At 45.0% G+C, this 70,810-nt stretch overlaps 3 protein-coding genes across 5 annotated transcripts in view; 2 read left to right on the top strand and 1 right to left on the bottom strand.

Annotated features, from left to right (window-relative positions):
- Positions 1–12,154, top strand: part of CNPY3 (canopy FGF signaling regulator 3) — a 15,737-nt gene extending 3,583 nt beyond the window's left edge. Inside the window, exons 2-6 of the mRNA XM_066625026.1 lie at positions 1,240–1,363; positions 4,679–4,775; positions 6,910–7,032; positions 7,856–7,973; positions 11,097–12,154. Coding sequence (XP_066481123.1) covers positions 1,240–1,363; positions 4,679–4,775; positions 6,910–7,032; positions 7,856–7,973; positions 11,097–11,329 — 695 coding nt within the window. The 3' untranslated portion in view covers positions 11,330–12,154. The remainder of the gene's footprint in view (positions 1–1,239; positions 1,364–4,678; positions 4,776–6,909; positions 7,033–7,855; positions 7,974–11,096) is intronic.
- A 10,651-nt stretch (positions 12,155–22,805) lies between these two features.
- On the top strand, positions 22,806–38,413 carry GNMT (glycine N-methyltransferase). The gene is made up of 6 exons (XM_066625003.1): positions 22,806–23,103; positions 27,864–27,991; positions 32,575–32,688; positions 33,549–33,691; positions 35,693–35,814; positions 37,815–38,413. Exons 1-6 carry the CDS (start codon positions 22,898–22,900, stop codon positions 37,984–37,986), a joined length of 885 nt encoding a protein of 294 aa, XP_066481100.1. The 5' UTR covers positions 22,806–22,897; the 3' UTR covers positions 37,987–38,413.
- PEX6 (peroxisomal biogenesis factor 6) lies at positions 35,537–59,988 on the bottom strand. 3 transcript variants are annotated; one of them, XM_066624954.1, is made up of 17 exons: positions 59,003–59,988; positions 56,987–57,150; positions 55,323–55,406; positions 54,657–54,759; positions 53,441–53,577; positions 52,835–52,946; positions 52,022–52,230; positions 50,392–50,587; positions 49,651–49,727; positions 48,461–48,593; positions 47,639–47,844; positions 47,497–47,558; positions 46,110–46,218; positions 44,147–44,263; positions 43,506–43,583; positions 42,615–42,754; positions 35,537–40,993 (listed from the first exon to the last, which is right to left on the bottom strand). In XM_066624954.1, the coding sequence occupies exons 1-17, from the start codon at positions 59,912–59,914 to the stop codon at positions 40,860–40,862; spliced, it is 2,973 nt and encodes a 990-aa protein (XP_066481051.1). In that variant the 5' UTR covers positions 59,915–59,988; the 3' UTR covers positions 35,537–40,859. The 3 variants fall into 3 exon arrangements, with proteins under 3 accessions (XP_066481051.1, XP_066481058.1, XP_066481067.1); XM_066624961.1 differs by having other exon boundaries at positions 50,392–50,584; XM_066624970.1 differs by lacking the exons at positions 35,537–40,993; positions 42,615–42,754; positions 43,506–43,583; positions 46,110–46,218 and having other exon boundaries at positions 44,153–44,263.
- Between the last annotated feature and the right edge of the window lie 10,822 nt (positions 59,989–70,810).

Here is a 70,810-nt window from a genome sequence, read left to right as displayed (position 1 = left end):
ATCTTGAGTGCATGTTTGCTCCCCAAGCTGCTGTTTTCTACCTGCCTCTGGAAGCTGCCTTATTCTGCCTAGTCAGACTCTCAGTCCATTTAGCTCAGTATTGTCAACACAGACTGGCAGTGGCTCTCCAAGACTTTAAAGAGGCATTTTTCTCTGCCCCACCTGAAGATGCCAGGGATTGAACCTGGGACCTTCTGCATGTGAAGAAGGTGTTCTTTCACTGAGCTATAGTTCCTCCCTGGGTGATGGACCTTGAGGTTCTAGTAGAAAAACAGTATATTTTGCAAACTTGAGGTCTTTTCCATCAATGGTATGGTGAACAGAGTGGAAGACCTGTGTTTAAGTTCTCACTTAAACTACGAAGCACACTGTGTAACCTTATTGGAGCAGAAGGATGCATACCTCCTGTGTCACTTTGAGCTTCATGGAGGAGGGATGAGATGAAAAAATAAAATTCATGGCCAAAAGAGATTCTGGGTAACTAATTTTCTTTTTTCACTTATGTGCATGGAGTAATTGGGTGACTTGACAGAGCTTCTGGCTAAGCGCAGGTGTGAGTTTGGATTGTTCCAAGTCCAGTGCTAGGATTACATAGGGTGTTCATATATACCAGCTCTGTGACCTTCATTGAACATGTTGATGTGGCTACTCATTCAGTAATGTTACAAAACATTAAATGTGTCCTCATAGACGTATCCTTTCTGTTCCACCTGGCATTTTGTGCAATAAATGGAGAATTCTCCATTTTTCTCCCTGAATCCATATATATGGCAGTGGACTGCATGGCCATACTGGCAAAACTGATATGGTGTGGAAGACTTGGAAGGCAGAATTGTTCAGAATGGAGACCCTGGATCAAAACATTTGATCTTCATTTCATTGGAGTGCATGGATTGCTGATAGACTTGCTTCCTCTCCATTGAGAGCTGGTATAGAACAGTGGTTAAGAAACTGAACTACAGATCACGCAAGTGCCCAGACCAAATCTTGGCTCTGTTGTGAACACAGTAGGTAGCCTTACACAAACATCTCCCTCTCATCATTTGCCTTTTCCTTCTGCAAACTCAGAAAAATAATACTGCACTTATCTTACAGGATTGTTGAAAGGATTACAAAAATGTCCTTGTTTCATCTTTTAATGTCTTGGCTACTGCTGCACTGAACCTCCAATCTACCTTTTGATCTGCAACTAACATTTAGCAGCAGTTTCTAACTTCGGAGTCTCTTGTCTGTCTTTAGTGTGCAAGTACGTGGCTTTGGAATTGAAATCTGCCTTTGATGAAACTGGCAAGACCAAGGAATTGATTGACACAAAGTACGGCTTCTTGGATGGCAAGAAGGCTAAAATAAAGTACACCAAATCGTAAGTCAACGAGGCTGTTGATCAGCACTTGGAGTTTGTCATTCTTTATGTCAGACCTTACTGCAGTATTTTGGTCAGTTGGTCAATACAAAGAGGTAGTGTTACCTACCCTGACTTTCTTTGTAGTATTTTAAGTTACAGATATAGCCAGTGGAAGAAGTATTTCCTCTGTTTATTATATGAACAGTCCCATGAATTGCTTATCATCTATTCCTGTCATGAGAGAGAGGCTTCTTCTTCTGTTTTGCAGAATTATTTCAGCTCTGGTTGGGTGTTATGCAATCTTCAGATTCGATGTGCCTTTTGAGGTAACTTGTGTTGACGTGCAAGCAAAGCTACACTGAAATGTAGTGAAAGTTGGGCACCCTTAAGTTCCATTGAAATTGGTGGGAATTTTTTCGATCCCACATTTAGGCATACACAACTGTTGATGTGTTTTTTCCTTCTAGTTCTCGAGATTACAATGAGTTCTTTTTTATATAGCATTTTGAAATGTTTTAAGGGTGTTCTGTATAATTGCATTTTTCCCCTCTTAAACAGTGATTTCCAATCTGGGGTATATGTTTCCCCAGGGGTGCTTGCCAGGACCTTTAGGGGTACTCAGAAAAGAATAGAATAACGGTGGAATAAGGCAAGTCTGTATTAGAATGCCTTGTGAGGCTGACAAGGCAGGAAGGAAGGCAGCTAGCTGGCTGTGAAAGCCCCACCAACTGCTAGTTTTTACATAAGAACATAAGAACAGCCCCACTGGATCAGGCCATAGGCCCATCTAGTCCAGCTTCCTGTATCTCACAGCGGCCCACCAAATGCCCCAGGGAGCACACCAGATAACAAGAGACCTCATCCTGGTGCTCTCCCCTACATCTGGCATTCTGACTTAACCCATTCCTAAAATCAGGAGGTTGCGCATACACATCATGGCTTGTACCCCATAATGGATTTTTCCTCCAGAAACTCGTCCAATCCCCTTTTAAAGGCGTCTAGGCTAGACGCCAGCACCACATCCTGTGGCAAGGAGTTCCACAGACCGACCACGCGCTGAGTAAAGAAATATTTTCTTTTGTCTGTCCTAACCCGCCCAACACTCAATTTTAGTGGATGTCCCCTGGTTCTGGTATTATGTGAGAGTGTAAAGAGCATCTCCCTATCCACTCTGTCCATCCCCTGCATAATTTTGTATGTCTCAATCATGTCCCCCCTCAAGCGTCTCTTTTCTAGGCTGAAGAGGCCCAAACGCCGTAGCCTTTCCTCATAAGGAAGGTGCCCCAGCCCCGTAATCATCTTAGTCGCTCTCTTTTGCACCTTTTCCATTTCCACTATGTCTTTTTTGAGATGCGGCGACCAGAACTGGACACAGTACTCCAGGTGTGGCCTTACCATCGATTTGTACAACGGCATTATAATACTAACCGTTTTGTTCTCAATACCCTTCCTAATGATCCCAAGCATAGAATTGGCCTTCTTCACTGCCGCCGCACATTGGGTCGACACTTTCATCGACCTGTTCACCACCACCCCAAGATCTCTCTCCTGATCTGTCACAGACAGCTCAGAACCCATCAGCCTATATCTAAAGTTTTGATTTTTTGCCCCAATGTGCATGACTTTACACTTACTGACATTGAAGCGCATCTGCCATTTTGCTGCCCATTCTGCCAGTCTGGAGAGATCCTTCTGGAGCTCCTCACAATCACTTCTGGTCTTTACCACTCGGAAAAGTTTGGTGTCGTCTGCAAACTTAGCCACTTCACTGCTCAACCCTGTCTCCAGGTCATTTATGAAGAGGTTGAAAAGCACCGGTCCCAGGACAGATCCTTGGGGCACACCGCTTTTCACCTCTCTCCATTGTGAAAATTGCCCATTGACACCCACTCTCTGCTTCCTGGCCTCCAACCAGTTCTCAATCCACGAGAGGACCTGTCCTCTAATTCCCTGACTGTGGAGTTTTTTCAGTAGCCTTTGGTGAGGGACCGTGTCAAACGCCTTCTGAAAGTCCAGATATATAATGTCCACGGGTTCTCCCGCATCCACATGCCTGTTGACTTTTTCAAAGAATTCTATAAGGTTTGTGAGGCAAGACTTACCCTTACAGAAGCCATGCTGACTCTCCCTCAGCAAGGCCTGTTCGTCTATGTGTTTTGAGATCCTATCTTTGATGAGGCATTCCACCATCTTACCCGGTATGGATGTTAGGCTGACCGGCCTATAGTTTCCCGGGTCCCCCCCTTTCCCTTTTTAAAAATAGGCGTGACATTTGCTATCCTCCAATCTTCTGGCACTATGGCCGTTTTGAGGGACAAGTTGCATACCTTAGTCAAGAGATCTGCAACTTCATTCTTCAATTCCTTAATAACCCTTGGGTGTATGCCATCAGGGCCCGGTGACTTATTGATCTTTAATTTATCAATGAGGTCTGAAACATCTTCTCTTTTAACCTCTATCTGACTTAACTCCTCGGTTAGGAGGGGCCTCATCAAATTTTTGCTCATCAAATTTTTGCTCATCAAATTGTTTATTATCAGATATGGATCAGTAGTTGAAAATATATACATTTGAAATAACAGCATCTATGAGCCCAATCCTGAGCTCAGCGCTCTGACTTTCCGCTGGAGCACGCTGTTGCAAATGTGCCATAAGGCATGTCTGCGAGGTTTACCACTGGGCCAGTGCCTGTGCTAGCCCGGCGCCAGGCGGGTGCCCGTCCTCCATTGCTCGGCAGTCTCACAGACCGCCAAGCTACGGCACAGTAAGCGGGGGTGGGGAAGAGGCGTTCCAGGGAAGTGCCCTACACGAACGCCTTTACCTGCATTTTGGTCAGCGGTAAAGTGAGTAGCCCCGTTGTGAGGCTGCTTTCCTTACCTGGGAGGAGGGGACAAAAGTCTCCTTCTCCCGAGGAGCTGCCCGTGGCAGGCTGAGGTGTGCAGGATGCGGTGGCAGCCGTTCTCGGCGCCGCTGCAGCCACGCGCCCCGGGCAGCTCGGGATTGGGGCAGTTATCTTGCTAATATGAGGGGTGCAGTTTATGGAAATGGGCTGCCAAGGGGTACGCAAGTGAAAAAAACATTGGGAACAACTGCTCTAATAGATTTTTCCAAGGAAACACAACATTTCCATGACTGTAGTTTGTGATCAGTAATGTTTATAAAAATGAGTGCAACTGGTTAATAGAATGCAACTAGCTTCTTACATGGTTTTATGCACAGCTCTGATAGCTTTGAATTCACTCACTTGTTTTTCAGCCAACTTTTTCTAGTGGTTGAATATAATCCTATGGAAACCTTTCCGTTCCCCAACACTTTTTTTTTTCCTGCCTGCAGGGACCTTCGATTGATTGAAGTGACTGACAACATCTGTAAGAGGCTATTGGAATACAACCTGCACAAAGAGAGATCAGGAAGCAACCGATTTGCAAAGGTGTGTAACTTTTCAGAGTTTTTCTGTTTCTAGAAACAGATACAGTGTGCTTTCAGCACATATTTGGCCAGTGGCTTGGGAATAGATTGGCTGTCTGATGGAGTTAATTTGCCTTTGATAAGTTCTGCAGGTCTTAACTGAGCTAGTCCGTGATGCTGAACTAGATGGGCCCCAGGCCTGATCCAGCAGGGATCTTATGATAGATTGAATGAGCTGGATCTTGTCACAGCACGAAAGAAAAGTTCTTACTTATGGGCAGTATGTGAGCAAAATGTAAAAATACTTACCTTAGTTTAAGAATAATCTCATGTTTTGGGGGGCAGCACAAGCTAAATCCATCTAGTGGGCTGAACCACTAGAAGTTAAATTTGTAGGATTGGAAGGAAGTAGAAAGCATAAAGTTCTGTCTCCTGATTAAGGCAAGATAATCTACAAATCTTAACGTAAAAAGGAGCTATGTAATCAGAATCGCAATGTGTTACAAGGCCAGGAGCAAACAAACTTCTTTGCACCAGCATAACTGTAAAGCAGACAGCGAATTTAATCAAGTTAGATTGCATACTAGTAAGTGGGGCACACACATAGAAGGTCAGATTGGAAAGCAGCCCTAACCTGTTCCCAAAGATGACAGTTGGTTATATCCTGAGAATAGAGCAAAAACCATCTACCATTGTCTTCCATGGGGATTAATGCTTGTGTTGTTTCTAGTAGCAACGTGTACCCACCACACACAGTATTCAGGGAGGTTACCTACTTCATTTCTTTTTACTATTAGTAAAGTAAAGAGAACATTCTCCTGCAAGCCTTATGAACATGTGCAGAAATATTAATCGTTACTCACAACTCTACTAGTCTAAAATTTTGCATTGTATAATCCTGTGCTCCTTCTGTTATGAATCAACCACAGTTCTTCAGTAAGGAATTTACTATTAACAGTTTTTATATACCACTTTTCAGCAGAAAGTTTACAGAGACAAATCAAATAGCGAATATACTAAACAAATGTATGTGGTGTGTCAAACTTGCATAGTTCATTCTGGTTTCAAAAGATGGTACTATGAAACCTGGTTTTCCCCTGACAACCCCTGAAGATGCTTTCCACAGTTGAAAGTGAAATGTTGGGACGATATCCTTTAATGTGTTTTAATCTGTGGCTTAAAGACTCGAGCAACATTAAATTATATTTTAAGCCAGGTTTTCTTTTTGGATTGGGAACTAAAATAGAAAAGGGAATGGGGAAAATGCATCGTGAGTGTTTTCACAGCAGCCCCTATGAAGAGGCGAAAGCCTAGTTTTCATCAATTCAAGGAACTGTGTCAAGTGTATGGATTATCTTTCTTATCTAATAGCATCAACGAATGCTTTTCAAGTTCTTTTGCTTTTAACAAATAAAACTTATTCATTAAAAGAAATTGTTAAAAGGAGAAATAGCAACCGGACTCTTGATTCTCCCCCCTCCCCCCCCCAAAAATAATCCACACATTAACTAATGACTGCAGCCCAGTTCACATATAATGGCCTAACCACGGTTTGGCTGTCATGAATAAACTTTGTGCTGTTATGCTCCCTCATCCTCTTTGATTCCCTTCCAGGTTCCTTCAGATCATAACTTACCATTACATCTGAATTGGGCACAGTATACTTTACACAAACCATCGATTATCTCCAAGCTCAGAACTGGAAACCACAGTCCAAAATAGTCTTCTGTTTCTGGTTTGAAGCAAGCTGCACTTTGTGGAAGTGGAGGAGGGGGTTGCAGTACATGAGAGAAGGGATTGTGTGACTCTGGGATGACCACAGTAGCTAAACCATGTTTTGGTAATTGCAAATCAACCAGATTTTTCTCTTGGCAGTCCCAAAGGAGGGAAGGATTTGGTGGGATGGTGACCGTAATGAGAAATTGGGCTCTTTAAAAGTCTGAATTCAGGCTCATGTTGATTTTTCAAAAGGGGACTTCCTCTTCTCTGTAGAGAAGCAGTTTCAAAGAACCTGTCAGTACTTCTAGAAAAGAGGAGACTTAACCCTTCTTAAGAGAGATCAATCTAGATGGATCCAGGATGAGGACCTCTCCTTTGTTTCTCTTCTTCCATATGTTCTGTCTCAAAATACTTCTCGAGTTCTTTCATTGCTTTAGGGCATGTCAGAAACATTTGAAACTCTTCATAACCTGGTGCATAAAGGAGTGAAAGTGGTGATGGACATTCCTTATGAGCTGTGGAATGAAACCTCTGCAGAGGTGGCTGACCTTAAGAAGCAGGTAGGGTACTTTGCTTCAGACTTCAGCATTGAGAGCAAGGACCGATGGAAGAGTCACAATTCTAGACAGCTGAAGGCTCTCCAATACATCTTGCTGTGTGGTTGGACTGCCTGACACATCTGTTTTTTCACTTAATGAGGAGGATCTCATCTTTGAAATGGATTAGAGCAGTGGGGTGGGGGTTGTGTGTGTGTGTTAAATGCAGTGCTGCTACCCGAGTGCTTTTTTAAATTAATAGAATTAAACCCTTTCAGCTGAATAAAATTAGATTTTCAGAACACTAAAAGTACAGCTACTCCCATCTTTTTAAAATATGTATGTTGGTGGACAGGATTTGTTCTTTTCAAGGACATTATGATTCAGTGCCTGAAGGGGTTGGCAGCATTATCGGGCAAAGGGGCCAGACATTCAGCGATGCCATCATCATTGAACTTGTAGGTTGCTGAGCTCCCAGAACCAGCTGTGTGGAGCTTGGTGTGGAAGGCAAAGCTCGTGGCGTGCTGTGCTTATGGGACTCCAAGAGCCTGGGCAGGCAGCTCTGCCTTTCCCTGTGAATGAAAACCGGAAGTGACATTTAAAATACCATTTAAGGCATTAGGAGACCCAGGGAAGCCCTCAGGGGTGCCGTTGTGGGGGGGCCGCAGACCCAATCTGCAGATAAGTGAATCTGCAGATACGGGCCCCCCTGTATTTCTTATTTGGTAAAGTGGGAGAATTTGCACTGACCTTCTTATGTGATTTGACCTGGTGTGGGGGATGTTGGGAGATGTTTCCTTGAATATGTAGCTTTCTCTTTAAGGAGTATTGTCTGTCTCTTTGCTAGTGTGAGGTCCTGGTGGAGGAATATGAAGATGTGATTGAAGACTGGTACAGAAACCACCAAGAAGATGACATTTCCCAGTTTCTCTGTGCAAACCATGTATTGAAAGGAAAGGATACCAGTGAGTTTCTCTTCTTGTGGGTATTGGGCTTGTTGGTGGAAGTCCGTGAGAACCACGTAAACCAGCTGTATTTAAATTGTAGATCAGGATACACAAATTCCCTTTTTTTTTAATTCCCAGGAGCTCTGTGGTAGGCTGCCATCAGTGGTCTGGGAACAAGACTTCATATACGTAGCAAAGTGGTTCTTGATGGGGTAAAGTGTTGAATTTTTGAAACATAGCTTTGAATAAGTAGAATATTGGTGATTGATTCCCAGGGTATTGAGGAAGAATGAGACAAGACTTGTAAAGCCCTCTTGCACGTAGATATGCTTTTGAAATACACTAAAATTAGTGTTGTGATGTTTAGTAGATCGGATTAACATTTAATTTAAAAAGTATCCAGATAGCCACGTAGCAGATCTTAAAATTTTTATAAGTTCGCCTTCATCCCCGACCAAGCATGCAGTTATTCTGTTTGTGGTTTTCCACCTGTGGCTTTCAGCACACATGGAATTTGTGACCACATGATCATTGCAATCCAGGACTTTCTTCAAGACAAAAGCTGTGTTAGTCTCTCCTTTGGCAGACTTATGGTGTCTGCATGTATCCCAGCAGTGTTTGCCAGCCAAAGGCGGTGGGAGCTTCCCACTGAGGGTTTTGCCACTCTGAGGACAGTAAATGTCCATCTCTTGCCAGTGACAGCAAGAATTATGTGCAGTTTGTTTTCTGTGCACTGGACTGACCCACTTGCACAGGAGCAAGGTGCTGGCCATTCCTTGGACCTTCTGAGAAAACAAGCGAAGGATCATGCCGTAAAGCAGGTGTTCCACCCCACCCCCTCACATATTCACACCTACACTCAGTGCGTAATCCTAACCCCTTGTGTCAGTGCTTTCCAGCACTGGCATAGCGGTGCCAATGGGACGTGTGCTGCATCCTGCAGTTCGGTGTCACTCACGGAGGCTCCTCAAAGTAAGGGAATGTTTGTTCCCTTACCTCAGAGCTGCATTGCCCTTATGTTGGTGCTGGAAAGCACTGATGTAAGGGGTTAGGATTGCACCCTCAATCAGAGAAACATACTCCACTTTCATCCTCCTTCCTTTCCTCACTCTTGTTTGCTCCCCACCACTACACCACTTGGGCTATAATCATATACCCACTTGGGCTATAATCATATACCCACTATCCTGGGAGTAAGTCACACTGAACACACTAGACTGACTTCTGAGTAGTCATGCATAGGGCAATTTAGGAATAAATATATTCTCTCTCCAAAGGGAAGAGGATCAAAGCACTGTTGAGGGAGAGCTCCTTTGGCTGTCCTCTTTCTCTCGCATCCCCCCATTTCAACATGAGTGAAAGATCAAGTAACAACTGCTTTTACTGCTGTCTCTCCTATCTGCAAGGGGGAGACAAATGCCTTTTAAAGTTAAGAATGACGAGAGGGTGATCTATGGCAAAGGAGAGCTCTGCCAGGCAGGGGCAAATCCAAGGGGGGGACCATGGGTGCGTGGCCCCAAGCTATCTGCCAGCCTAGCAGGGAAGGGCACCTGCTGGGCTGGGGAGCAAAATTGGGCACCAGGAGAACACCAACTGGACAGGGCACTGGCAGGATTGACTGGAATGGGAGCCCAAGTCTACCCACTTGGTAGATCTGGGCTCCAAATCCAGACAGGAGCCCAGGTCTACTGGCTGGGTAGACCTGCCTGTACTTGGAGCCCAGGTCTACCCAGCTTGTAGACCTGGGTTCCCATCTGGATTTGGAGCCCAGATCTACCCGCTAGGCAGGCCTGGGCTCTTATTCCAGGCTCCATGTTCAAGCAGGAGCTCAGGTCTACCCAGCTGGTAGAGCTGGGCTCCATGTCCATACGGGAGCCCAGGTCTATCCATTCAGTGAACCTTTGCCATAGAGGTTGTAAGTTAAAGTGGGAGCCCAGGTCAACCCACCTGGTTGACCTGGACTTTGGAGTTCCTCATCATCATTCCCCCCCCCCCCCAAAAAAATATTGAATCCACTCCTGCTGCTAGGTGCTTCAGTCTAGGCAAGGTGCCACTTTGCCTCCTTCAAGTACTTGGAACTCATGGATAGCAAGAACCACACGGGTTTTGCAACCATATGTTCCAAAATTCACATGGACATCTCCACACTTGGCACTTGGATATTATGTGGCAAAAACCCACAGGAGCCTTATGAATAAGGAAATCCACATGAGTTCTGCATCCGAACATGCACTTATTCCACTGGAAATGTCTATTGCATGATTGGTTTGGGCTGTAGAGGCATTACCCCTTTTCTCATCCACGCAAATGAAAGGCTACGACGTTTGGGCCTCTTCAGCCTAGAAAAGAGACACCTGAGGGGAGACATACAAAATTATACATGGGAAGGATAAAGTGGATAGAGAGATGCTCTTTACACTCTCACATAACACCAGAACCAGGGGACATCCACTAAAATTGAGTGTTGGGAGAGTTAGGACAGACAGAAGAAAATATTTCTTTACTTAGCCTGTGTTTGGTCTGTGGAACTCCTTGCCGCAGGATGTGGTGACGGCATCTGGCCTGGTTGCCTTTAAAGGGGGATTGGACAAGTTTCTGGAGGAAAAATCCATTACAGGTTACAAGCCATGATGTGTATGTGCAACCTCCTGATTTTAGAAATGGGCTATGTCAGATGCAAGGGAGGGCACCAGGATGCAGGTCTCTTGCTCTCTGGTGTGCTCCCTGGGGCATTTGGTGGGCCGCTGTGAGATACAGGAAGCTGGACTAGATGGGCCTATGGCCTGATCCAGTGGGGCTGTTCTTATGTTCTTACAATGCCTTGATTATGGTGGTTCCTAGTCCAACATGCACATGGCACATTTGAAAATAAAGCACCCAGAACTCTGGTCCTATTAACGCATAACCTGAATGGAGCAGAAATTGCAGCTTACTTATCTTGGGGAAACATTAGTAGGAACTAAGATATAATAATAATAATAATAATAATAATAATAATAATAATTAATAAATAAAACTTTATTTCTATCCTGTCCTTCTCCCCAAAGGGACCCAGGGCGGCTAAAAGTGGAAATAGAGCATAGGGGAAGATTTGCTGTATTTCAGGGTCCCTCTTCTTTCTCTTCTACATCCTTCCCCCAGGCTGCCTAGCAGAGAAGTGGAATGGCAAGAAAGGGGACATTGCAAGGTCAGGGCAGAAGAAAACAAAGAAAAAGGATGGCAAATCCAGGAAGACTGCAAAAAGTAAAAAGAGCAGCAAGGAGGAGGCAGAGAAGGAAACAGAGAAGGCTGAAGAGACACCACATCAACCAAAAGACAGAGAGGAGGATGTCCAGAAGGCAGCTCCACTTTCGCACAGTGCTGATGAACTGTAGGCTCTTGGGAAGCATGCGCACCTCACGCTGCGTGGGACTGCTAGCTTGCGTTCAGGCCACAGAGAACTGCTTTGTCCCGTTGAAGTCATATGATGGAGATTCACCTTCACAGGAAGGGAAAGTCCAGCGGAATACAAGATTGTCCCAAGCGGGCAATGGTTATGGTCACTTGAAACATAGCTACCTAGTGTTGTTGTGTGCGCAGCTATAACTTCTCACAGGTTCAGGATGGACAGAACCCAGCAAACCCCTCATAAATGGGGGATAAGCAATGTGAGGTGTCGGCTGCCTAACTAATGTGGCTTGTCCTCAAAAGCGGAGCGTGCTGCCCACATTTAATTTCCACTCCCCATCTGCAGTTTTGACCTGTCAAACACAAGCGGGTGGTGGGAATAAGGTACAAGAGTGTAAGATTTGACCCTGCGGCATCTTTTCAGCCACACGGTAAAGAATTTGTTTACAGCTGAGTTAATTAAAAGTCTGTCTAGTTTAGCCTAGCAGACTGGAACTTGGTTTGCTCCCAAAGTCAGTTCATTGAAAGGTTGATTCGGTTATATCTGTCTTTTTTTATATCATGCTACTCACTGAGTTTGCATAGAAGGAAGCGAGTGTGATACACCCACCAAATGCTTTGTATTGACACCTTTTTATTTTGTTTGTCCTTTTCTCACCTTAAGGAATGAACTCCACTCAGGAGAATGCTTGCATATTTCTGTGATATTTCTCTTCTTCCCCTCACCTCAAAAAAGCCCCCTCGCCTTTTTTTGCTGCAGTGAGCACCCTTCCCATTCTGCACAGAGTGTAAATAAAGAGGCTTTTTTTGCATAGTGTGCTCCATTTAACCCCTCCTCTGGCTCTGGGCTGCTATGAGCACAGTACTACTTGTGGAGTAATGTGCTCTTGTTCACTTCTTATGCCTTGAAGTAACAAAATTATTAGTTGAATCTGAAGGAACCTCTAGGTAAGTCAGTGGAGAACTTCAGTTGCGCAGTGAACAGCAGAACCAGTGTTTATACTCATATGTTTTCTCCACTTGTGGACCATTTTTGAGACCTTGTGCCAGTTTCTTGATCATCAACCTTTCCTTCAAAGTGTGTTGGACCCTTGCTGAAGAGGGTCATAGCTTGATGCTCCATACAGCTCACCATCTTTAGACCTCAGCAGCAATAAAGTAGGACATGATATTTCTAAGGTTGACCTTGCCCTCACTAGCCTATTTAAGGATTACAGCTATAAGGCAGTCAGCAGATTTTTCATTCCAAAGACAGCAGCTGTTTTTTCCCCACCTTGGACTTGGGCTGAATTAATCTTTTTTCCTATGGCTTCTCCAGAAGACAGTCTCAGTCCTGTCACTATCAAGATAGTTTTCTAGCTCTCAATGCTGGAAGTAAACAAGCAGGATGGTACAAGGTACAAGTCAGTGGGAGAACTAGGTGCTCTGACAGATCTTGGTTTTAGTGTAAATGTTGGTACTGGTGTGATCCCAAACATTCTCCTTCCTTGCTTGATAAAGCTGTTCGTCGTGTCCATCAACTATCAATTGGCTTGTTGGTACACCCCTCTACTAGTTAACCATCAACTCACGTGTACAGTATGTAGATTTATAACTTCTGAAAGATACAGGTAAGGGTGATTAGTACAGATAGGTGCCTGAAGAAAGGGGTAACATACATTTCTGGAATAATGCTGACATTGGGTGATACTTTTCCTATGTAACCACCAAACATCATCTGCTCCTTATGAAACAGACTGAATTCACTCTGAATTTATCTGAGAATGTCTGCCTTCCTCTTCTGGCCTCCTTTTGAAGGCAGATTGGCTTCTTCATGCTTCCCCTGGCAGACCCTGCATTTGCACAAGTCATCCTTTGCTCTGTTTCACCAGCATTGCCAAGTAATATGTTGGCAGATTACATGCTTGTGTGTTGGCACCTCTCCAGTGTTTCTGCAGCAAAGTGGCACAGTGGATCCAACTGCCTTCTATGAGAGCTCATAGGAGCAAAACAGGAGGCACAGGGGCTACATCAAGAGAGGATGTAGCCCCTGTGCCTCCTGTTTTGCTGGTCCCTTTTCCCAAACTGTTCTCCTGCCTGCTCTGGGACAAAACTTAAGTTCCACTTGTGGCAGGTAACATAAGAAGGTGGATATAGTGAGCAGCAGATGGCCCACTTGATGCTTAAGAGCTCCTGCATTAGCAGTGCTATCTATTCTCCTGGAATCTCCATGGCAAGTTCTTGTCATCTGGGAAGCTCTTCCCCCTTGGGCAGGCAGATCAGGTTACGAAGTCTTCCTGAGGGGAGGGGCTCCCTCCATTCCGCAGACTAACTTCACCTCTAGGCACAGTAGGTTTCGTTTTTGCTTGGTCAGCTTATCTGACTTCAAAACTTTTTTTTTCTGGGTTTTGGCCACTTTTACTTTTAAACAAGCTTTGAGGGAAAGGATCGTGGCCGTTCTCCCTGAGGTCTCCTGACTGCAGTCGGAGAGACAAGGTCGGGGCAGAAAATGGGGTCGCTTCTCACCCCCCTGAACAGCCAGACAATAATAGGGCTCACGCTCCCCTCCAGTGTTGGGGAGAGCATAGGGGCCTGGCTGCAGGGCAATTCTTGGTGGTGACTGCAAGACTGTACCACAGTGGTAGGCTGCCACCCAGAAGCTGTGTGGAAAAGGCAGAACTACTCTCCTGATTCCTGCTTAGATGACAGTGCTGACAAGACAAGCCTATTTCCTGCCAAAACAGTTTCAGAAACTTAGTCCTTTCTCCATTCTGAAGTTCTAAATATAGTAGATTGTCTTTCCTGCCATTCAAAGCATACTTTTTCCTCCAAACTGTCTCTTTATTAGGGCAGAGATGTGACTTCTAACTTTGGGACAGTTGTCAGGTGGACCCCCAACAAGTACTTGTACTGATGATTCCTCCTGTAGTAGAACAATTTTGTTCACAATTTTCAGACCAAAGTGGGTTATAAATGCTGATTTTAAAAAACAGACCAATTAGTGTTGGCTTGTGTCATAGCTGACTGTCAGGGAACACTTCTGCAGCAGTATCGATAAAAGGGACTTTTGGCTCCAAACTATGCTCTGTGAAGACATTTCCACAGTTGTTCAAGAACAGGAGGGCTGAAAACAAGATAGCCTCATTGGTTGTCTAGCCCTTAGACCAGTTATCAGCAACCTCTTTGGGCAATCTGAGGGTGATGGCAATATTGCCAAATGTCAGCTGCTGTACAGAGCTGAGCTTGGGAGGCAAAGCACTTTGCAGCATGCTGGACATGGCATGGCAGAGCTGTCTGCCCAGGTTTGTGGAGTCCCTGTGCTGCGCAGAGCAGTTTTTGACTTTGGCTGGTGGGCTGAATCCAGTCTGCATAGGCTGTCATCCCCTGCTTTAGGCTGCCAGGCTGCCTAGACAAACGCTGCCAGTCAGTCTTGACAATGCCAAACTTAGATGGAGCAAAAGTCTGACCCAGTATAAGGCAGCTTCATATTTTCCAGTTGCTGCATTCCAGGAATCCAGTCAGGTAGGGTAGACGGAGAGAAGGTGACTGGCCCAATGTCACCAAGTGAGTTTCATTGCTGAGGGGGGATTTGAATTTGGCTTTTGACATTTTCACTGCAACACCACATTAATCCAAGAGTGGTCAATCATGAGATCAACCCAGCAGTTCAGCTGTCATTCATTTTTTTTTCTGCCACGCTAAAATGGTTCTTGTAGATTCAAAAACAAAAGGCACATCCCTTGGACCACAGGGAGAGTGGGAGAAGACCTGCTGCCACATGAATTGAAACTTGTGTAGTAGCTCTCCTTCTGCCCGCCTTCTCACCGGCTAGTCAGGAGGCTTTCTCTCAGAGTCTTCCCTGATGCTGACTGAAATGTCTAGAATTAATGCACTTATTAAAAAGCAACATTTGAAATCATACTATGTCATTTTGGGGCCTTGTGCTGCTTTTTTTTTTTTTTTTTTTAATAATGGGCAATTAAAGTTTTGGCAGTAATTAAGAAATAATAGTAGATCTGTTTCCTGTCTAGTACCAGATTCTTCCAAATATCTAAGAAGAATAACGGGGGGGAGGGGGTGGTTTGAATGTATTGCTACACTAATAATCCCTGCCCAATATCTGGTTGCAGAATCTCTGTGTAATTTGACACACCTCCCATGCAGTATTGATCCATATCTTCCCCTTGCCCCCACTTTCTAGAGGCAGCTCTTCATTCTAGTTCCACTCAGTGGGCTGTGTTAACAGCAATCTGTGATGTCATTTTGAATGGGAAGGTTATTGGATTTCACAACTTCTGTACCATTCCTTTTGTTGAATAAAATTCCCTCTTGTCAAAGGATTGCTTGCCTTCTCTCTCCCTCCCTCCCCCCCTTTTGCTTTTTGTTTCTTGATGCAGTTGACTCTGTGGTCTGAAGTTTTGTTCAAATATTAAGCCAAAACTTTGGTGCCAAAGGAACAAAGGTTGATATTGCTAAGCCTGGAAGGGGGCCTGCTGTATCCCACAAGAGAGGCTATGTGGCCTCCTGCTCTGTGAAGAGGGTAACACAACAATGGAGTCAACCTTTATATTCTGTCTGGTTAAAGCATGTTAACAGATAACTTCATGTTTTTAATAAGCACCTTTAAGGCACTTCGGGGGGGGGGGGCGCAGAAATGGTCTAAATGTCAGGTACATTGATCTTTTGACAGACATCACACTGGGATTGTGCCAGCCCAAACAAACCAAATACATTGGTACAAGTGGCAGAGTTAAAATTGCAATTGTAACACTGAACCTTGACAGAGTTTATACCTCCTAGACTGTGTTGTTTTATTCACGGGCCTACAGTTAAATTGTGGGGAGGGGCTTTAAGATGGCAGAGAAACATTGCAAAACCAGCATTGCAACGACCATAGCAAAGCTACCTGCAGTTTTGTACCTTCTTTACATGCCAGCAGCTTAATGCTTATTTAAGTGCACTGCATCTCAGTGTGGAATGGAGAACATGCTTTTCCTTTTAGCTCCTCAAGTTAAAAGCGTTTGAGACTCTCTTAAAAATGGAAAACTGAGAATTCAGGTAGAGAGGATTGTTGTTGGCAACCTTCAGTCTTGAAAGGCTATGGTATCACACTCTGAATGGTGGTTCTAGAACAGTGTCTAGTGTGGCTGAAAAGGCCGATTCGGGAGTGACAATCCCTTCCACACTGGGAGCAAGTGCAGTCTGTCCCTGGTCTGTCTCCCTGGCTATGGGCCTTCCTTCTTTGCCTCTTTGCCTCAGTCTGTTGGCCAAGTGTCTCTTCAAACATGCTGCACAGCCTGCCTCCAAGTGGACTGCTCAGAGGCCAGGGTTTCCCACCTGTTGAGGTCCTCTCCTAAGGCCTTCAGATCCCTCTTGCAGATGTCCTTGTATCGCAGCTGCGGTCTACCTGTAGGGCGCTTTCCCTGCACGAGTTCTCCATAGAGGAGATCCTTTGGGATCCGGCCATCATCCATTCTCACGACATGACCGAGCCAACGCAGGCATCTCTGTTTCAGCAGTGCGTACATGCTAGGGATTCCAGCTTGTTCCAGGACTGTGATGTTTGGAACTTTGTCCTGCCAGGTGATGCCGAGGATGTGTTGGAGGCAGCGCATGTGGGAAGTGTTCAGTTTCCTCTCCTGTTGTGAGCGAAGAGTCCATGACTTGCTGCAGTACAGAAGTGTACTCAGGGTGCAAACTCTGTAAACCTGGATCTTGGTATGTTCCATCAGCTTCTTGTTGGACCAGACTCTCTTTGTGAGTCTGGAAAACGTGGTAGCTGCTTTACCGATGAGTTTGTTTAGCTCGGTATCGAGAGAAAGGGTGTTGGAGATTGTTGGGCCAAGGTACACAAAGTCATTGACAACCTCCAGTTCATGCACAGAGATTGTAATGTGGGGAGGTGAGTCCACATCCTGAACCATGACCTGTGTTTTCTTAAGGCTGATCGTCAGTCCAAAGTCTTGGCAGGCCTTGCTAAAACGAATCATGAGCTGCTGGAGATCTTTGGCAGAGTGGGTAGTGACAGCTGCATCATTGGCAAAGAGGAAGTCATGCAGACATTTCAGCTGGACTTTGCTCTCAGTCTGTAGAGGTTGAAGAACTTTCGATCTGATCTGGTCCGGAGATAGATGCCTTCTGTTGCGGTTCCAAAGGCATGCTTCTGCAGGACAGTGAAGAAAATCCCAAACAAGGTTGGCGCAAGAACACAGCCCTGCTTCACTCCGCTTTGGTTGTCAAAGGGGTCTGATGTGGAGCCATCAAAGATGACAGTGCCCTTCATGTCCTTGTGGAAAGACCTGATGATGCTGAGGAGCCTGGGTGGACATCCGATCTTGGGGAGAATCTTGAAGAGGCCATCCCTGCTGACCAGGTCGAAAGCCTTCATGAAAGCCTATGAAGGCTATAAAGAGTAGCTGTCGTTGTTCCCTGCAGTTGTCTAAGGCAGACTACCATATCAGTGGTGGACCTGTTGGCTTGGAACCCTCACTGTGATTCTGGATAGATGCTCTCTGCAAGTACCTGGAGCCTCTTTAGTGCAACTCGGGCAAACAACTTTCCTACAACGCTAAGGAGAGAGATGCCACGGTAGTTGTTGCAGTCACCCCTGTCACCTTTGTTCTTGTACAGCGTGATGATGTTTGCATCCCTCATGTCTTGAGGTACTCCACCTTCTCTCCAGCAGAGACAGAGGATTTCATGCAGCTCAGTGACGATGATCTCTTTGCAGCACTTTAGGACTTCAGCAGGGATGCTGTCTTTTCCAGGTGCCTTGCCAAAGGCAAGGGAGTCCAGGGCCACGTGAAGTTCTTCCAGGGTTGGTTCACTGTCAAGCTCCTCCAGCACAGGCAGGCACTCAATGTTGTTCAGCGCTTCTTCGGTGACTACATTTTTTCTGGAATATAGCTCAGAGTAGTGCTGCACCCAGCATTCCATCTGCTGTGCCCGATCCTGGATGACCTCGCCTGCGGCAGACTGCAGAGGGGCAATTTTCTTCTGTGTTGGACCTAGGGTCTGCTTGATACCATCATACATCCCCTTGATGTTGCCCGTGTCAGCTGCTATCTGTATCTGGGAACAGAGCTGGAGCCAGTAGTCATTAGCACATCTCCTGGCAGTCTCCTGAACTTTGCTGCGAGTAGCTTGGAGGACCTGCAGGTTGCACTCACTGGGACAGGCCTTGTGTGCTGCTTGAGCTCTCCTCTTTTCCTCAATGACTGGTGTCAACTCCTCAGAGTAGGCTTCAAACCAGTCTGCCACCTTGTTGATCTTCTTGCCGAATATGGACAAGGCGGTGTTGTAAACGGCATTCTTGAAATGTTCCCATCTGTTGGATGCATTTGCGTCGGCAGGGCCTAGAAGAGATTCCTCAAGCGCTTGTGCAAATTCCTCCACTTTTCTCTGATCCTGGGTCTTGCTGGTACCAATGCGAGGTCTTCCTTCCATTTTCATGTGGTACAGTCACTTTGTTTGCAGTTTCACTCTGCTGCACACCAGGGAGTGGTCAGTGTCGCAGGCAGCACCCTGATAACTGCGTGTGATCTTGATGCTGGGAAGGCTGGAGTGTCTGGTGAGAATCGGGTCGAGCTGGTGCCAGTGCTTTGATCTTGGATGTCTCCAAGAGACTCTATGTTGGGGCTTTGTGTTGAAGAACGTGTTGCTGACACAGAGACCGTGATGACAGCAAAACTCTAGCAGGCGTTGGCCATTTTTGTTCATCCTCCCAGTGCCAAACTGACCTAAGCAAGTGGGCCATGAACTGTTATCAGCACCAACTCTAGCACTGAAATTGCCGAGGATGAACAATGGCTCTTTTACTGGGATCTTCTTGATAGTGGTGGCCAGGTCATCATAAAATTTGTCTTTGGCTTCTGCTGGAGATGACAGAGTCGGTGCATAAGCACTGATGAGAGTGACAGGTCCTGCTGATGACTGGAGCTGCAGGGACAAAATTCTTTTACTTCCCACAGTAGGTGGGATGATGGATTTCAGCAGGGTATTTCTGACTGCAAAGCCAACGCCATGTTCCCTGGTTTTGTTTGGTGGTTTTCCATGCCAGAAAAATGAGAAATTTCTCTCCTTGACAGATCCGGAATCTGGCAGCCTCATCTCTTGAAGGGCGACAATGTCCATCTGCAGTCTGCTCAGCTCCATGTCGATGACAGCTGTTTTGCGTGCGTCGTCTATTTCTTGCAGGTCATCAGAGAAGCCAGGTGTCATTGTTCTTACATTCCAGGTGCCCAGCTTTAGGGCAGGAGTTTTCTGTTTTCTGTTGCATGGTGCAGAGTTGTCGATTTGCTTGTTGGTTTTCACCCTAAACCCCAAGCACCCCGTGAGGTTAACGGACCGTGGTGAGGCAACACCTTACTGGCTGGGGACTGCCAGTAAGGTGTGGGGACTGTAGAGAGGTTAAGGTTGGCATCATCAGTATCCTCAAGCAAATGCAGACCCTTGCTCAGCTGCCCTTCCGCAGCTCATAGCTGGGTGGGATCTCCATGTTCTTATTTGTTGGTAAGTGTTGGTTACAAGTGGTAAACCTTGCTGGCAGCAGTTAAAAAAACTAGCCAAAAGGAGATAGCTGTCATTCTTGTGACTCCATAATGCCACACTTAGCATTGCATGTGATTCTGTTTAGATGGTGGGGCGATGACACACGTGGTATGCCCACTGTTGGCTAGAAGACACCCTGACCACAATGCATGCATGCTGCCTGGCCCATCTCACCCTGGAAGTGGAGTTAGCTGGGACAGCAGTAAAGTGCCGCTCTGCAGCAGCCTACACCTTGCTCTTTGAAAGAGGAGCAAGTGCAGAAGGAGGCTGCTGAGCTGCAGACAGATCAGGAGGCAGCAGGGACTGAAGCAAGTACCTGTCCTGCTGTGGTAATGCCTGTGCAATGAGCCACCTCCCGCTCATTGTCCAGCTCCCGCACCCAGCAGCAGAGACATCACTAGGGCTTGTGTCACCCCCATGATGGACCTTCTCCCATACCAGACCATACAGAAAAAAATTACAGTATACACACAGCCTAAATGAAGTGGTATCAAATCAGGAACCACCACCAGCGGCCAATTTGATGACACTTGCACAACTGAATAAGAGTTAGCTCTAATACATAGAAATGAGAGCTGACTCATTCTAACACCTTATTGGTTCCCTTTAAAATAACACCTCTTTCACCTGGTCTCTTTCAAGAACCAAAGTCACTGAAAAGAAAGAGAAAGACATGAGTTTGTTTAATCAGAAAGGTTTCTTGTAATTTTGAGCCACTCCCTGATCTGATTTTGTTTGTCCTCCTCAAATTCCACTTCATGGGCTGTTCTCTTTCAAGAACCAAGTCACTGAAACGAAACCAAAAGACAGGAGCATGCCCTTAGTGACAGAAGAGGGTGTGTGTTAGCTCAGAAGTAAGTCTCATTGTGTTCATTGGGGCTTACTCCCAGGAAAGTGTACATAGGCCTGCAGCCTTAGAGAAGTAGAGAGGCTGCAAACCAAGCAAATGCCAGGGATGGCCAGCTACCATGGAATGTGCACAGCATCACCCAAATAAAATATGGCGCCCTAGTGCAATGACTAGTTACCACTTCAAGGCCATATTCTCCCTTTGATCTCTGTGTGAACTTCCTTGTGTTTAAAAACCCTGGGCGTGGAGCAGCAGCTGAAAAACCAAGTCTACTTAGTGTGAGGTTTTTGTATGTGCCATCATTTGATGCATGTTGGGCCAGCATCAGATAGGTGGGTGTGCCAAGTCCAAAATGGACCCTTGCCTGCTCGCCTACCCAGGACCAGTCTAACCCCTTTGTAGCATTAGTTGTGGTGCAGGTTGGCTGCCAGGTTTGCAGCACCACTGTCTTTGTCAAATGGGTGTCTCCCAGCAGTCCTTGGGTTATTGTGGGATCTTTAGGGAAAGTTCCCCTTGGAGAGTGAGAGAAGGAAGAACTGTTGCCTCATGAATTGAGACTTGTGCAGTAATGCTCCTTCTGCCCTCCCCACCTGCAAACCCACTGGATAATAGGAGTGAGGAGTGAGGAGGAGTCCCTTTTCGAGGCCTCAGTAGTGCTGCCCACCAGTTACTCTTCATTCCCTTTCTCTCAATAGGAGGTAGAGAAGCTGCTGCTAACTGGATGGGGAGGGGGCACCAGTGCCTCATGGGAGGCAGAGTCTAGCACAACCTGATAATGTCGTAACAATTCCAAAATATCTACATTCCTGCATTTGTGGTGCATGTTTTTCTCCTGTTACCCTTGTGTGTCCACCTTTGCTGCCTCTCACTCTGCTAAGATTCAGGGCCATATCCTATCCAAATTTCCAGCACTGATGTAGCTGTGCCAATGGGGCATGCACTGCATCCTGCTGTGGGTGGACAAACATGGAAGCCTCCTCATGGTAAGGGAATGTTTGTTTGCTTACCTTGGGTCTTCACTGAGGTTGCATCAAGGCTGGAAAGTTGGATATGATTGGGCCCTTAGTATGTAAGTGCCAGGGGGGCAAAGTCTGTTTGTTGCTGTTTGTTTCATTTACTCAGTAAACAGCCACGTGTATTTAATTTATCTTTTGCATTTCTCTGCCACTTTTTGTGATGGTAGCACTTAAGGGGCCTCATGGTAAATTAAAAACAACCAACTAATAAGTCACATAAAAAATTTGCTATTTAAATACCCAGCTGGAGTTTGGGTAGAGAGTTGTGTTGTTTGAATGCAAGTCTTCAGCCTCACAATAATCATCCTTAGATGATTCATTATGTAGCAGATGATTCATTTAATGTCAGCTATTAACTATAATTAGTTATTCCTTTACTGTGTGGAGGCCCAATGTGGGGTGCACAAACAGACCTCTGTCTCTGCAGCGACAGCAGCTTCTCTGCTGTTAAGCCTTGTGCAGCTGACTGCTCATCACAGAGGTCAGTGTTGTGGTGCAGGGTGGTGTCCCAGATGTGCTGACTGCTACCAGCCAAGAAACCGAAGCTGTTTCTGCCCAACGTTGCACATACGCAACAGGGATCAAACGTGTGTGCCCTGTGGGCTGGGCAGAAATGGGTTAGAACTGTGTTTCTCAAACTGTGGGTCGTGAACCAATTTCAGGTGGGTTCCCATTCATGTCACCATTTTATTTTTAGTGTGTTAGACTTGATGCAGCCACAGTTTCTGGGGAAGTGTGACGGATCTGTCCTTGTTAAAGGCTGCTAGGTGTCTGCTTTTAACAGTGATAGTCAGTGGATAAGTGTGGGCTTTGGAAATTGTCCTGCTTGATGATGACACTTCCGGCCACCTTGGCATTAAGAGCTCGGAGCCACAGGGGAGGGCCGCAGCTTGCAGGTTCCATTGGTGGGCTGCGCGACTGCAATTCTGCTGACCTCTGTTGGAAACGGGATACCGGGGCTCTGCACACCTTTGGCCAGGCGGGGGGCGTGGCCACGGGATGGGTGTGTCCGCCACCGCGTCCCTGATTGGTTGGCGCGGCGGCGAGGGGCGTGGCCGTGGCCTCCTAGACTCTGCCGGCGGCTGGCCGTTTGGGTCCGAGCTCAGTTGCCAGCGGCGGTGACCAGCGGCGCCTCTGCTCCCGCCCCCCGCAGCCTGGCCATGGTGGACAGCATCTACCGGACGCGCTCGCTGGGCGTCGCGGCCGAGGGCCTGCCGGACCAGTACGCGGACGGCCGGGCTGCGCGCGTCTGGCAGCTCTACATCGGCGACACGCGGAGCCGCACGGCCGAGTACAAGAGCTGGCTGGTGACGCTGCTGCGGGGCCAGCGCTGCCGCACGGTGCTTGACGTGGCCTGCGGCACCGGGTGAGTCGGGCGGCTGCGGAGAGGGCTGGCCCGGCCCTCTCCAGCGTTCGCGAGGAGGCTCGGCTGGCTTGCTGGGGGCCTCCGCCGTCGCCGGTCTGGGCCACAGCCGCTCCCCGGGCAGCGCCTCCGCCGCGCACAGGCGCTCCCCTCTGGAGACTGCGACCCGCTCGTCATCCCCCGCGCTCGGCAGCGTCAGGGGGTGGGCGCTCTCCTCGGCCGGGAGTGGCACAGCGCTGCCTGCCGCCATGAGCACCGGTGCGATGAGGGTGCAGCCTGAGGGGCACCTGCCCCAGGTGCTACGCCACCGGGGTGCCACGTGCAAGGCACTCTCTTCTGGGGGCTCCCTGCAAGAGGAGGTGCTGGCAGCTTTGTGCCCCCCATTCCTTCTCCTGCAAAGGCTCCCCACGGGAGAAGGGGCACAAAGTTGCCAGCACCCCCTCTTCCAGGGAGCCCCCAGAAGTGTCTGCCTTGCGTGTTGTGCCCCCCATGGCGTAGCGCCTGTGCCCCTCAGGCTCCACCCTAGTTGCACCTCTGCTCATGGGGGTAGGCAGCGCTGTGCCACTCCCAACTGAGGAAAGCGCCCACCCCCCTCACACTGATCCCAACCTTGCGTGACATTCTAATGTCTAGTCAGGCCTCTGATCATGAGGATGGGGACCAGCTCGTCCCACCTGTTCTTTCAGTTTCTCTTTCTGGCTCCCTTTTCTGTGGTATCTGAGGTGGAAGTGTCTGTCTGTCTGTTGCCATCATTCCCCCCACCTTTCAGCTATGATATACATTATTAATAATAATAGCAGTATTTATATACCGCTTTTCAACAAAAAGTTCACAAAGCGGTTTACAGAGAAAATCAAATAACTAATGGCTCCCTGCCCCAAAAGGGCTTACAATCTAAAAAGATGCAAAGAACACCAGCAGGCAGCCACTAGAACAGACACTGCTGGGGTGAGGTGGGCCAGTTACTCTCCCCCTGCTAAAAAAAGGAGCATCCATATTATCCTCTGCCTACAACATCCTATCACCCCCTCCACAGGATCTGAAAGATAAATAGAAGGGCAGGCGAACTGGCTAGCATCAGGTTAAACAAATCTTTGTCAAGTCACTGCATGAGTAGCAAACAGTTAATGACATCTGCACAAGTTTGCTTATGAATAAACAGTTCTAAAAGGAAAAGCATTCTCTTCGTTTTTTGATCTTGCCCACACTTGTTGCAGTTGGCATCTTCCTTAAAGAGGTAGCCTCTCCTGTTTGTGAAAGAATGGAGGAAAGTCATCTCTTCTAAGAAGATACCTGCTTGTTGTGTTTTTGTCTAAGTGCATGATGAACAAATACCAGTAGTTATGTTAAATGCCTTCTGCCCAGTTAATTGGGGGCATCTTTTAATTGATCAAAATATCTTAATATAATTGACCAAATATTTTAACCTGCATTGATACTAGGACCAGTGATAGTGTTGCAGACCAAAACCAACCCTTGCACTACATTGTATTGCCCCACTTCCTACTGTGCCTGAATGGGAAGAAAGAATAAGTTCTATCAAGTACAGCACACAAATATCAGGGCTTACAGGAGCATCTCTTGGTCTGTATGAACACATTTCATCCTCCTTGGGGATCTTAAAAACAACCCATTACCATCTTGTTTATTTGCCACTTTTCCAAGAGATCAAAGTAGCTGACAAAAAGTTGCTATCAATTGTAAACACAAATTTCAAAATTAAATTTTTTGTGAATGTTGACATGGTAAGGTTGAAATCTATATAAGCATGAGAGTCATGAAAGGCATCCAGATAAGAACATCTTAGCTCCATCTTTAAAAAATAGCAACTGTGGGAGTTGTACAGGTCTTTTTGAGGAGGGAGTTCTGCAACAGCAGAGCCACCACTGAAAAGACTCTGACTCTTAATTTAGATATAAACGTGGTCGTACCTTGGGTAATTGTAAATTTTACAATGTATAGTAACTTGCATTTGTCACCCTCATAGTGGGGGTTCTTGTACATAAGAAGAACCCTGCTGAAGCAGGCCAAAGGCCCATCTAGTCCAGCTTCCTGTATCTCACAGGTGCCCACCAGATGCCTCTGGGAGCACCTGGTCTTTTTGAATGGTTTCATATGTGTTTGTTTGGTAGATCAACTTGAGTTCAACCTGATTCAAAAATGATACTTATATTCTTGTGGTTTAGATGGATTATTTGTTTAAAATATTTGTCTCCTTCCCCCATCCCATGGTGGTATTCAAGGTGGCTCACAGTTATAAATACAATTATAGTTATATAGTTATTTAAAAAATCAAATTGCAGTAATCAAATAGCATAGACATGAGGGAGGGGGAACTCCATCTGTCAAAAAAGGGGCAAGAAAAGCAAAACCCAGATTTAAAAGGTGAGGGTTACCCTGAAATTATGGAAGGTGGAATGAAATGAAAATGTGATCAAATGCTGTCAAAACACCTGCAGAGAGGGAGCTAACCTCATTTTAAGGGGAGGAATCTCTCCATCTGGGGTGGCACTATGGGGAAGACTGTCCCTTTGGATATTAGTGACACCCACAGGAGGACATCTGCAGCTGACCTTAAAGGGCAGGCCATTTCATATGGGGGGTGGGGGAGAAAGAGACCGTCCTTCAGGTACCCTGGTGCCATATAGGGCTTTATTGTTAATTACCAGCAATTTGCATTGCAGCCAGAATCAAACCAATAGCCTGTGCAGTGCAGTTTAGCAGTGACATGACCAAGTGAACCCAGCTATCCCATCACCATACATGCAACTGCATTTTGCATCAATTGAAATTTTTGGATGGTCTTCAAAGGCAGTCGAACATAGACTAGTCACAATATGACCAGTGCACAGATCACCGTGGTCAAGTCTGATTGACTTGGGTGTGGACACAGCTGGTGCACTGACCTAAACTGCATTGTGAGTATGTGTTGAGGCTCTCACAAGTGTGGAATTCATAGAGATCTTGACCATAAAGTAACCATTAAAAAAGTAATTTTGTGGTGAAAGAATGGAATCCCCTTTAATACACTTTAACTATCATCTGGTTGTTAGTTGAAGAATAAGAAACTGTTAAATTTTCTCCCATATTTCAGTGAATATGTTTGGTTATAAGATATGGTAGTGACTGAACTGGGGCCAACCTATCCATGAGGCCAGCTGAAGTGGTTCTACAGAAGGCTGTAGACTGGTTTTGGGGGGCACCTATCACCTACTTGCCTCCACTGCTCCTGCTTCTACTCCCTTGATTGAGAAGGAAGAAGACGACAGAGAGGAAGAGGAAATATGGTATGGAGGAGAATCCAGTTCACACTGGAAAGTGGGAGGGGCAGAGACTGGCACATTACTGGATAAGGGGCAGTGTTCCCTGTAAGCTGTGCATAGCACATTGCTCAGCAAACTGGAAGTTCGGTGAAGTTGTGTGGTGTCATTGCTGAGTGTTTAGAAATGGCATTATGACAACTGTGACACCACGCACAAGAAGAAGGGATGTACAGGGAATGTACAGTAGATAAGGGAAGGGGGGAGCATTTGGCATGCTGCCTTAGGCATCTGGAGGCCTTGGGCCAGCCCTGGATTGAATGCAGAATGGTTACTCTGAATTACAAGAGTCTGATATTTGTATACACACTCTTGGTTGAGTATTGTGAGATGACACACTAGCCCAGTGGTTCTCGAACCTTTTACCGCTTACACCCACTTTGTTAGCCACAGCAGCTGTGTTGTACCCGAGAATGCCTTGTGGCTTCCAGGTCACATCCCAGAATGTGAGGCTGCAAAGCATTCTTGAATGTGACCTATTAAAATAGGTTCATATCAGTGCTACCTGGAAGCAGAGCCTTTGAGAGGAATTTTATCAGGGGGTACAAAGTTTCTTTTGGGGGAGGTTGGCCATGGGGATTGGCAGAACGGGGCCAGCGAGGAAGTAAAACGGAAATGTTTTGGTGACAGCCAGAAAAGTCTTTCAAGAACAGGTCTTCTGGGCTTCCTGATGCAGAGACCGAGTCTACACACCCATGTGGCATCAGCAGCTAGATACAGTAATAAGAAAAACAAAATCTCTTAAGTCACTCTAAAATCTTTGAAATATAGAAAATCATCGTGGAAAAGTAGGATCATTGTATTTAGGCTCAAACTAGAATGGAAAGTGTCCTGTGTGCACCAAAACTTACTTCTGCAGCAGCTGTAGTTCCACAACTGTGTCCCTGAGCCCCTGTACACTCCTTCATGGTAAGTGGATCCACAAGCCAAAGAGCTACTATAGCAGGCCAATTTCCTCCCAGATTTGACACTGTTAAGGACTGTCTTGTATGCATTCTTTGGCTTGGTGCTTATGGTTTGTGGCAGCCCCCAGCATCCCATGTGGGAAACAAGTCCGGGTGGGATTGGAAAATGTAAGGTCCCAGGAAATTTCTGGGCCCCCTTCATTGGTTCCTGGGCCTCCTTTTTGGGCCTGGGCACAAATTCCCCCTTTATCCCCCCCTCATGGGCCCTGTCTGAAAGCCACAAGGCATTCTGGGGTACAGTGTGGCTTCTGGGTTGTGCCAGCTCTCCGACCCATCAAAAGTTGGTTCGTGACTCTCAGTTTGAGAACAGCAGCACTAGCAAGAATCTATAGGATGATTGAGCTTCATCTGTTTTTGTCCCTCCATACTGGACAGCAAAATGCAGGGAACTGTACCTCTGTATTTCCTTGAAAGATAGATTGCTGCTAGCTTAATTTCCTTCTGACGAGCACTTGCTCTGTCTCTCTCTCATGCACAGAGTGGATTCCATCATGCTGGTTGAGGAAGGCTTCACAGTCACCAGTGTGGATGCCAGTGACAAGATGCTCAAATATGCCCTGAAGGAGCGATGGAATCGTCGAAAAGAGGACGCTTTTGATAAGTGGGGTAATATAATCTTTGGATTAAGGCTGACAAAGCAATGCTTTGTTAATTAATCACCTGCCCTTTAACAACTGGTCAGTAAATCAAATCGAATTATCCATTCAGTTGTGTCCAACCCTTGGCAATTCCATGAGCCAGTGCTCTCCGTGTTTTCCGATCTTGTGCAGCTTCTTTCAATTGCTTTATATTTTGGCCAGTGTCTGATTACATCAAGCCAACACATTCTTTGGTGTCCCCCTCGTCTTTTACCACTGACCATTTCAAGCATAATGTCTTTCTCCGATGATGTTGACTGCACAACATGGCTGAAGTAGCCAAGTCTGAATTTTACTATTTTTCCTTCCAATGACATGTCTGGTTTTATGTGCTGCAGCGCTTCTTGATTTGTTATCTCTGCAGTCCATGGAATACAAAAGAGCCTCCTCCAACACCATAGCTCAATCAATTTTCCTTCTGTCCAACTTTTTCATCGTCCAACTTTCACAGCCATATGGAGTTATGGGGAACACAATAGTATGGACTAATCTACACTTGGTTGTTAAGCTGACATTCTTACTGTTCCATATTTGATTCATACTTACCATAGCTGTGTGACTCAGCATAATTCGCCCTTTAATTTCTTGACTACAACTGCCGTTTCAGTTGATCACTGACCCTAAAAAGATGAATTCTTCCACACGTTCAAGCTCCTCTCCACCAATTACAATTTTGGTATTTCTGTTCTTTGCAGGAAATATTATATATTTCATACGTAATTATATGTATACCATAGAAACCCATAGAATTGGTACATGCTAAACAACAAAAAAAATTAATTTGGGTAAAATGAATACACTGGGGTCAAACGCTCCCATATGGTTCTTTCAGCTCACTCAACTGCCTTGACTACACCTGTTTAATTAGTGGCTTGCCTGGCTGTGCCTCTCAAGTCCATGGGAGAAGGCGTGTCAGATGCCATAGGCTCCTTGAGGCCAATGCCTCAAAAGCAGCCTGCTGTACAGAGGGAGGGGGTTGCTCGCAGATATCCTGGCCTGCCAGAGCCAGGTGAGTCTGGACCCAGATATCAACAAATACTTATTTTCCTTGTTTGGGAATCACCACTTTCAATATTGTGAATGAGCTACAGTGAGTCTTGGAGTTGCACACTCCCTTTTTACACTTTTCTCCTTCATGGAGGGTGGGGGGTGGGAAAGACATTGAAAATTTCCACTTCTTTTTTGAATAAACCATAGTTTCAGTTGTTTTCAAATTCAGGGCGCTGTGGCCTTTTCTAATTATGCTTAGAAATTCAGACAAGCCAGAATCAAACAGTCATTTTAGATGCTAGTTTGTTAGTTACAGGAGCTCAGAATTGTATGCTTAGTTCCTCGCCTCCTTTTGTCCTCACAACAACCCTGTGAGGTAGGTGAGGCTGAGAGATAGTATCTGATTTAAGATCACCCAGGAAGCTTCGTGACTGAGAAGGAATTTCAACCAGTTCAGCTCCTGAACCACTATGCTCTCCTAGCTCTCTCATTTTTCATTCCCGATTTCATTCCTGACACCAGAACCAAAATAGCCTCATCAAGTAAACAACTTTGCCCTTACATAAGTGTGTATGATGATGTGTTTGCTGCAGTTTATGTGATTATTTATTATTGGTATTTTTATACTTTTAGTATTGCTTAAGAGTTGAGAGTGTGTATATACAGGTTCTCAAACTCAAAGTGGTTCACTGCACTGCATATTTTGGTATAGAACAGCAATTGTACAAGCATGGAAATTAATTTTTTATAAGTCTCAGCCCTGTTAATTTGAAATGAGTTCACTGCAGATTTTACACCACTAAGTTGGTCACCTTCAACTTTAGTTAACTGACCTACTACTTAATGCTTCTAGTCCTGTTTCAGATGGAAGCACTTCTGTACCTAATAGCAGTTGTTGAACATAGAGGTTAGCAGAGTAGCATCTACGTACAGCAGAAAATTCCTGTTGCTGCTTTTGGTGTTAATTCTCTCCAACTTCACTGTGGAGGAGATTGGTCAGTTGGAGTTATAGTTTGGTCAGGTTGGTTAGTCAGAGTTATAGTTTTAGCTGTATGCCAAAGCAAGAAGTCCGTTTCTCTTATCCTGGGGTCTCATTAAAGTGGCTCATTTTGAGAGCTTCCAATAATGGATGGGGTCTAATGAATCAACAGCAAGTGTCTGCCTAGGCTGCATGGTGAAATTTGATCAGGGCAGTTGAGGCAACTGGTGGAATGTCTGGGGTGTAATGAGCTCCTTGTTGACGCACATCTCGTTTCTGAACTTGTTATGGAGAAAACGGGGGTTCCTTGGCTAGAAGGGACTGAGGAAAGAACCTTCCTGTCCAACCTGTATTTAGCCCAGGGATAGGTCATGTTAGTCCTCTTGATTTCTCAGTGTGTAATTATAATCCCATACTATACAGGATGAAAAACATTTCAGTCTTTTGAAAAATGATCAGACTGTTTTGTCCTTGCTCCATTTAATTAAAAAAAGCAGTTATAAAAAAAGTTATATAACACTTTCAGTGTTCAAACCACAGTCTTTTTGGGGTGGGTGCCAATAAACACTTCCTCATACATGAAAAGGAGTGCTTGCATATAAGGCTTTGAAAAGGTTAACTAATAATCAGCATAGTTCATCCATCTAAATATAAGACAGATGAATTCCAGCATTCCTAGTTGTCCATGCCAAACTGCTGGCTACCATCTCAGTGCTTAGGACTGTCTGTGCACTGTACTGCTAATGAACATTCTGCACAAAAATAAGCAAAATTCTGGAAATTGTATACATTATGTAAATATCTGTAGTTGTCACAATTTATTTTGTGCCTGGTTATCAGAGTGCAATGATGAGCCAAGCAGGGCATGAAAACCTTACACTGGTGTTCTGAGTCCTAGTTTCAGAGATTCCATCTAATAGTGTCTTTAAAATCCATCTTTCAATCACTTGCTTCTCTGTTGCCTTTTAGTGAAAGCTGATATTCTTGGGATACCAGAGTCTGCAGCTATTACATTTTAATGGTTTTTCCATGCTTGCATGGAAACTGCAGCATACAAATATTCCAGGTAGTGGTCTTCAAAATCTTATGATTTTTACAAAACAAGTCCTGTGACTTTAAGTACTACCACATTTATTACATACCCCTTCAGCCCCATTGCTATTTTTTCCCTTCCCCCTCTAGAGTTTCCTTTCCTATATGTGAGTTTGTGTGTTTCTATATAAAGATGAAGACACCCCCTCCTCCATCCACTGAGGATAACATTTCATGCATCTGATGAAGTGGGCTCTAGTCCACAAGTTTATGCTGTAATAAATGTGTAAGCCTTTAAGGTGCCACAGGACCTTTTGTTTTTGCTGAAACAGTCTAATATGGCTACCCCCTGGAAGTTTTTGCTTCACTGTACAGTTTCTGGCAAGGAAACGCTTAATTGAAAGTTCTGTTGTCTACCCAGGCTTTTGCCAACTGATCCCAATAGCTTTACCCCAGTTTTCTACAGCTTATCTTCCTGATTAAGATTGACCAGGTAAATTACAGATACTATCCTATGCTTTAACATTTGTAATGATAACAACCTTGAGACAAATACAGAATTTGATAAAGCAATAAGGAGTACTAGATTAGTGTGGTATATCTCTTTGATAAAAAAGTGTTTGTCCAACAAAAGTCTGTGGTTGTGGGGCAAACAGAAAGAGTACTTTGCAACTAGATATTGATCCATGTAGCAGAAAGTCCCCAAAATAGTCCATCACCCAAAATTGTAGAGTCCCTATCGTGTTCGTGTAATGACACACTGAATTCAAACTATGTACAGTTCTTCAGCCATCTGTGAAAGCTGGGTGGGTTTTGTGTTCCAATTAGAACTTATTTCTCCCCATGGATACTCTACCATGGAGGCATTTGAGTGCAATGAGATTGGCCCTTGGGCTAAGTGACCCAAGGCTAGGTAAGTTGCTTGCAGATGTCCTGATGACTTTCAGGTTCACAGATGGGTATGCAGAATTAACATCCCCCTTCAGTTGCTTCCCAACCACCTCTGTCCATTGGAAGGGTTCTCTGTGGTCTCTGGTTCTTTACTTCAAGGCAGGGAGTCCTATTGTGCCTTGCTTTCCTAAGGTTTCCTGGTCAGGTAATTCACCCACTTGAGTGAGATACCCCAGGCTGGTGGCACCTTCTACCTGTCACCAGCTATGCTATCTTTCACCACTGCTGGCAGCAGAAGCTTGGTTTCCTACTCTCCACTAGGCTACTCTCATGTCTAGCCTGGCCCAATGGCATTTCCATTCCATATTATGGATGATAGCCATTAATGGAATTTCTCCTCCTAAAAGTGTTTCAACAGCAAAATACACTTTTGCAGGAAGCAGGGACACAGTTTAAGTTGCTTAGCAAACCATGTCCCACAACAAGCAAGATGCCTTGCAAAATGGTTTATTTTAGCCTAGCAAGGTAGCACTTTTTCCTGCACATGTGGAAACTTTCAGTTTCTGCTCTGGATACTGCAGGAAGTGGAAGGAGGGAGAAGTTAGGCTGGAGAAAGCAAGAACTATACCATAAGTGTGTCACACACTCTTGTTTTGCAGTTATTGAGGAAGCCAACTGGCTCACCCTGCCACAGGATCTGCAGAAGCCTGGTGAGGGGTTTGATGCTGTCATCTGCTTAGGGAACTCCTTTGCACATCTCCCAGATTTTAAAGGTGAGTGTTAGAGACTTGGCTTTACTTCTAGAGGCCAGTCACACTGTGAGTGCTATCACTGAGTTAGACATGCAATCCATAGGCAAAGATTAGTTTTAGTCTAGTAATCTATTGATTAAACTTGCATGTGGGTAAAGCCAAGTTTGTTTATTTATTTAAGAGATTTATACCATGCTTAAGGGCCCTCAAGGCAGCTTAGTTCTGAAGCAAGAAACATCTTTTGTTTTTTGATAATGCACAGGTGTGGTATCATAACTGGACTCATTTTAGAAATCCCTTCTTGTGTGAAAGAAAAGGGGAAATGACTCCTCTAAGATGGTGCTGGCCAGCCATAGCTATGAACAAGTACTTCTATTAAAAATTAACATCTAATTCTGCTGTCTGATAAATTAGGGGCAGGCACTCCTTCAGTCTATGAAAAGATTTATGAATTTGATTTATCTAACTAATTTGATTAAATATGGCAGCTCTAACTATTACTCAGAGCTTGTTTAAAATTGACAACACATAACAGAGTCACAATACAAAGAAAACTTAACTTGCCTTCAGAAAATTAATAAAGAAGAAACTAATAAAGATAGCTAAAAGTGACTCATTCAAGGAGGTTCTGTGGCTGCCTCAGAGGAAGCCCAGCTGCTTGTAGAGGCTAATCCAGCCTCCACATTCAATGGAACTCTTAGCAAGACCTCATTAGTAGATCTCAGTTGTTGGGCTGGAGGACATAAAAGGCTCTCAAAACCCAGAATTGGTTTTCCTGGAGCAGCGAGCACATAACTGGGGTAGCTACATACCCCTCAGGTTTGGGAAGAATGTCTTAAGGGAGAGAAAGGAATTGAGTTCAATGCTGTCTTTCTTCCTAGGTGACCAAGGCGTTCATAAACAAGCTCTTAAGAACATTGCCAGTATGGTGCGTCCAGGCGGCATCCTGGTCGTAGACCACCGTAATTATGACTATATCCTGGAAACAGGCTGCGCCCCTCCAGGAAAGAACATCTATTACAAGGTATTCCAGAAATAGGCCCGTTGCTGAAGCTTTGTGGTGGTAATGGCAGCCCCCTCATTCCAGAAAAACATTTCTACTACTTTCATGGGTTTTTGGAGCTGGTTCAAATGTTCCAAAGAAAATACGGTATAGCCCTAATGGGACAATGACAGTTCAGATCCCATGTCTGAATGTGCTCAAGCGCCCCACACCCCCGCCCATCCACTCCTTGCAGGCACCAAGAAAACACATCAGGGAGAAGGCATCTAGCATTGCTGTCTCCCAGACATGGTAGCTGAGCACATGCAGGGAATTCTGCATGTGAAAGTGCATTCACACATAAGATTGTACCATATCAGAATACCGGTATCCTTTTTGTGAGGACTGTGCCACACGCTGAGTGTTTGCATCAACTCACAGCTACTTTCTTCCCCAGAAATGACAAACTACCTGCCTCTCTTTTAGGGCTGATAATTTGAGCAGGAGAAGGGAAAGCAAATCATTAATTAACAATAAGAGGAAGAAATCAGTCCTAATTCCCACATTATCCCAAAGGTCCCCTGTGCTAGCTGTTTGTTCTTACAGCTTCAGAGGCCTCATTGCCACTGCCTGCTCATAGAACTGTAGAAAAGACAGTTGGAGATTGGGGAGAGGTTTGCAAATATCTTCCTGTGTTCACTCCGCACTTCTTGGTCTGAAACCAGGCGCCACAGAAGATCTCCATCATTGGCAGCCTGGGGGAGGAAATCCTGCATAGTGAGGGCCTCTTAAGATCACAATTGTTGGTATTTAGCATACTTTAAATATATTGTAAGTCACCTTGAGAACGTTGGTTAATAGGCAGGATAGAAATTTTTCAAAAAAGTAAAGGTGAATTAGTCCCACCTCCTTTCAAAGGCAAGGCTATCCACCTATCAGCTTCCTCCCGATAAAGCTGATAACTCACACCACTGTTACTGTAAACAGAGAGCACGTGTGCTTTTTGGAAGTGTTCAGAAATATAAGTTCAGATGACTCGGGGCTCAAACCTAACCTGCGCTGGAACAAGCAAGCCAGGAGGCTTGCGCTGTATCCAGCACAGGATAGCAGCCAAGAGCAGCTCAGCCAGAGGCAAGGGGAAACATTTCCCCTTACCTCTGGGAAATGTGCCCTTTCCCCGATGGGTCTCCTCAGACTTGCGCCACCTCCTGATGCGCACTGGACCTAATGCCAGTGAAACTGAGAACTCTGGCCATAGCTGGTCTGCTGCAAAGCTTTCTCTGCTGCTTAACCCTGTCCTACCTCTGTAAATCTGTTGCCTCCTGCCTCCAAAGGTCCATACAAGTTTCTAAAAAGGGATGAGCGTGAGAAAGAGGCTTGCTGGAGAAACAATGTCCAGCAAAAGCAATCACCTGGTTTCCCAAATTCTACCTTCGCTGCCAAGCATTTAGTGTCTCAAAGCAGCTGTCATTTTCCCCCCAACAGGGAGATGGGGTGACAGAGATCTATTAGGGCAACTGGCTGCTCCATGCCATTCTAAGGACAAGAACTGAGTTTATGGGAAGGCTAGATCTGGGAACAAAGCACTTCACGCATGGGGAAAATTAAAGGAGGGAGAATTGGCAGCAGTAGTGTAGCTAGAGGGGGTACAAAACACTAAGTTCTGCACAGCGCCTCACCATGGCGTGCATGCGACCCCTCCCCTTCAAAGCCATTCCAGACTGCTAGAGTATGTGTCTGCCTCTGTTTTGCTCTAGTAGTCTGCAGTGGCTTTGAAAGGGAGGGGCTGCTTGCATGCCACAGTGAAGTGCCATGCAAAACTTAGTGTCTTGCACCCCTCTAGCTATGCTGCTGATTGGCAGTAGCATCAATGCATTTCTTGTCTATACTGAACATTAAGGAGAAGAGGGTGAAGGATTGCTTGGAGCCAAACACCTCTTGTGTCATTTGGGGAAGTCTTGGGGTCAAATTAAGCATGGATAGACAACACCAAGCAGAGGAAGAAAATGAGAATTGGACATTCTTATTCTCTCTTGCTTGCAGAGTGACTTAACCAAAGACATCACCACATCAGTGCTCCTTGTGAATAACAAACCAAATATGGTGACACTGGACTACACAGTACAGGTCCCACCTGAAGGGAATGATGGAATAACAGAACTGAGGTATGTTTTTGTTTATTAGAGTTCCTCTGGAATCTACAGATTGCTTCAGTCTGCAAAGAAACATGGACATAGCCAACTGTTTGGCATAAACAAAACCTTTCAGCTGCATAGAGGCAGTGATGGTAGAGCCCATCCAATTAAACACACCCTCCCACTAAAAAAACACCCCCCATTAAAATTCCTTCTTTTCCCATAACACAAAGAAGGAATCATTACAGATTATAGTCGAAGATAATGCTTCTGCAATGACAGAGCATAAACATACTAGTGTGTTCAGAGAGAAGCAAAAGGTTTTTGGTTTTAAAGAGATATTCAAAATCAATATTCCATAAGTTGTAATATTAGTTGGAATGTATTTTTTAATGGTTCATTGAATTTGAGTTGGATGCAAACAGTTTTGCATATCTTAATTAACAATAGGCTTCTAAACAGCCAAGGGCTAAACAGAATTTCTGAAGTCATGACTTTACTGAGCATTAGAAGGGAGGCATTTGACTGTGAATCTGGCTGCTGCAGGCTAATAGCTTTAAGGCTGGAGGTAATGAAACACAGGGAGAGAGGTTGGTTCACCATCCTTACTCAGATCAGGAGAGAGATCTTGGGGTGGTGATGGACAGGTCGATGAAAGTGTCGACTGTGTGCGGCAGCAGTAAAGAAGGCCAATTCTATGCTTGGGATCATTAGAAAAGGTATTGAGAACAAAACGACTAATATTATAATGCTGTTATACAAATCTATGGTAAGGCCACAGTGTTCAGTTCAGTATTGTGTTCAGTTCTGGTCGCCGCATCTCAAAAAAGACATAGTGGAAATGGAAAAGGTGCAAAAGAGAGCAACTAAGATGATTACTGGGCTGGGGCACCTTCCTTATGAGGAAAGGCTATGGCGTTTGGGACTCTTCAGCCTAGAAAAGAGGCGCCTGAGGGGGGACATGATTGAGACATACAAAATTATGCAGGGGATGAACAGAGTGGATAGAGAGATGCTCTTTACACTCTCACATAACACCAGAACCAGGGGACATTCGCTAAAATTGAGTGTTGGGAGAGTTAGAACAGACAAAAGAAAATATTTCTTTACTCAGCATGCGGTTGGTCTGTGGAACTCCTTGTCATAGGATGTGATGATGGCGTCTGGCCTGGACGCCTTTAAAAGGGGATTGGACAAGTTTCTGGAGGAAAAATCCATTACGGGTTACAAGCCATGATGTGCATGTACAACCTCCTGATTTTGGAAATGGGCTATGTCAGAATGCCAGATGCAAGGGAGGGCACCAGAATGAGGTCTCTTGTTATCTGATGTGCTCCCTGGGGCATTTGGTGGGCCGCTGTGAGATACAGGAAGCTGGACTAGATGGGCCTATGGCCTGATCCAGTGGAGCTGTTCTTATGTTCTTAGTGGGAATTTAAAGAGGAAGGGTGCAAGGGTCTGTGCCAGGTACACAGCGGGATATATGGAAGTTTATAGACTGACCTACACCCCACAGTTTGTGCTGGAGACAGAAATGATATAGGGAGTCTATGTAGAACTTCAAGTAATAACCCTCCATTGTCATAAACCCCAATCCTGTAATCTTTGCTGGTGTAATATAGGTTGTAAGGTTCCTTGTCCTGACATTTCAGATTTGAAACACCCATCCAGACCCAAACACAGTAGCAGCAACTTGGGCTATTAAATCAAAGCATGCATAGATGGTATAATATGCATTTTTGCATATTAATATGTATATGCATTTTTTCTAAATGTTATTATAGTTTAATTGGTTGTGTTTTTTGAAAAGGAAAAGTGGATGATAAATCTTTAAAATAACTTGATCCTGTCTGCAGAATTAAGCTGCTTCAGTAGAATTCTAGATTTTGATTTTTAGTCTATCAAGTTTAAAACTTGATTCTATATATTGGATTGAATACAACTCTAATTAGTATGAGGCAGCCCACTCCCAGTTCTCTCCCTCCACCTCATTGTTCACATCTGCTGTCTTTCTCTCTCTTCCTCACCAGTCAGTTCCGTCTCTCATACTATCCTCATCGCTTGGAGCCTTTCACAGAGCTGCTGAAAAATGCCTTCCAAGGCCCATGTGAACACACTGTCCTGGGGGACTTCAAAGCTTACAAGCCTGGCCAGCAATACAGCCCATGCTACTTCATCCATGTAGTGAAGAAGATTGGTTGACAGCTATTCTGGATAATCCTCCAGCAGGTGTTTGGCCTCTTTCTGTCACTGACCAGTGAAGCTGCAATGTGCGTAGATAGTGCCTGAACCAGAAGAGGAAGAATTGGGAGGAGTGCATTTTCCACTCTCTGCCTTTTTTCCAAGGGGCCAAGTTAGTTAATTTGCTTTACAGATTGGAGGAGCCATTGCTTGGATCAATGACTAAGGATATGGAAATGGTTTGCATCTAAATCATATGCAAAGTTGCACAGCTGCCTAAACTGTACTTTGTTGCCTTTCTATTTTCTTGTGTTCCTCAGGCTATGTGGTTAATTTGCACACTGATTATGAGAAAATTACTCACTACTCTGTGGGTTCATAAGTATGACTTCCTCAAAGTGATAACTCTGGAAGTGTTTTCCTTAAATACAACTGCTTGATTAACAAATTGTGTAACTATTGCTATAGCTGAACTCTGAGAAGAGGACTCCAAAGTTACTTTACTTTCTCTTTCATATGTGACACACTGAAACATTTTCAGCTTAATCTTTCTTTCTCACTGCTTTAATTAGTGCAACTGCCATATAAACCCCCTCCCGCCATGAGATTGTTCTCTTTAAATAAACAAGGGGAAGAATTTAAATAAATTATCTCATTAAATAAACAATTTAAACAAGTTTAAGTAAATGGGGGGGGGGAGATTACAGGCAGACTTTGCATGCATGTGTCTTAGAAACCTACAGATGAGAGACTCTTCTGCCTTTGTATAATTTTGCAGAAGAGAAGGTTTTGTGTATCTCATTTTGATGGGAGGCTTGTTCAGGGAAATTTCCTGGTGAATTGGACATTTCCTGGTGAATTGGACCCAGAATTATTCATTTAAGATGTCTGCACAGGGCTAGTGGGACTAGTTCATTCACATGTTTTGGCTTAGGTAAGGTCTGTAGATGTAATAGAGTGGACTGTACCTCTTTGGAAATTCCCTGCATTAAAAAAAATTGCCTACAAGTAAGAAGCTAGCATAGCAGGGAGACAGCTAGCACAAAGTGTTCTAGCTCAACCCTTTGTCTATTAAAAAGCTGGACAATGGGGCAGAGTGCCACAATCCATTAGGTAGGTTACCAGACAACCTCACCACTTGCCCTGCCAAAGGGCTAATCAATAACTGAACCACAAAGCTGATAAAAGTACATTTCTCAACAGTTTAAAGTCCATGCATCATTCTATTACTCCACGTAATTTCAGTCAATGAAACAGCAAGGATGATGGCAGAACACTCATAGCCTAACTTTCTGTGGGCATGATGATGAAAAAGAAATTGCACTTCTCTTTGCCACTGCAGCTACTAGTGCTGACACCAAAAATGCAGTTACCATTCAGACTGCAGCTTTCCACCTCTGTGCTTCTCGTCATCTGAGTAGATCAGGTCACTGAGACGCCCTGGGCAGTTGCCTCTGCCCAGATGTCCTATTGCACAGCCTTCTAGGACGCTGGAGAACAGACGCCTGCCCAGAGCATCCCAGTGTCCAGCTCCACTTTAACGACAAGCCATGCAGAAGCAGAACAATAAGTTGCAGTCCAAACGGACTGCATTTTTGGTGCACAACAATCGCGAGTTTGATGGTCACTGGTCTAACTGATCTGGGAGGGTTTCCTGGCCTGGATAGTGTCACACGCTTCAATTTTCCTCCTCTCTTCCCTTCTAGAGCTTAGACTGCTGGTAGGGATGAGGAACAGGACTGTATTCAGCAGGTGCAACTTCCCTTTGGAACTGCACTCCAGGGAAATTTGGTAGTCTGGTTCTGTCCTTCCTTACCTGATGAGAAATTAGTCAAGACTTCTTTTGTTCTAACAGGCATTCATTGTATGAGGCAGATACTAATTTAAGGCAGCCTGGCATGTAATTTCTCTGTCCCGTGGCATTTTATAATTCCATATGTTTTAATGGTTGATAGTATTTTTTCATTAATTTCAGAGTTGGGAGCCCACTCAGGTGGCTTTTTTAAGGTCACATAATGAGATAAAATGCAACAAATAAATTTAGGCTATAGTCACCTTTCTTGAGTTTTACAGAAGACTTAATAATTTACATAATAAGTCTGTAAATTGCCTGTAATATTATTCTCTGGACAAGTCTTCCCATATCTCTGGATGTATCTGGCATTTCCAGAGACTAAAAGGCTAGAAAAATCTGATGCAGCCTCAAAAAATGCAGGAATACTGGTCTGCCTCTAACAGCTGAAAAATGAGGCTTCTGTAGTAAATCAAAATATTAATAAGGTTAAGACAGCAGATTATACGATGCCAAGCAAAACTGCAAAGGTGCAAGGAAATAAAACCAGTTTTACAATCACTTAGTTAAGTATTAAGGCATCCTATAGGCAGATAGGTGGCATTTGACCTACATGAAAGGGTTCTTTCCTCTTTCAAGACTCAGAAAACCTAATTTCATATTTATGGGCAAGCAGAAAAGCTCTTAAAAGGATATAGGTTACAGTTTTGCCATTCTAGGGAAGCAAATCAATCTTTATTTAGACACTTTCAGATACTTACAGCCACCTTCCCCATATTCCCAGTCCCAAGTTATTAGTGTCCTAAGATTTTCAACTTGATGTTTGAATGAATGAGTGTTATCTTCTTACGTATCAGCCATAGTACCAAGCACAAAGGAAGACTATCTTGCAACAGTCTCTCTCCAGATAAGCAATTAGTCAGTTCCATGGCCAGATCTTGAAGGCCTAGAAGCCAGAATCCCCTAGATTGCAACAGGCAGCACCCATTTCACCTCTCCAGCAGGGATGGATGATGTTGCCATACCAAAATTCTTTGAGATTCCTAGGAATCACACATTTCCAATCATGTGGCCCTTTCCTTTCCATCCTGCTAGACACTGATCAAGCTGCAAATCTCTGTTGGATCCGTTTGTACCTGAGCAGTTCCTGTTCAGAAACAGAAGGCTGCAATCTAGTTGCTGCTTGTGTGAAGTCCTCCATGGTCAAGATTAGTTCTGAGCTTTCTGTATCCAATCCTGGGAAGAGAGAGTAAAATGGTTGCAAAAGGAACTCACTACAGACATGTCACATGCTGCTCATACCTGAACTGCTCCTGGCTAAGCAAGACCAGCCAAAAAAGTTTGGAAATGTTGTATTATTAGCGGGAAGGAGGGGCTGTTGGACAACTATGAAAGGCACTCCCTTCCCCAAGGCTCAAGCTGCTTTCTTCAGTCTTGTGTTTACTTTCCATTTCTTGAGAGAACTGTTATGTCAGCCTATGGACACAGGCTCTCATAGCCACCTCAGTTCACCTACTCGTTATGCTAGACAGCATGCCACTTCTGTAAATTTTAGCTATCAAATATGAATCAGTGCAACAGCTGAATCACAAATCCACCTGTATCAAGTGCTCATATCATTTGGTTAAGAACAAGTTCCCCCACTCTGAGTGCATTAATGCTTCCCAATGAAAAGGCCAGGAATGTTCAGACACAATCCAAGTAGAACAGTTACATTCCTTTTTTAACCAGCTCTCTAAAGAGTAGCCTTGCTAAACCAGACCAAAGGGTGATAGAGCCCAGTATCAACAGTGCAGGATGCTCTGACACACTAACAGAATAGTTATTGTGTCAATAGTTATTGTGTCAATAGTTATTAACTCCAGCTCAAGTTTGAAACTATGTTGCAGCATGCAAGAGGGGAGGGGAGTGGAAGGAGACATCTGTATAAATTGTTGCCAAAATGATAGTCCCTCCCTCCCAAAAAAATCTTAGCCACAAAAGTGTTCTGCCTTTCCATTCTCTCCTCAATAGTAATTCCTCTTGATAATTCCTCATATTTCCCCAGTTTCCATTAGTCTCTTTCTGAAGATTTAAGATACTATCTGGTTTTCAATATTAGCAGTGGTTTCTGAACAGAAACTGCTCAGGTACAAACAGATCCAACAGAGATTTGCTTGACCATGAGAGTCCAAGTACAGATCCACCCACGTTATGCATGGATTCGGAACCTGCAGATTTCTTTACCTGCGGGTCCCCCCAAACCTGTGAGCAGGCAGACTTGGACCCTGTGCTTTCCTCACCTCTGGAGGGTCTTCTGAGGCCCGCAGAGGCAGCGCGCAACCGTCCACTGTAGGCCTCAGAATGGCCATTTTGGCCAAAAAAAAAAACCCCACCGCTACTTCCGGTTTCTGTTAAGAAACCCCCTCTGCAGGCTTCCTCAGGCCTCGGAATGCCTTATAAGGCATAAAAATGTCACTTTTTGACAAAACGGCCACTCTGAGGCCTGTAGAGGCAGCAGGTAGTTGCGTGCTGCCTCTGTGGGCCTCAGAAGACCTTCCCGACCAGTTGGGTTTGGGGGGGCTGAAAACTGCAGGTTTGGATACCCACAGTTTTCCTTAATTGCAGAGGTCCTGGGAATGGAACCTTCACAGATAACACAGGCCCACGTTGTTTAAAGTTGTAAGAAGTTAGAGCAAGAGTTTGCAAACAACTCAATATGTAGTCCTTTGGCCTACTTCTCTGAAGCCAATTCAACAGACTATAATGTGTTCTTTCCAGATTCCTTCCATGATCATGGTTTTTGACTGTCAGCTATTCATCTTTTCATCTGCCTTGTTATAATTTAGCTGATGGCCAAAATCATACTATACCTTACCTTCCTCTATCCATTCCACCTTCCTTTTCAGAGCATACATCATAGCATCTGAACAGAGTGCATACAAATCTGCTCCTGTTAACTGCACAGGACATTTGTCAAGGACACCAAGGAGACTCACTGAAGGGTCCAGCTTAAACCTGCCAGGAAAGGATATAGTCAAGGGTCAATCTCACAGAACAATCGGCACTAGAACATAAGCCTCCAGAAAAGCTATGGGCAGGAAGAATTCTAATCATGTGTTCAGATGTGCATGCTTTCTGCCCTACATAGCCAAAACCTAGCTTAAATAAGGATAATCATTCCATTAATATTCCAAGTGGTAGCTACCCTCAGAAGTGCACGATTTCTCCTTTTGGGCAGATTCACAGGTAGTTTAGCAGTCTCAGGAAATGAGGACTGACAAATCTGTCCCTCTTAAAAAAATATTCTAATCCCAATTCACTTTGTAGGTCAAGAACAAGGGCCTCTTTACAATCTTTGTTAATGGAAGGGGCAAATATGGAAGGAGCTCCTGCCAAGGAGTTGAGTTACCAAATCCAGTGCAGCAGAGCTACCCATCAATTCCAATGTAAGGTATGAAACCTGAGCCAAACTTTGAGATGAGGCAGGTGATGGTGATGTGAAAATCAGACTCATTTTAATCAGCCATGTGGCAGTCTGCTGAACAACTGCAATGCAAAATACCCAACTTGGAAGTTGGGATAGAAACAGCAAGTTACAGCAGAGTGCATGATAGTGTACAGACACTTCTGGATTGGGGCTGTTCAGTTGGCAAAGCCAAGCAAGCAGCCCACTTGAAAACACCACCACTCTAGAGATAGCACACTTGGGCTAAAAAGGCAGAGCTTCCTTCTCACACCACATGTTATTTTGCAGTCCGATACTCACTTTCTGGTGATGGCACTTAGTACTCGAAGCTGAGAGTCTCGATCTTCATTTACACCCACATAGACCAACTTATCAAATCTGCCAGGCAAACAGAAAATAAACTTCACAGACAAAATCAAATATCACCCCGAACCTAACATGTTCTGATTCAATGCCTGTTCTCTGGCAACAGCCTGAATCCAGTGACCTTCAGCTAGGTTACCCTTGATCTCTTCCAGTATACTATCTGCAGGTCAAGAACAATGGCTTATTATCAATTCTCACAGAGATGGGGAACTTGAGGTGTTTTTCAGGCGATTCCCATATGCATCAACAAACTTATTTCTGACTTTCATATATGGCATTACCAACCCAAAGGGCTCTGAAAGTGGAACCTCTTATTTAGAGGAACAACAATGCACCCAGCAACCAAAATGGAAGGAAAGCACTAATAAACCACAGCTATTTCTCATGGGGCAGCATCTCAAGATCTTATTTGGTGCAGACAAGTTGTTCTGCCACAATGCTACATGCACACACAGGAGGAGGAAGGAATCTTATCCTACAACTTTACAACTTAGTCAAGAAACAGCAAACCATGTATTACCAAAGAGGTAATCAATGTGGAAGTAAACCCAGCATGGTGAGCAAGTCCAGCATACCTGCCTGGCCGAAGTAATGCTGAGTCCAGAAGATCAGGTCTGTTTGTAGCTCCAATTACAAACACATCTTGGGAAGAATGAAGTCCATCAAGCTCTGCTAGCAGCTGTGACACCACTCTTAAGAGGAGAAAGAAAAAGACACAATTTTTGTCACAAATCCTGGTGTGTGTAGCGATCAAGCTGATGCATGAATCCAGAGGACATGTTCATAAACCAATTATATGTGGGTGTATGACTGGTGCTCAGAACTCCCAATTGAGTGTCACTCAAGTGTCACTCTACTAGTTGCTGAATGGGGAAAACGTTTTTGCCTTAAAGAAGAAGCCTTGTACAGGGTATGCAGGACAAAGGGGTGGAGAAGCACAGAAGTTCACCCCAGAGCAGATTAAGCAACAAAGTACAACTACTTTAGACTTCTATCTCCAGGTTATTTCCTCTCATAGCTAGAAGCATCATATAGTTTGCAAAACTGACAAAATCACACACTGTTCAAAGACAATTTATAGATATAATCTCAAGGATCTACCTTAACCATTTCTCCCACTCATAAACACACAATTATCCTAACTGAAGAGCCCTATCCAGTTAGTTCCTTGCTTTGCCCTATCCACATTCTCGCCCATGCAACAACAGTCATCTGCTTCACATGGGTAGAACAAGACAACATTTTGTTAAAACTAGCAGTGCTTCTAAGACATTTCTATACAACAGATATCCGAGCAATGTTACACATGCCCTGCAGTGATCTTACAAATGGGCTCAAGTTCAAGACACTGCTGTTGCATACAACACATTCTAGAAGGGGCTACCTGTGCAGAGCGCTTATAAAATTCAGCTGGTTCTAAATATAGCTGCTTGGTTATTTTCTGGGATCGAAGATGTGATCACATTTTGTATAGCTTAAACAGCTATACTGCTTAAAGCAGGGGTTCCCAAACTGGTAGGCTGTGACCCACCAGGAACTGGAAGAGGGCCATTTCCCCTTAAGGGTGAACAGAGCTATGTGCAGCAGTGGGGAGGCCCACAGAGGGAGCTGTGAGCTTTCTGCATGCTGCTGGAGGCCAGCACGACCCCCCAGGTAAATAAACAAGCCCCTTGCTCCTGGTACCACCACGATTGCTGCAGTGCCGTCATCACCCCTCCCTCGCAAAAATTTACCTGGTTGCCCATAGGAATTTGGGAACAACTGGCTTTAAAAGTTTGGTTCCAGACAAAAATTGAGTGTTGGTTTTGATTTTGAAACTCCTAAGCAGTCTGGGATATCTGAATGTGTGAATCTGCCTGTATATTAAGATATTTTGTCAAGGTCTTGCTCTGTGTTCCTCCACCTTTAGAGGAAAGGTGGATGACTACTGGGGAGAGGGTTTTTTCTATCATGGCACCTGGACTTTGGGAACCCCCTCAACTTTATTAGTTTGTTACCTATATTAATTTTACTGTGCCAAATAAAAACGTGATTGCTCAAGCATTTGTGATACTCAGCAATACTTAAGTTTGTGTTTCTGTTATCTTTGGCAGTGGGATGTGGTTTTTGTTTGTATTCTTTGCTTTATTGTAATAAATAGTTTTTTCATCCTCAGCAGCTACCTTGATGGCCTAGATCTGGTAGAAAGGCAGGATATAAATATTTCAAATAAAACAAGTCAAGATTTGTTGTTAGTACCTAAGCTGAAAACAAACAGCATGCCAAGGTTATGCTTAAAGGTTCAAGGAGCTCTCCAAAAAACCTAGGGGGAAATAGGGACACATCCCAGTCCTTTTGTTTAAAGTGGGATCCAGTTTTTATGTGCTTTCATACTACACAGAGTGCTATGCCAAGAGTGGCAAAAAAAAAATTTGAAACGCTGCCTGGAGAAATAGGAAAAGGAAGGCCACCTATAAAAGTAGAGATGAAATTCAGCAACAAGCCAGCCACAGCAAAAAGTACTGCAGTGCCTAACAAAAGAGGGCAAAGAGCACTCACCTATCCATAACACCCCCTGAATCTCCACTCCGCCCACGTTTGGGTGCCAAAGCATCAAGTTCATCAAAAAAGATAATGCAGGGAGCAGCAGCCCTGGCTCTTGCAAACACTAAGAGGAAAGAGAGACAGACACCATGTGCATCTTATAAACTCATGCCAAAGTCAGTAGCACATATAGTATGCAGACAGAGGAGAAGTACTCTACGTTTTTCTGGCCAGGTAGAGAAGCAAACCAAAATCAAGCTTTCAGACACTATATGGCACAGGGAGACATGATTACACAAATAGATGTGGAAAATGGAGCAACACAAGAGATTACTTCTCAAGCTAAAAAGGACAGTGTCAGCACAGAGAGAAAAGCAGCATAGCACTGCAGAAACAGGTCACCATTGCCTGCTCTGCTAGCCAAGAATTCATTTCCTTGTCTGTTCGTCTGCTCTACCCAGCTTGAAACCAGAAATGCAAGTTCTGTGGAAACGACTGCTATCTTGTAGTGTTAATTGGACAGCTGGACTCTTATCTTGGGGGGAAGGCTTATGCCAACTTCCACGAGCATCTTTCTAGCAAACTCTTTACAGGTTAAATGTATTTACCAAAAAGGCATGACAGACGCTGGTATTGTAACAAATCATGTGATGATTTTATACGTGTGATGGATTTGTCCTGGTATGGGGGGCACAGGAGAAATTGTTTACACAATTAAAAGCCCAATCCTATCCAACTTTCCAATGCCAGTGCAACCGCAATGCAGCCCTGAGGTAAGGGAACAAATGTTCCCATACTTTGAGGAGGCCTCTGTGAATGCCTCCCAACACAGAATGCAGTGCATGCCCCATTGGCATGGCTGCACCAGCACTGGAAAATTGGATAGGATTGGGCCCTAAGTTGGTTACTAAATTATAGAATTTCCTTTAACCCAAAAGTATCATTCTGAGTTATATGGATAACCATAAGACTTGGGAAAATTGCATGACACCACAATGTAAGCTAAATTCTATTTATCAGACATTACGCAGGTGAGTGAGCTAACGATGTGGTTACCATCTTCATCAGCAGTTGTACATTTAAGTGCAATATTTAGCCTCAAGACTTAAAGCCAACAGACAGCTGGACCATGACTAGCTGTGCCAGCGGAGTAAGGATCCTAAAACAGTTCTAGAGGCAATTGGTAATGTCAGCACCATGAACCATAGCCTCCTGCAATCTATGGATCTTTTGGAACCAATCACATATTACACACCACACAATTCACTGAGATGAGACACTTGCCCACCTTTTCAGATGTGAGAAGAGTTATTTTTGGGATTGCTCCTTAAATCAGCAATAAGGAGAAAGTTTCCTTACAAAGTTGAGCCCTCCAAACAAACATAAAGTACTCCACACTAACCTTCACGCACATTTCCTTCACTTTGCCCAACATACATGTTAATAAGTTCAGGGCCCTTCACACTGAAAAGGAAAAGAGGCAGGGTTAACTGTGCCAGTATTTCAAATCCCGGGTTCCCTTAAATGTCAAACACAGAGCCCACCTGAGGAAAGTCATGGTGCATTCAGTTGCCACTGCTTTAGCAAGCAATGTCTTCCCTGTTCCAGGAGGACCATACAGCAATAGGCCAGAGCGGCGAAGGCCTAAGGATAGTAGCTCTGGGTGTTCTAGAGGAAGCTGAATGGTGTCTAGAATCTCTTTCTTCACATCCTGAAGACCACCAACATCTTGCCAGTGGACAGAGGGTATCTACACAAGAGGATAGGCTTGTAACTTACCAATGCCCCTCCTGTCCCAAAACTTGAAAATGCCATTTCTTATGGTGTTCACGGACACAGTCCCATAAAGGCCTAGAACCATAAGTCTTAAAATACGCTAGCATGCTCCAACAACTGATTGCTTTAGCTGCACTATCCTCTCCCTCCTCAAGATGTCACAAGAGGTTCCCTAGGATTAATCTCAAGTGGAATCTTCTCTGTGCTGTGCCTTTAACAGCAAGAATCATTCACACCCTTAGATTTTTTCCCTCTCATGTATCCCTTCTCATCTTAAGGTCAACAGGTGAAAACCTGGTGTGTATTCTAGTCTTGAACACAGTGACAACATTGTGCAAGAGGGACTTTTTCAACTGCAAGTCATTTAAAGCTGTCTGGAAGTTCGAACTAAGCTAGCTGCCTGCTGTCCTACGAAGAGAGCTCTGACTGGCTCCCCTCCTTCTGTGCTTCCACCAGCAATTAAAGAGGTTTATTTCTGCACAAGTACATGTTTCATCTTAGGTTTCAGCAGAAAACTGGCCTTTCTGCTTTGCTTTATATTTTAAAATCTCATAAATTATCACCAGACCTGCTGTTTGTTTGGTTCATACCTTAGGGGCTCCTATTGCCCGTGAATGAGAATCATGCAGTTTATCCAGTGCAACACTGAAATCTTCTGCTAGGAGAGGAAAGCCAGCAGTACAGAAATCATGCTCCTCCTCCTCACTTGATCCCCCTGGAAAACTGGTAAAGAGCAAACAGAAACTCATTCAGACTCATTTTCAGTAGTTCTGATCAATTTTAAAAGTTGGTTTCCCCAGGGGTCCTCATTGTAGAGCTGATCTGGAATGCTCAGTTTCATGATCTGGAATGTCCCTAGAAAAGGAACCCTCATTTTTCTTTTTTTTTTCTTTTTTTTTGGGGGGGGGGGGGAAGACGACAACACACTTACTGGAAACACATCCCCTTTCCTCAGCAGAATGGTACTCCCTGTTTTGGCAAATTAAATCATTGCAGCACAACAGCCTGGGCATGCATCAGCATGCTTATCCAAGTGCAGATATTCTTTATCACGTTGATATGCTTTCAGAGGATGTGTGCTCCAATGCATGCTTGACTGTATATGCCAATGGGCAATCAGGCACAACTAGAGTTTGATCAAGGCTTCAGAGTGACAAAACTGTAATTTTATTTGACCTGATAATACCATCTGATTGGCTCCATGATACCATGTTCACTACATGATTTCTGATTAGCTGGGATCACATATTGAAGGAGGAAAAAAGCAGTTCTGTTAACAGTAAAAAACTTGCACTGAAGCAGCAACAGCCTGGAGGGACTCTGGCTATGAAAAACTATGAAAAACAGTGCAAGAGAGTGAAAAGTATTTTCAGCTTTTATACCCTCTTGAAAGGACACTGTTTTAATCAAAAGTATGTGACGGTGAAAATTTGGTATAGGTTTCTCAAATTCTTCTACAGTAAGTCTGATTGAAAGCAGAGATGTTTGTGAAAAAGGCAAAAAACAAAAATCGGGGGGGGGGGTTGACATAGATACTTTGCTCCAAACACTAAGAAGGACCAGGAAAGACATTTGTGGCACTCCTGGAAGCTGTCAGTACCTTTCATCTTAAGAAAAGCCTGCTTCAAGGTTTGAAGACCATGAAAGGAGATCGCCTCCCTCATTCCACCCAGAGTCAGTAGGCCAAAACCTCATCTTCCAGCAAATAAAAACAAAAAAATATTTCTTTTCACAATTATCACTTGAATGTTCATAAACTAGCATTATTCTCCTCCAGTACCTTGAATTCTGGATCCTGATGCAGGCAGCACGACTGCTGTGGGAAAGTAGAGCACAGAAATCTCCAAGAACAAAGCCCTAAAAACGAGTAACGAAACAAAAGTTAGATGGAAGAAAATGCCGGTGTAGCATTACAAGAGGGGAATGAATACTGAAAGAAGGTCACTTGAGGAAAAGATTTAATGGAGGCAGCGGAAATGTGTAAAAAAAATAAAAACCATATAAATTCCACAACTGGGAAAACTCACCACCCATTTCCTCTACAAGCTATGAAAGGACACATCTTAAGTAACTGTGGAAAATACTACCACAGATGGGCTTATATTGATTCATGATGGCCTCCAAACACTCCTAGAACAGGTACTCTCATGCAGATTGCTTGAGTAATATTAACATTTCCTTTTCATACCTATTAAACTCCAATAGCAATAGGGTTTGGTCACATTCCCAGCTTATATAACTGCAATGAATTATTTCCCTGGGATTCTAGTGAACAGAGTAGCTTGAGCCAGCATTCAGCACACTCAAGCAGGGTGATGCTGCTTACATGGAGAAAGGAAACAGAAGGTGCTCTTTCAGCATAAACACAGTAGGTTAAGTTCCTTGCTCATCACTCATTGCTTCATCTTTCACAGAGGCCCATGCTCCACGGCAACTTTTCCCACACCAATCTGCAACTATGATTAGCCCATCATTGGCTTGGTTGTCCCCTCTCTCTGTCACTGAGTGAAATGGCACTCACCGCACTTTGCCGGGCTAATTTGGTCAGGCTTATTTCTTTGCCCAGTGGGAGATTTTCAGTTAGCATGCTCAGAATGGCCTTCCTCTGCTCTTCTGATGGTGCTTTGATCTTCACCTCATGAAGAAAAGCTGTCTGCAAGTCTGTAGAGACATCACCAAGCCTAGATGTTGTGCCTATCACCACGACAGGACAGCTACTAAGAAACACAGGGAAGTGCAATGAATACTTCAGAGCTGGCTGAGATACTAAAAGCAACACCTAGAAGGCAACATCTATTGCAATCCCTGTCACCTAAATGACCCTCTAGCTCTCTGCTGAGCACAACCAACATAGCTACCCAAAATACCTCTGCCTTGGGTGTTTGGAGACTGTGCTATCACCACTGCTTCTTCTCTCTGAATTGCTTCAGTAACAATCAGTAGAACATAAAGAAGCTGGAAACCTACAGTTCCAACGTCAGGCAGCAAAGCCCTAGACTGGGTCCCCAAGGTACAGTAGGTGTTATCATTGATACCCAAGGTTCAGGAGCCAGCGCAACCAGCTAGGCTTTCTGATGGGAATGCACCATTGGCCACTGTCCAATCTGATATCACCCTATATCACATATAGTGCACAGGTGCACAAGAAGCATCAGCAGGTTTCACCAACCCCACAACTTTGAAGTACTGTGAATAATGGCACTACATCCATACCAGTCATGAGAGATTTGTCTTAATCTCAACAGAACCTATGAAGGCAAATAATAAAAGAACCTCCTGAGCCACAGAACAGTCACATCTTATGTGGGGGCTATGTTCAAAAACAAGTGCATAAGATGAAAAATCATGTAAATTATCCTTGAAAAATCTGCAAAATACGTACTGTTTAAAAACTAGAATCACATTACAAGAGGCACACAGAAACTGAGAATGACAGAGCAGCAGATTCAAGCCTGCAGTCTCATGCTTGCTCCAAGGCATGCACTCATTGAGTGGAATGGTGGGTGTAATTGCCTGCACTAAGTAAACGGTTTTCTCTCCCTCTCTTAGCAGAGCATGTATACTTGAATTAACGTAATTTAAATACAAGCCTAATACAACTGCACTGAATAAGGATTAAGAAACATCAACTGGCAAATTAGGGGGCTGTTACCAGAAGAAAAGCATACGTTCGTCAATATAGAGAGAGAGAGAGAGCTAACATCTGTGTTGTAAAAGCAGCTGCCTCATAGTAATAAGCATCTTTCAGACACCTCAAATCAGGGGTCAGCAACCTTTCCAGAGAAAGGGGCTGAATGTTCGGCAATGACTTGATGATGTCACAGCTGCACTTCCAGGTTGCCAAGCTCTTGGAAGCACCTGTGTGGAACTCCGCTTGGGAGGCAAAACCTCCTGTCCAATTTGCTATGTGCCAGACAAGGAATGGCAGAGCAGCATGATCTGCAGTGGCAAAGGGACTCTTTGATCCTTGGCAGTTGGCGCTCAATGCTCTGTCTAGCGCGTGGCAAATTAGGCCGGAGACTTCACCTCACAAGCTGAGCTCTACATGGGCCAGATGATTCTGGTTGGTGGACACAACTAGCCCACAAGCTGTAGGTTGCCAATCCCTGCCTTAGATTAATACCAGAACAATCTAATGGGGTGGTCCATACCCGGCATTTGTCTCACTGTCAAGGAGGAGGTGCCGTAATGCAAGGATGACTCTGGAGTCCTCCCCAAGGCCATCACGATCTCTTCCCAGCAGCTCTATATCTTTCATCAGCAGGACACAAGGGCTGTAGAGTTCAGCCTGTGAGAAGGCTGCATGTAGTTTTGCTTCTGTAGATCCACTGGTGTCACCACACAAATTAACACAATCTACCTGCCAGAAAGCACAGATCTGTGGGAAACTGGGCTGATGACAGAAAAAAAATGCATGTGATGACAGGCCAGATTCCGTAACTGTATTTGAATAATGGAAAGGCTTCTGGAGAAACATTACAAAACCAACCTCCTTCACTGAATGCCTCTAAAAAAAAAAAAAAGGAATCAATGATCTTGCCAAATATACAATAAATTCTGTCTCAAAACAGCCAATGCAGCTGTAAGTATTTGTTTAAAAACACAAAGAAAGGGTCTTTCATGCATACAATCTATAAAAGTGGAATGGAATACAGCAGAGCGTTAGGTTGGGCCTGGTTCAAATTTAAATCCCTATTTAGTTAGGATGCTCTTCCCTTGCTGACAGCCACTCACTCCCAAACTCACACTGTTATTTTGTGGGTATTAAAGGAGAAGGGAATGAGAAGTCAAAGGTTCACCAAAGATATGCCCCTCTCCATAGCACCTTTGATGCCCAAGTGGGGGGTGGGGGTCTTCTGAGTGAAAAGGTACCTCACTATTTACAATAAGCAACAAACTGCTCAAGGACTGCATCCTGTAAATATCAGATCATAAGTATCAAGTTAAAGGCACAGTCAAATTACCTTGAACAAATGGAGATTGAGGCGGCTACAGGCAGCTCTGACAGCTGTCATTTTCCCCACACCACTTGGTCCAGAGAGAAGAACGCTTCCAGCTCCATTTAGCAGGGTCCCTCTGGAACACAGAAATTAACACCAATTCATACAGCAGAAAGGAGAGTGTACCAGGATTATGTATACCAGTAGGACATGCAATACAACAGCTGCAAGTTCAACAAAAAAATGATTTTGGCATCTCAATGGCACAGGAAAGGGCCTTTAAAGTAATCTTCATTTTTTCCTAACATGCAGTACAGTGCAAGGGTTCAGTATTCCAAAAGCTACTGCACATTATGGAAACATCTGGAAGAAACTAGATGCTTTCATACCACATAAAAAGACTCCATATAACTCCAGAGGGATGTCTGAGGAGCATGAACAAACTACTTTAAAATGGACCATTTCAGAGTCAGAAACATCGTACCAACATGAAGTAAAGTTAGAAACCCAGAATTTCCAAAGCATTTCAGCAAAGGGCAAGAACGGCACAAAGCACAGCTCCAGCCCCAACAGCTTTCCATAACACTGGGTTCATTACAAGAGAGAACTCAAGCGAAGGAGCCAACGTACCTACTCTGTAAGTGAGGCCCAAGAATGTCACAGAGCTGCTTCACGATGTCACACAGCCCAGCAGGAGATAAACTGCTCCAAAAGCTAGGAGCATTTTGAGATGGAAAAGATGGAACTGCACTGTTTGTTGAGCTAACCTACAAAGACAAGGCGGTTGAAAGACTGTGACTGTTTTGTTTCAGGCTAGTTCAAGAGGAAGATATTCTGTGTGTTCCAACAGTCAGACAGTCTCACAAAGAGGTCTACTTAAGTCACTCAACTGACAGACTAAATAAGTATCCCTGCCCTGAAGTGACTGACCAGCAAAGCTGTTTTATCTGGTCTTGGCGAGCTTTTTATCAATGTGGGGTATGAACTTGTTCACACAGTTCCACAGCAAAGAAAATTAAATGAATTTTAATGTTTGAGAGAAGATGTCACACTCTTTAAGGTTACATTTCTCTATAGATTCTGTATGAAATGCTCCAGCACCTATTCATGCAAAGAACAGTATGTCAGAAGCAGTTCTGTCATTCTGGACCAAATACTGGCAACAGATTCATTTTCCAATTAGTTGGAAGTGGAGAGCTTGCTTCTTGCCCCACTGCCAGAACCAAGACAGCCAATACGGCAATTCCTCCTATGAAGATCTGAAGAGTGATCACACCAGTGTAGTCCTCCAGAGTAGATACGAGTGAAGTCTAGGTTACAGGGTAGAATATCAACATAACGAAGTTAAAAACTATAGTCAAATATACAAGGGTCCCCGTATCTGCAAATCCCATATCCACGGATTCACTTATCGGAGGATTGGGTCCGCTGCCTCCCCCCCCCCCGCACGTGTGCCCCCTCTGGAGGCAAGGGTAGCAGAGTTCCCTTTGCCTCTGGAGCGTAGGGCAGGCATTCACCCATATCCACGGTTTCAATTAATCACAGGGTGTTTTGGAACGGAACCCCCGTTGATAAGGGGGCACGCCTATATTTGTATGGCTGCAATCTTACACACACTTTCCTGGGAGTAAAGTCCCACTGAATTTAATGAGACTTACTTCTAAGACATGCATAGGATTGCACTGTAAGCCACCTTGAAGGCCAAAATGGTAGAAAGGCAGGACATGGGTCTACTAAATAAATAATGTTGTATAGCCCATGTGGAATTAAAAGTCACAAACTTCACCACATGCAAACACTCTGTACTGCAGTGCAAACATCAATTTTTACTTCTCCACAGCCTTACCAGGAATAAGGAAGTTTTCTGGGTATCAGCCAAGTATCCCACACTCTGCTCCTCTCCCTCTGCTGCTATTATCTTTTTCACCTTGAAATAGAGCTCTGGCCACCTGAAGGCAGAGCAAACAGATTAAAATTGTAGTTTCAAGAACCTTGAACACAAAACTAACCAGCAGGAAGCAACTGAAATGTTGATAGAAATAAAATTATACTTTGAAGGAGCACAAACCTCTAGATGGTTTCATGGTTTTTCCTGATTGTTATTTCCCCCACTCCACCCGCATGTCAATGTCAAGGCTGATCAACATCCACCTTCATTTACAACCATTTCCTAAGCATGAACTATAAACTTCAAAAATCACAGAACCTCCTCAGACCTCAAGTCAAAGTAGGTTCAGTAAAAAATCTCAGTTGAAAAGGACATGATAACCTCAATCCAGAATTAACTTTTTAGATTATGATCTTTCAGGATGGTGGCAACTCTGTTTTATGGCTTTTTTCTCCACTCTGTCAAAAGCATCAGATGGCACAATATAAATCATCATTATTTTCTAGGATAGTTCTCCTCAGTCACCTATAACAAAGAAATCGAAGCTACTTTTAGAGTAAGCAGCTTAATGACCACGTAATGAAAGCTCTCAACATTTAGCTTTCATCTGATGGACAACATTACCTGACAAATTTATCTACATTTCCTTCTAAGAAGTCAGGATGTCCGACTGTTGGAACACACAGAATATCTTCCTCTTGAACTAGCCTGAAACAAAACAGCCAGTGAAGAACAAACTGCACTATTACAGTATATTCAAGGAAAGAGAAAAGTCTGTCTGACAGTTAAGCTATCTTATAAGGAGTAGGGAAAGCCATCAGAAGAGTTTCAAGAATATTTTTCCTTCTGGAAGAAATTAGAGGTTGCTGTTTAATGAATCCTTTCAGATTCCTGCATTGAATTCAAGGAATTGAATGGACATGTGCTCCTCAAAAATCAAGAAATCATATTCACTGTAGTTCGAAGATCTGGTGTGAAATTGAAAAGACAAACAAAAATCCCTGAAATATAATTGCCCTTTAAGGGTCCAATCCTATGCTCTCAGAGTGCTGGCACTAAGCTTCAGTGCAGGTGCTGGGTGTCCAAATGTGCCATAAGGTACATCCATGACACCACCTGCACTGGGCCTCAGCACTGAGTGGAGATGCTGTAGGAGCACCAGAAGTAAGTTGCACCACAGGCAGCAAATGCAGGTTTTTCAGGGTGGGGGAAGGCATTCCTGAGCAGGGGAGGATGTGGTGGGCAGAGTGACTGATCCAGGAAGGAGGGTGGTACCAGCAGATCCCTGCTCTGCCAGATCCTATCCTACGTGTCGGGCTGCAAAACTCGACACAGAAGTTCTACAGTCTGTACCAGCAAAACAGCTGGCACAGACTGGAGTAGCCCCATTGTGGGGCCTGCACTATGGCTCAGGGGAAGGAGACAAATGAAGGGGATAGGACTGGACTGCCCATATATATTGAAATCAGATTGCAAGATACTGACAAAGTAAAAGTGAGAAAGGGGAAGAGAAATTAGTGTGGAGGTACTAAACCTGATAATACAGAATTTATTACTTTGCTTTAACACATAATTATTTTCATTGCGGAGCAGGGCCCTGAACTAATCATTGCAGATAAGGGAACAGGGTCCTGAACTAATCTCTGCAGCTAGTCCCAGCAGACACTGAATAAGAGAGGAATGCTTAGCAAACAGGTCCAAGAGAACAGACTAATCTGCACCAGACAGTACTGGTGCACAAAGGTTTGTGACAGTTCTTTCAATTCATTCCGCCAAGGGTGAAATCCTAACCCACTTTCCCGCACTGCCATTAGGGCAATGCAGCTTCGAGGTAAGGGAACAAACATTGCCTTACCCTGAGGAGGCCTCCGTGACTGGCCCCTAACTGCAGGATGCAGCACATGCCCCACTGGCACAGCTATGCCAGTGCTGGAAAGTGGGTTAGGATTGCGCCCTAAGTTGCTTTAGTAATTTTTTTGATACATAGAATCCAGCAAATACAAAGAACAAAGACAGTAAAGTGAAAAATGAACAGTCTTTTATGAGTACAGCAAATATCTTGGTTTATTCATTTAAAACATCTCCAAAGTTGACAGGAAAGGCTTTTATTTTGTCCAGTCATGTTTAAAAAAACCTAAGCCAACTTCATATTTTTAATAAATAGGCACCAAGGACATGTCCTGCTCACTATGTGCTAAGCAAGAAATAAAAGCAAAGAGCAAGATTATCCCTTGATCTCATAAAGAGGGATATAGAAGGTAAATTGTCATCTTTACTGAATGGCTAACCTGGGAGTTTGAAAGTGATGGTAGAGAATTTGGTCATAGACTCCTCTGGTGCTGTAGGCTGGTGAGGACACAATCTCTATGTGTAGCTCCTTGGCAAAGGGTGGCACAGATAGCAAAGACCGACTTCCATTTAACTCTTGCACACCAGCAGCTTCCCCATATCTCTACAGAGGACAAACAGCCCTATTCTGTTTTAATTCTGCTACATAGAATTAACAACTAGGAGATTAAGATAATTATAATCTTCTGTAACTACCGAAACCTGTACAGTATGATCCTTAATCCTGCCTCATCCCAGAAGCGGTTGGAGAGAAGCTAGTTTTCCTCTTGACTGCACCCACTCAAACTGATTTAGGCTTATATCCTATCCAACTTTCTAGCACTGATGTAGCTGTCCCACTGAGGTGTCCACTACATTCTGCTGTTGTGGGCAGCCATGGAGGTCTCCACAAGATAAGGGAATATTTGTTCCTGTACCTCAGGGTTGCACTGTAGATGCACTGGCACTGGAAAATTGGATAGGATTGAACCCTTAGTATGTTAGGGGCCAATCTAATCCAACTTTCCAGCACTGATGCAGCCACAATGCAGCCCAACAAATATTCCTTTACCTTGAGGAGGCCTCCCTGACTGCCCCCCCCCCACAGGATAACAGGGCACTTTGGGGGAGAAACCAGGGGCATATCCTGCAGCAGTCACGCACACCAGATCTTATCCCCCATTTTTTGGTCTGTCCCACTTCCTGGCTTGAACTTCTGCTAATGGAGGTCTAAGGATACCCTCAAGCCATCAGGAAGCCTATGCAGCAGTACGGGAAAACAAAATACTTTCCCTTGTCTCTTAGTCTAGAACAGGGGTATCCAAAGTTTTTGGCAGGAGGGCCACATCGTCTCTCTGTCGGGGGCCGGGGGGGGGGAAGAATTAATTTACATTTCAAATTTGAATACATTTACATCATTATACATAAATGAATATATTAAAGATGAACTTATTTGAATGAATGAAGATCTTCCAATAGCTCAGGGGTGCCCAAACCCCGGCCCAGGGGCCACATGCGGCCCTAAACCTTACCAGGAAGTGATCTGTCCATGACAACGGAGTGATGTTGATCTCCTCTACATCCAGATCACCATCCCTTTGCCCAGACAAAAACACCAGGTCTAGCATGTGTCCAGTCTCGTGGGTTGGGGTAGAGATCTTTTGTGACAGGCTCATGGCGGCCATGAAATCCTGAGCTGCGCCTACCTCTGGGGCCTCAGCGTGCACCTTGAAGTCCCCCAACACCAACAGGCGAGGGGCCTCCAATGCAACATCCAAGATCAATCCAGTCAGCTCAGGCAGGGAGACTGTTGGGCAGCAAGGTGGACAGTACACCAACAGAATCCCAATCCTGTCCCGCCCTTCCAACAACACATACAGGCACTTGCAGCTAATGAGTTTCTATGAGAGAACAAAGTGCTTATTTCTGGCCACCAGATGCTTAATGATGTCACTTCTGGCCCTCAGCAGGCCCCATGAATGCTAACTTTGGCCCTCTGTATGACATTTTACATCCCTCAACTAGAAGTCTCCCAATCACTACCCCTCCACAATGTAGCGTGCAGCGAGTGCTTCCGGGGCACAGGCTGCAAGTTTCATCATGGAGGGGGGGATAGGATTGGACAGCCAGGATAGGAAACCAGAATGTGATTGTGGTTTCGAATCCTGGTTTGCAAACCATGGTTAAAACAGAGCACCCAACCTGGGTTTGGACAACACACAAGGCTGTGGTTGAATTCATAGTCTCTCTTGCAGGGTTGTGGGGTGGGTGGGGAGGCAGGTGAGGTAGAGCCTCCCCACCAGAGCCCTTGGCATGCAAGCACCCACAACATGCACACATGTGCATATTGTGGGTGCTTGCATGCCTCCCACACGCTTTTCTGCGCTTTTTGAAGGGCTCCGGTGGAGAGGCTCTGCCTCCCCTGCCTCCCCACGACCCTGCCCTCTTGGACTCTCGGAGCCCTGAAGACCACCCACCTGGATCTTGAGGAAGCTCCCATCCAATGGGTCCAAGGACAGGTTGAAGGCCAACGAGGCGGGGATCAGAACCATCTCGTTCAACGAGGGGCTCTCGGCGGCGGCTGGGCGGTGGCCGTCGTCCCGGTGAGGGAAGGGCCACTGCGGGGGGAGGGCCCGCACGGCGGCCAGGTGGGTCCCGCCGCCCTCCTCCTGCCTGGCGACCGAGACCCACTCGCCGTGGAAGAGGCCCAGGCTGCGCAGGCAGCTACGAGTCACCCACAGAATCTCTCCGGCCTCGCCTCCCCATCGCGCCGGGTGGCCCCGCTCCGCCCGCACCAGGCGCTCTCCGCAGCGCGCCCAGGCCGACACCAGAGGCGGCCGGCAAGGCTCCCTCCGGCCCCAGCTCTCCCCCTCGCCCCCTCGCAGCTCGGTCACCGCCAGGCGAGTGCCGGCGCTCAGCAGGCCTTGCAGCGCCGGCCGGGCCTCCAGGACCAGCAGCCCGGAGCCCGGCAGGCTCTCCCCGCGCCGCACCAGCACGCTCGAGGCCGGGCTGCAGCCCGCCCGCGGAGCCCTCCCGGCCCCCGCCGCCGCTCCCCCCAGCAACACCCAGCCCAGGCAGGGCGGCCTCCGCACCGGCCAGACCTGCACCCGCCTCCCCGCGGCCAGCCCCAGCTGCCCGGCGAAGGCCCGGCTCAGCCACAGCTCCGGCTCCGAGCCGGCCTCGGCCTCCAGGAGCGCGGCGGGCAGCAGTATCGGCTGCGCCTCGGCCCCCGCTGGCTTCAGGGCCAGCACCAGCGCTCCTCCCGGCCCCGCCGGCGCCCAGTCCCCCTCGGCGGCCGGGGCCGCCACGAGCAGCAGCCCGGCGGCCGGGGGCAGGTCCTGAGGCAGGGGGTCATCCAGGACCCGCAGCACCACGGCCGCCGCCGCCATGGAGCGCCGGGCGAAGGTCCAGGAGGCGGGGAGGGAAGAAACTTCACGGCGGAGCCATTGCGCCCTCGGCAACATAGACGCGCAGCTCGTAGACTGGCAGGCAGGGCCAGAGGTGGGGGGGGGGCAGCCTCGCCTTGGTCTGCACACCCGAAGAAGAGGAGCCGCTGCGCTGCCCAGAGCCCAAGCCTAAGCTTGTCTACTCAGAAGTAAGTCTCATGCTAATCAATAGAGCTTACTCTCAGGTAAGTGTGGACAGGATTGCAGCCTAACAGCCTGTGCACGTCTACTCAGAAGTAAGCCCCATTGTCTCCAACGGGGCCTACTCCCAGGAAAGTGTGCATAGGATTCAGTGCGGGGGGGGGAGAAATATGATTGTTCGGAGTGTCCTCAACCATTTAAAAAGGCAACGTGTGAACATGCAAGTCAATAGAACAATCCTGTCCACACTTACCTGGGAGGAAACCCCATTGACTACAATGGGACTTACTTTTGAATACTTTTGAATTGGGCTCCAAGTCCAGGCTCCTAAATGCAGCTGAGCACTGGAGTTCGCTGCAGCAACGCAAAGAGATGGACTTTTGCTGGAGCCTGAAGAAGTTTTCTCTGCAGGATTGTGGGCTGGAGATCCTAAATGGTTGTCATTAACAATGGGCTGCATTGCAGGGCTTGTCGTAAGCCGCGCTCTCGGAACCCAAGCTATACATGTCTACTCAGAAGTAAGTCCCATTATGTTCAATGGGTCTTACTCCCCCCATAAGTGTGGGTAGGATTGCAGCCTCAGCTCCCTTCCCCTTTGCAATATGGCAAGGGTGGGCAAACTTTCAACTTTAGAGATCCTGGACCTTTAACAATTGTATAGAAGAGGGAATTTCAGCCAGTGCAGCTTCTCATCTCACAGATGACAAGTTGTACCTGCTGAAATTCTCTCTCCTACACAATTGTTAAAGATCCAGGATCCCTAAAGTTGAAAGTTTGCCCACCCCTGCAAAATGGGGATCATATAATAATGATCTGCATTTGCAGTGGCAGGAATATTTTGTAAATGTTTAAACATTCAACTCCACACAAACTGTTCAAACAAAATAAGATATAAGTTGGAAAGAGCACTTTCTCTTTGCTGGTTTCCTTTCAGGTGGGCCCAGGGAATGGGACTTGGCAGAGAGGAATGCTGCCAGTGACAGCTGGTTAAGGCTGCAGTCCTATCCACACTTACCTTGGAGTAAGTCCCATTGACTATAATGGAACTTACTGCTGAGTAGACATGCATAGGATTGGGCTCTTAAATCTGGATGCTACTATTGATTCCTATCAGCAGATCTCCCACTTTTGGTTCCAGAGGATGTTTAGAAATGGCTTCTCCAGTTGAACAAGAAAATGCCCAGCCTGACCATGGGATGCATCTCTCTGAACTTTTTAATAACCAGGTTTTCCATTGTGGCTGCCAATGATGCCTCTATGCGTAGAGATAGAAAAAGGGTGAGCGCTAGACAGTGAACTCCTGGTGAAAACTGCAATCTGCCAGTGATGATGACTCTCTATGGGTGCCATAGATGCAGGCTGCAATCCTATACACACTTTCCCTATTGAACTCAGTGGAACTTGCTTCTGAGTAGACATGCATAGGATTGGGCTATAAGGCTGCAATCCTATACACACTTTCCTGGGAGGAAGCCCCATTGAACTCAGTGGAACTTGCTTCTGAGTAGACAGTTTGTGGAACTCCTTACCACATGATGTGACTGCATCTGGCCTGGATGCCTTTAAAAGGGGATTGGACAAGTTTCTGGAGGAAAAATCCATTATGGGTTACAAGCCATGATGTGTATGTGCAACCTCCTGTTTTTAGAAATGGGCTATGTTAGAATGCCAGATGCAAGGGAGGGCACCAGGATGCAGGTCTCCTGTTATCTGGTGTGCTCATTGGGGCATTTGGTGGGCTGCTGTGAGATACAGGAAGCTGGACTAGATGGGTTTATGGCCTGATCCAGTGGGGCTGTTCTTATGTTCTTATGACATGCATAGAGGCTGCAATCCTATACGCACTTTCCTGGGAGTAAGCCTCATTGAACATGATAGAACTTTCTCCAGAGTAAACATGCAAAGGCTTGTGCTCTTAATTTAGGGGGGAAAAAAATCACATTTTCCACATGAATTAAATCCTGAGTTTGAAAGAGGAAGAACTGCCTTTGCTACTTTTTGGCGGAGACCAACTAGGCTAAAGTCCTGGATTTCTTTCTCCACTGATTTCTATGGGCAGCTCTCATTTCTGCAAGGGGGGGCAGGGTACTTGCCATGAAACCCCTGAAGTTACCTATCAAAATAGGGCTGCAATCCTATCCACAGTTTAAGAACATAAGAACAGTCCCACTGGATCAGGCCATAGGCCCATCTAGTCCAGCTTCCTGTATCTCACAGCAGCCCACCAAATGCCCCAGGGAGCACACCAGATAACAGGAGACCTGCATCCTGGTGCCTTCCCTTGCATCTGGCATTCTGACATAGCCCATTTCTAAAAACAGGAGGTTGCACATACACATCATGGCTTGTAACCCATAATGGATTTTTCCTCCAGAAACTTGTCCAATCCCCTTTTAAAGGCATCCAGGCCAGATGCAGTCACCACATCCTGCGGCAAGGAGTTCCACAGACTGACCTCATGCTGAGTAAAGAAATATTTTCTTTTGTCTGTCCTAACCCTCCCAACACTCAATTTTAGTGGATGTCCCCTGGTTCTGGTGTTATGTGAGAGTGTAAAGAGCATCTCCCTATCCACTCTGTCCATCCCCTGCATAATTTTGTATGTCTCAATCATGTCCCCCCTCAGGCGTCTCCTTTCTATACTGAAGAGGCCCAAAGCCTTTCCTCATAAGGAAGGTGCCACAGCCCAGTCATCATCTTAGTTGCTCTCTTTTACACCTTTTCCATTTCCACTATGTCCTTTTTGAGATGTGGTGACCAGAACTGGACACAATACTCCAGGTGTGGCCTTACCATCGATTTGTACAACAGCATTATAATATTCTCTGCCAAAGATCTCCAGCAGCTCATGGATCGTTTTAGCAAGGCCTGCCAAGATTTTGGACTGACAATCAGCCTGAAGAAAACACAGGTCATGGTTCAGGATGTGGACTCACCTCCCTGCATTACAATCTCTGAGCATGAACTGGAGGTTGTCCATGACTTTGTGTACCTTGGCTCAACAATCTCCGACACTCTTTCTCTCGATACCGAGCTAAACAAGCGCATCGGTAAAGCAGCTACCACGTTTTCCAGACTCACAAAGAGAGTCTGGTCCAACAAGAAGCTGACGGAACATACCAAGATCCAGGTCTACAGAGCTTTCGTCCTGAGTACACTTCTGTACTGCAGCGAGTCATGGACTCTTCGCTCACAACAGGAGAGGAAACTGAGCGCTTTCCACATGCGCTGCCTCCGACGCATCCTCAGCATCACCTGGCAGGACAAAGTTCCAAACAACACAGTCCTGGAACGTGCTGTAATCCCTAGCATGTATTCACTGCTGAAACAGAGACGCCTGCGTTGGCTTGGTCATGTCGTGAGAATGGATGATGGCCGGATCCCAAAGGATCTCCTCTATGGAGAACTCGTGCAAGGAAAGCGCCCTACAGGTAGACCACAGCTGCGATACAAGGACATCTGCAAGAGGGATCTGAAGGCCTTAGGGATGGACCTCAACAAGTGGGAAACCCTGGCCTCTGAGTGGCCCGCTTGGAGGCAGGCTGTGCAGCATGGCCTTTCCCAGTTTGAAGAGACACTTTGCCAACAGTCTGAGGCTAAGAGGCAAAGAAGGAAGGCCCATAGCCAGGGAGACAGACCAGGGACAGACTGCACTTGCTCCCAGTGTGGAAGGGATTGTCACTCCCGGATTGGCCTTTTCAGCCACACTAGACGCTGTGCCAGAACCACCTTTCAGAGCGCGATACCATAGTCTTTTGAGACTGAAGGTTGCCAATACTATACTATTATCATATTAGCCATTTTGTTCTCAATACCTTTTCTAATGATCCCAAGCACACCACTACCCCAAGATCTGGGAGTAAGTTTCCTTGGAGTAAGCCCCATAGACTATAATGGGACTTACTTCTGAGAAGACATGCATAGGATTGGGCTTAGTAGCTTGCTTGCTTAGACATGACTGTGTGATTCTGCATCCATAAACAGAGAATCATGTCCCATAGACTAAGCCCCCCTTTTTACTCACAGTTCAGTTGGTGAGTCACTCTAGTCCCTTCCCATCTCTATAACAAAAAAGTTAAGGTCGCTCCAAAGTAATCCAAACTTTAATGCATGGGATCAATTAATATGTGGCTCCTTTTGTAATGACATTTTATTGGGGCCTCGTGAAAAGATCGCCCTACTGCGGTTTATGGATTCCAATTTTTTAGCACTGACCATTCAGCCTGCACAGAAACCAGGACCATACGGAAGACCTTCTCTCTGTTCGTACAGCAAGCGACCCACTGCGCAGGCGCGAGAAGAGACTACTAGTGACGTAGGGAAACCTGTCGGGGGAAGCCCCGCTCTGCATCATTCAACATTCTGACCATAGAGAGAAAGTATAGAACGTCCACTTTGCCATCGAAATGTTTCAACAGGTGAGAAAGAGGGGCGTCCCTGGTTGCAGTCCTACAATGCTTACCTGAGAGTCAGTCCTATTTAACTCTTCTGAGCAGATATGCATAGAATTGTGGTCTTATGGACAGAAGTGCATTGCAGGGGTGGTTTTTTGGGGGGATGTGTGATTTTTTTTCTTTCCAAAATTTCTTGATTAAAGTAGCAAATTGAGGTGTTGTGTGTTTTTATTCCAAGGATGCATTTTAATAAATTATATTTATAAATTATAATCACTTTAAAAATGCACTAGGTAGGTGCAGATACACCACAGCATTATTTCTAATTAGAAAATAATCCATTTTAATTCCTTGAAAATATTTTAAAACACCAAAATGCAGGCTTTTGTGTTTTTATTTGGATATTTTAACACCAAAAAGGCAGTGTTTTGTGTTTTTATGCATTTTTAACAAAAGACACTCCTAACAATGTGCCTCTCTGAGAGTGAAAGGCATCAGCATCCCTGAGTTTAGGGGATGGGGTTTGAGGTGGCAATTTAACTAGATCTGTGGTGGCTGTTTTTTGGGAGCTTGTGTCTTTCTGTACTATCTGTTTATAATATGATTGTTGTATGGTGGTTTCAGGCTTAGGCACACAGGTAGCAAAATGCACACCCCCTCCCCACATACCACACATCCTACAATGTAAGTATTTTATAGCACAGTCCTGTGCATGTTTACTCAGAAGTAAGTCCTCTTGTGTTCAGTGGGGCACACTGCCAGGAAAGTGGGCATAGGATTGCAGCCCTAGATTATGCTTGTGTCTTGATAACAGCCGTGGACTGTGTCTTATTGCAGTGGAGATCAGACCAGGATCTGTGAGTTGTATTTAATCAATAAAAAATGAGAAGACTGCCCCAGTGGCTCTGCCATTTCCCATCCGGCACGGGCTGGAGGCTTTGTTTCCGGAGCTGAGCTCTGAGTGAATTACTTTGGCTGGTGGGCGGGAGTCGGCTCACAGGCCATAGTTTTCCAACCCCTGGTTTAAATCATGTCCCAGCTGAAGCAAATTGTGCAATTTAATTTTGGCTCAAAAAGATCCAGTTAGGGAAGTTTTCCTATAGAAACTTGTCAGAGTTGGAGCCTCTGGTGCCTGGAAGGCCCTCTTGGAATGCAGAAGCTTCCATTTTTGTACACTTCCTGGTCCATGTCCATCTGTTTTGTTTTCTTCTTACGTCTATGGGATTAATAAAGTAAACATCACAGAAAAAGTAATGCAAGGATATAACATTTTACAGGAATAGTTAAAGGCAGAAGCTGCTAACCTTTGGTTGCTGCCCTTCAGTTTTGTAGAGAAGTTATTATATCTGTAAGCTCCAAAATCTTGGGAGAAACTGCTTGCAGTTGGTGCAGTGCTCAGATGTGATTTCACCTGTTTACAGAGGGCAGTACATTCACGATTATATGAGAGAAAGTCATATCTAAATTTACAGCCCAATCCTATCAGGGCTGGCCCATCCTTGAGGCCAATTTAAGCTGTTACTACAGGCTATAGATTGGTGGAAGGCACCCATCACAACCTACTTACCTCCATTGCTCCTCCTCCTCCTTCCACTTTCTGGATTGGAAAAGGAAGACAGAGAGGACGAGGAAATGTGGCGAGGACAAGAGTACTGAGTGAAACTTTGGAGAATGGAAGGAGCAGAGGCTGGCACATCATCAGATGGGGGGGGGAGCATATGGTATGCTGCCTCAAGTGCCAGGAGGTATTGGGCCAACCCTGGATCCTATATATCTGTAGTCAGAAGTGAGCCTCATTTTGTTCTCTGGGGCTGACATCCAAGCAATTAAGCACAGGATTGCAATCTTAAATGCAATATGCCACTTTAAGGCTGTAATCCTATGCACACTTACCTGGGAGTTAGGGATTACAGTGGGATTACAGTACTTCTGAATAAATATATCCAGTTTTGCTTTTTCACATTACTTTGTTTCAGCTGAATATGTAAAGTCACTAATGTAAAAAAGAAAGGGCTTGGCTTTTAAAATTGGGAGTGGTTTATATCATGGGAGGAAATTAAATTGAAGAAGAACCTGCTTGCACAACATTGCTGGACTGGTATTTGCAGTGGGAGACATCCATTCAGGATTTTCCAGGTGATTTTTAAAGTAGTGAATAGTGGATTGAGACATGCTTAATCTAATCCTGAATTAACATGGGTCATAGCCCCTCCAAGGCCTATATAATGATCTCCCTGTGCCTCCATTTCCAGTGTCTTTCAATAGCACTCCAGAGTCACCTGTGGAAAGAGCTAAGCTGAGAAAAAACAGGAACAAAACTGAAATTACTGAAATGTATTTTAGTGAAATGATGGTATAAATCAGGGGTGCCCAAACCCCGGCCCGGGGGCCACTTGCAGCACTTGGGGACTCCCAATCCGGCCCTTGGGGAGCCCCTAGTCTCCATTGAGCCACTGGCCCTCTGGAGATTTGCTGGAGCCCATGCTGGCCTGACGCAACTGATCTCAGCATGAAGGTGACTGTTCAACCTCTCGTGTGAGCTGTGGAACGAGGGCTCCCTCCACTGCTTACTGTTTCATGTGTTTGATGCTGCAGCAGCAGTGAAGGAAAGGCTGGCCTTGCTTTGTGCAAGTCCTTTTATAGGCCTTGAGCTACTGCAAGACCTTCATTCATTCATGTAAATTCCATCTCTAATATATTCATTTTTGTAAATTTATTCAAATTTGAAGTGTAAATTAATTCTTTTTTCCCCAGCCCCCAACGCAGTGTCAGAGAGATAATGGGGCCCTCCTGCCAAAACGTTTGGACACCCCTGGCATAAATGAATGAAAAGAACAGTGAACCATTTATGGAATCAAATCTAAACATTATTGTTATAGGCCATGTTAGCTCTTGTTTTAAGCAAGTTGCTAGTCTTCTTTGTCTATGTTCTTGTATAACCTGCCTATTGCAGGTAAACACATGTTTCAGTGCAGCTCAATTGCAGCCTTATCATGATATTCCATATCTGAAACTCATTGTGAAAGGTAAAGAAAGTCATGCTTTCTGTGTAGTGAGGACTGAAAAGACCAAGATATACAGTTTGAGTTTGGCCAATCTGAAAAAATGACCAGTATTTGGAGGGCTCCAGAGGTAGTTCTGTGGTTTGGTGGACTGAGATTGCTTTGGGGCTAGCTCATCTATCTATATGCCTACTTGCCCAATCTGCATCATATAGATAAAAAGAACACAAGTCTCCTAGATTCTCTCTTGACAAACAATAACTCTTAAAAGTTGTCCTGGAACAACTAGGCCAGCAAGCCAGGGAATAACTTATCAAGGTGTACAGGGCTGACCCAAGACCTCCTGATACCTAAGGCAGTGTGCCTTAGATATTGGCACACTAATGGCAGTGAGCCATTAGATATTGATATTCTCTGTAAACTGCTTTGTGAACTTTTTGTTGAAAAGCGGTATATAAATACTGTTGTTGTTGTTGTTGTTGTGCCAAATGCCCCTTTACCTGATTATGTGTCAGCTTCTGTTCCTCCCAACACTGGACTGGAAAAGAGGGGAACAAAGCACCATGCTCTAGCCCAGCCATTTTCAACCACTGTGCCATGGCACACTGGTGTGCTGCAAATGGTCTGCAGGTGTGCCGTGGGAATTTGTGGGAGGGTCATTTATTAGTAGGACCATTGGGGGATATGAGCCCCCCACCAACAGCATGGTGTGCCTTGTCAATTGTCAAAAAAATGATGGTGTGCCTTGACAATTTTAGAACCTTGTCAGTGTGCCATGAGATGAAAAAGGTTGAAAATCACTGCTCTAGCCTATTATTCTCCTCTCCTCCAGACTTCCTCTTCTTCTCTGTTTTCCTCTTCCTTTCCCAATCCAGGAAGTGGAGGGATGGAGCTAGAGGAGGCCCAATGGAGGCAAGTGGGTGGATGAGGGTGAGTGCCCAAGTAAATCTGCTACCAGATGCAAGAGTTTCAGTAGGCTTCTTGAATAGGCCAAGGCCAGCTTTGGGGGTGCAAATACCTCTGGCTGCAGTCCACAAATATTTTAAGAATGCTTACAAATATTAATTCTTTGGCAAATTAATGACTTTAATTTCTGAATTCACTACCTCCACAAAACTTAAACATTCCATTAAACTTCCATTAAACATGAAAAGAGATTCAACTAGTTGCTTATAGCCTAGTCTACCTCACAAAGTTGTTGTAATAGAGGGAAACCCTATGCATGCTGCCCTAAGCTTCATGAATGAGGGATGGGTTTTGGATGTGAGATAGATCAGCTGCCACCTCCCATCCTTCAAGAGATGATTCCATCCTCCAGCATTCCTATCTTGCTTCCCTATGTATCTTTTTTGCCTTTCTCACTGCCTTATTTCCTTATGCAAATTAAGCAAAGAAGATGCTACCATTTCTTCTTAGAATATCAAGAATAAAGCTGAGCAGCTATCCAAGGAATTAAGGCTATTTAAGTTCACGCATACTTGAAAAATGTGTGGACTACAGCCAGAGGCATTCACACCCAGAAAAGGTATTTCATGTCCTGCTAGGCTATCTGTATTGGTTCTTGTGTGCATTCATCTACGATTGCTCAGTACATGATGTTGAATCTTGGCAAGAAGTGATGTTTGTCAATTTTGCTTCCAAATACAATTATTTTAAAATTGGCAGGGAAAGCTCTAACAGTGATGCCAAACTAGAACAAAACAAAGAAAAGTCTTCACAAACCAAGACACAACAATAAATGAAAGCAGATCTCTCAAGGGTCTGCCAGTGGCATATATGTCTCTTCCCTAAAATAGAATGTCACATCAGAAATCTCATTACTATAACTAAAATAATTGCTTTGCTGGGTTAAACGTACAGCCAGTCCTGCCTATACTGACTCAGATGTAAACCTCAGCCTGTTTAATGTGTTTTTCTCGCTAGTATGTATGTTAAGGTTTGCATCTGGAAGGTTAGCTTACTATATAGCAGTGGCTGTCCAGGTACACTTGTGAACCCACAAGCAGGGTATGATCAAACTCATCACTCCCTTTAATTTGTTTGTCCATAACCTAATCAAAGGTATACTAGTTTTGAAGTGGAAGATCCATTGTCTCTTAAGACAATTTATCTTAAGATTTATCCTACATGAATTTGGGCGCAATCCTAACCCCTTATGTTTTCCAGCAGCTCTGAGGTAAGGGAACAAACATTCCCTTACTTTGAGGAGGCCTCTGTGAGTGACATCCAACTGCAGGATGCAGCACATATCCCATTGGCACTGCTATGCCAGTGCTGGAAAGCGCTGACATAAGGAGTTAGGATTGTGCCCTTTGTCTAATTCTTTTGAGAAGCTTGTGTTCATCATCTCGTGGCAACTGGTTAATTTTACTCTGTCTTTCTGTTGTGCTATTAACAGGTAAGGCTGCAACCGTAAACCCACTTGGACTTACTCATTTGGACTTACCAATGGTTAAACATGCACTGTATAGATTTGGGCTGCAAATTCTAGGTTGGTGTGTGTGTGTGTGAATGCAGCAGATAATTCTATTTAATCTCCCATTTTGGTCATAACTGTATACACCTCTCTAAGCTCCTTAATCATCAATCCCCCCCCCCCCGTAACCACAATATCAACCTTGAAAACCTTTCTTTGTAGCAGAGATACTCCAATCCTCTGATCCTCTGATGCTAATAATTTTGTTTTTACAGTTTTAAAAGGGTTACTGTATCCTTGATATTAATATAATAAAATTATATTTAAATGATTTGTGGCTCCGATACTGAACATGCTTACTAGGGAGAACATTTTATTGCATTCAATGAGGTTTCCATGGCTTGCAAGGTTAGTTACCCTGTTCTGTGCATTGTCCAGTTCCACAACATTTGCTATGACTTGAGGCAACCATATTTACACCTCTTATCCCAAACATGGACACACAGCAGAGATTTCTGTAACAATATTACCACTGAGGCATTCTGATCCTTGCTCTAAGCATGCTCTGTACTGTATCTGGAAGCTTGATATCACTGAGACTGGCTTCCACATAGGTGTGCCTATCAACCTTCTTGTTTTGTTTCAGGCTTCATCCTAGATAGAGCATAATACAAAGGATCTGCCTCAGAACCAGTGGGGCCTCCCACTCACCAGGCAGCCACAGCAACTGCAGCCACGGCAAGACAGATGCTTGTGATGCTGCATACAAAGCATGGCACCCTGAAATAGTTGGTGATGACATAATATCACCACCAACTACTTCCAGAAGGTCCATTTCAGGTCAAACAGTCCCAGCAGAGGACAATCTGTGCTCACCAGGCTACCC

The sequence above is a fragment of the Tiliqua scincoides genome, chromosome 1 (genome assembly GCF_035046505.1).
Source record: "Tiliqua scincoides isolate rTilSci1 chromosome 1, rTilSci1.hap2, whole genome shotgun sequence".
NCBI classification, from domain to species: domain Eukaryota; kingdom Metazoa; phylum Chordata; class Lepidosauria; order Squamata; family Scincidae; genus Tiliqua; species Tiliqua scincoides.
This window is presented reverse-complemented; position numbering and strand designations above follow the sequence as displayed.

Excerpts from the sequence above, each read along its gene's own strand:
- GNMT (XM_066625003.1), top strand. The coding sequence starts at position 22,898 with ATGGTGGACAGCATCTACCGGACGCGCTCGCTGGGCGTCGCGGCCGAG. Across the intron at positions 23,104-27,863 it reads GACGTGGCCTGCGGCACCGG|AGTGGATTCCATCATGCTGG; the intron begins GTGAGTCGGGCG and ends TCTCATGCACAG. Across the intron at positions 27,992-32,574 it reads GGACGCTTTTGATAAGTGGG|TTATTGAGGAAGCCAACTGG; the intron begins GTAATATAATCT and ends CTTGTTTTGCAG.
- PEX6 (XM_066624954.1), bottom strand. The coding sequence starts at position 59,914 with ATGGCGGCGGCGGCCGTGGTGCTGCGGGTCCTGGATGACCCCCTGCCT. Across the intron at positions 57,151-59,002 it reads GGAGCTTCCTCAAGATCCAG|AGATATGGGGAAGCTGCTGG; the intron begins GTGGGTGGTCTT and ends TGTCCTCTGTAG. Across the intron at positions 44,264-46,109 it reads TCAGGGGGTGTTATGGATAG|AGTGGTGTCACAGCTGCTAG; the intron begins GTGAGTGCTCTT and ends TCTCCTCTTAAG.